Below are 72,089 nucleotides of genomic sequence, written 5' to 3'. Positions count from 1 at the left end.
ATTGTTTTTAATGATTCTTTTACTATTGAAAAGTAATTTTCATAATAAAATATTAAAGCAATAACTACAAATCATTGTTATTAAACAAAATTAAACATTGAACAAGAGCTATTTTTATTTTCACAGATTAAAATACATCATAAATATCTCATCTTTTTGCTATTTCTTTTACAAAGTCGACAAAAACTGATTTGGATCAGAATCTGTATGGTGTAGAATGGAGACCAACTGCTGATAAGAGAGACAGAGGGAATACTGTAGCTAATTAACATTGCTTTATGCAGAACATCTGTCTGCCCATTCTTCTGGCACTTTTTTTGTCTATTCTCAGAATGTACAATAACATTGATCTCTAGTTTAAAGCCACACACTACTAGAAACATCAGTTTCTGTAGATTTTAAATTAATGACCCTACTTTGCTTATCTAACAGTGTAAAATAAGATAATAGATATTACAACACCAAGGAGGATGGTGTTAAACCATGAGAAACCACCCCCATGATCCAATTACCTCCCACTAGGCCCTGCCTCCAACATTGGAGAATACAATTTGACCTGAGATTTGAGCTGGGACACAGAACCACACCATATTGATCTCAATGTCTTATTGAGTATTTTGAAGAAAATGCACTTTAAAAATGGCAGGTGCAAAAATAATGCTCCCTGATATCTTTCCATTTTTGTTCTTGCTTTAAACTTCCACATAACACTAAAAGATACTATTACTGAGTTTACTTTTTTATACATGAAATTTAAGGTTAAGAAAAATTACTAATGTCACACTCTCATTAAAGCAAACAATGCACAACTCCAGGAAATGTGGTGAAAGAGTTTGGAATATATCATCCCAAAATATCTCTGCAGATATGTCTTTATAGTATTGTCTCTTAACCTAAGATATCTCTTAATCTAAACCAATGTAAAAATAATTGCATTGGTTTAGTGTATTAGTCCATTTTCACACTGCTGATAAGGACATACCTGAGTCTGAGAAGAAAAATAGGTTTAATTGGACTTACAGTTCCACATGGCGGGGGAGGCCCTCGGAATCATGGTGGGAAGCAAAAGGCATTTCTTACATGGAAGCAGCAAGAGAAAATGAGGAAGATACAAAAGTGGAAACCCCTGATGAAACCATCAGATCTCATGAGACTTATTCACTACCACCAGAACAGTACTGGGGAAACCACACTCATGTTCCAAATTATCTCCCACCAGCTCCCTCCCATGACATGGGGAATTATGAGAATATAATTTAAGATGAGATTTGGGTGGGGACACAGAGCCAAACCATATGATTCTGCCCCTGGCCCCTCCACATCTCATGTCCTCACATTTCAAAACCAATCATGCATTCTCAACAGTCCCCTAAAGTCTTAACTCATTTCAGCATTCACCAAAAAGTTCACAGTCCAAAGTCTCATCTAAAACAAGGCAAGTTCCTTCCACCTATGAGTCTGTAAAATCAAAAGCAAGCTACTTACTTTCTAGATACAATGGAGGTACAGCTATTGGGTAAACACCTATGCCAAATGGGAGAAATTGTTCAAAACAAAGGAGTTATAGGGCCCATGCAAGTCTAAGATCCGGCGGGGCAGTTAAATTCTAAAACTCTAAAATGATCTCCTTTGTCTCCACGTCTTGCATCCGGGTCACACTGATGCAAGAGGTATGTTCCCATAGTCTTCCAAAGCTCCGCCCTTGTGGCTTTGCAGGGTATAGTCCCCACTCCTGGCTGCTTTCACAGGCTGGCATTGAGTGCCTGCTGCTTTTCCAGGTGCTCGGTGCAAGCTGTTGGTGAATCTACCATTGGGGAGTCTGGAGAATGGTGACCTCCTTCTCACAGCTCCACTAGGCGGTGCCCCAGTAAGGACTCTGTGTGGGGCCTCTGACGCCACATTTTCCTTCGGCACTGCCCTAGCAGAGGTTCTCCATGAGGGCTCTGCCCCTGCAACAAACTTTTGTCCTGGCATCCAGGCGTTTCCATACATCTTAAATCTAGGTGGAGGATCCCCAACCTCAGTTCTTGACTTCTGTGCACCTGAAGGCTCAACACCACATGGAAGCTGCCAAGGTTTGGGGCCTACATCCTCTGGAACAATGGGCCACGCTGTACCTTGGCCCCTTTTAGCAATGGCTGGAGCAGCTGAGAAGCAGGACACCAAATCCCTAGGCTGCAAACAGCATGGGAACCCTGATCCTGGCACACAAAACCATTTTTTCCTCCTAGGTTTTCTGATCTGTGATGGGGAGCTGCCATGAAGACCTACGACATGCCCTGGAGACATTTACCCATTGTCTTGGGGATTAACATTTGCTCCTTGTTACGTATGCAAATTTCTGCGGTCAACTTGAATTTCTCCTCAAAAAATGGGTTTCTCTTTTCTAATGCATTATCAGGCTGCAGATTTTCTGAACTTTTATGCTCTGTTTCCCTATTAAAATGGAATGCTTTTAACAGCACCCATTTTGTTTCTGTCTTCTGAGCCCTCACACTGCTCCAACCTTGGCCTGATACCCAGTTCCAAAGTCATTTCCACATTTTCTGGTATCTTTTCAGCAACACGCAACTCCCAGTACCAATTTACTGTATTAGTCCTTTTTCACGCTGCTGATAAAGACATACCCGAGACCGTGAAGCAAAAGAGATTTAATTGGACTTACAGTTCCACATGACTGGGGAAGCCTCAGAATCATGGTGGGAGGTGAAAGGCACTTCTTACATGGCAGCAGCGGTAGAAAACTGAGGAAGATGCAAAAGCAGAAACCCCTTATCCTATCAGATCTTGTGAGACTTATTCACTACCATGAGAACAGTATGGGGAAACCGCCCCCATGATTCAAATTGTCTCTCACCGGGTCCCTTCCGCAAAAGGTGGGAATTGTGGGAGTATAATTCAAGATGAGATTTGGGTGGGGACACAGAGCCAAACCATATTATTTAGGTTATCTATTTAACCTAAATAGACAGTAAAATAATGTGCTGTCTGATCCTTGGTTCCTCATCATTTTAGTCATTCCAGATCGTCAAAAATAGATAGGTTTGTTTAAATAAGATAATAAATGCAATGTATTTCATACAGTGCCTGCCAATATACCATAATAAGAACAGCTATGTCCACTGTAACATTTAGAATAATTAGAATGGGCCAAATACTTTGCTTGATTAGATGAGAGAGAGAAAGAGAGGGAAGAGAGAGAGAGATCATGGCTAACATTTACACTAACACAGAAGTTAAGTATTATATTCATAAGCATTTTAAAGTTGAATAAGCACAGAGAATTTAAGTAAGTGAACAAAGGACACATAGTCAGTAGGATATGTCTCTCTACTCCTGTACCCCTTCTCAAAGTCTGTTCTCATCTTACTATGCCAGTGTAGTGGAGGCATATTTTTAACTTTATTCTTTTAGGGTTTTGTGCTGGCCCTGAGAATTAAATTGACATAAGACAGATTAACAAGAAACAGGCATGCATATTTGTTTACCATGAGTTTTACATGACACGAGAGCTTTCATAAAGAAATGAAGATCCCCTAAACAAATGAAAACCCAAAGAAGCAGTTAGTGTTGAATGTTTATGTAATGGGTTTGACAAATAGTAGTCAGTTGTGAAAATGTGAAAAGGCAAAGGGATTTGGGTTAAGAGAGTTAATTGGGTGGAGAACTGACCAGAAAGATAAGGGTAAGTTTAACAAAGCTTGTGTTTACAGATGTCCCTTAGTCTCAACTTTTTGCCCTTGATGATAAGAATGATGTTTTCCTTGTGGTATAGGGAGGGCATCTTTTATATGAGAATTTTATCTCCTGCTTTTAAGAAGAAGAGAGAATATCACCATTATTTTTGCACCTGCCATTTTTAAAGTGCATTTACTTCAAAATAGGCAATATGCCATAGAGATTGATGTGGCTTGGCTCCATGTCCCAGCTCAAATCTCACATCAAATGGTAATCTCCATTGTTGGAAGTGGGGCCTGGTGGGAGGTAATTGGATCATGGGGGCAGTTCTCATGGTTTAACACCATCCCCCTTGGTGTTGTCACTCATGATAGTGAATTCTCAAGAGACCTGGTTGTTGAAGTGTGTAGCACCTTCCCCCTCTCTCTCTTTCTGCTGTTCTGGCCATGTGAAGTGCCTGGCTCTCCCTTTGCCTTTTGTCATGATTGGAAACTTCCTGAGGACTTCCCAGAATCAGAAGCCACTATGCTTCCTGTACAGTCTGCAGAACCGTGAGCCAATTAAACCTCTTTTCTTCATAAATTACCCAGTCTCATGTATTTTTTTTTTTTATAATAGTACAAGAGCAGGCTAATACAAAGGTATATTTTGGAGTGACATATACTGAACTCTTTTACCACATTCCCTGGAGTTGTGCAATATGTGTTTGTTTAATAAGCATGTGACATTAGTAATTTTTCTTAACCTTAAATTTCATGTATAAAAAAGCAAGCATAATAATAAAATCTTCATAGTATTATGTGGAAGTTTAAAGCAAGAAAAATAATTGAGAGAGATCTGAAATTTATCCTGACACACAGTAGGCCGTATTAAATATACTTTATCAACTGGGAACGAAAGGCAGCTGTTAAACATAAAGCTTACATTTGTACAAGTTAGATTATTTTTGAACTAAATACCTCTATTACTTCCATTCGAGCCAAAATAATTTATATTTCAATGTTTTACCTGTTTCTTGATCATACTGCTTTAATACAAGATCTAATAATGTTCTAAACTGTTATATATTTCCCCACAAATTGGATGTAGTCCCTTAAAATTTTCTGCAGTTCAATTTAATATAATTTATTTCTTTCCTAAGACAGTTTTACAGATCACTCCACAGTCCAGACTATTTTAAATATTGTCATAGCATGTTCTACAAGACAAGAATATTGCCATTTTCACACAATGCTTAGGTAAAAAGGATTTTTAGGTAGCATTTTCCATGTACATGAGCCAATCCAAATCCTTTTAAAAATGTTTATTCAAATATGCAACTCTAAATCATTACCAACCAGGGCTTTAATTTTTACAAATTGTATATTTATATAAAATATATTATTTTGGAATTTGCTCTTTACTGATGATTTATTAGTTAAGCTGTGAGTTTATAGCCATTATATTCAACAATGGATTTTTTTAACCACTCAGAATAGGAGAGATGTTTCTATAATGGGTTTCTTTCCTGCTTTAGGTTTCTAAGAATAGAAGATACAAATTTCTACCTCCACTTTAAAAAAACCTAATAATGCTATATATTAGCGGTGAATAAATACTCAAACCCTCATCTTCAGGGCAACTTCTTCTCTTACTTACCTATATAAGACCGAAAATACCACTGGCCACTGCATGCAAACAAAGAGGCAGATAGGGTTTTCATAAATTTCCCATTGACCCAGTGTCACCGCCAAATGCATATTCTAAATAGGAGAGTCTAGTCACCATGTTAACGTAAACTATTGCTTATGAGCTCCTTTTAGCTAAATAAGAGAGAGAAACAGGCTCTCATTTTACCTCAGTTAATGGGAGTTAATTAGAATGATTCCTGGGAATTTAGTTTAAATAGGAAAAAAGACTCAATAGCTACACAGAAAAGGCCTGAAGGAAAACAGAACACTGTGAAATATCACGAAGAACTTGTTCATAGTGCATCTGAGTCGAGCAGTAGTACTGGAGGCTCTGTGGTGGTAATAAATACAAGGTTAGATTAGAGATTTTTCAAAGGTGTAATTAACATCCAATAAGATAAACCAAGAAAGCCATTGTCTTTCCTGCAAATTCCTGCATAGGGGCCCTCATTGCCTAAACATTTTAAGTACACATGTCTCAGTACTTCTGGTGTCTTCTCGTCAGGTTTAACTATTATGTCAATATATTACATTTGAAAATTGGTAAACAGACTTCTGCTTTTAAATTTGAAAGTATAACCCCTCCACGACTCGCATGCCATTATAAACAACTAGAAAATAATACACAAGATTTGCAACAATTGTTTTAAGACATTATAATAGTCAAGACAGGACTGTGATTTCAGCAGGAAGAAAAATGAATGAGGTAAATCCTACAACTATTCCAGTGTTTTTCCAGAGGAGATTTTCTCACTATGGAGGAAGAAAGGGAAAACTCCAAACACAAAAAGCTTGTGGTCTTAGTGAATTGAGGAGAAAAACAAAATTTCAGAGGGTTCTGCTAGAGCCCACTACATATAGAGGACTGTGAGGGTAAAGACTATACAGAAGTAAGCATAACTCAGAGATAAGAAAGAGGTGACTCTTAAAAAATCACTGGAGGCTGATGGATCAAACCATTTCTGAAAACTCATCCCAGACTTTTCATTTATGGAAAAGCATTTATGATGTCAGTTTCTGGCTCTTGCAACTAGAAAGACCGATCCAATAAGGATATACCATATTTTCATTCTAAACTCAACATTCCCTATTACTTTATAAATTTAGGATGTAAAGTAATGATAAATTGGTGTTTTATAACAATAATAAAAATCAGAAAGTGCTTAATAGATGAGTACTTGGATGGATGATTGGTAGTTAGTTAAGTTGGTGTTTTTATTGTTTCATGTAGTTTAGACCCTGGCATTGTAGTCAATTCCTTGAAATTTGCATTATGCTTTTCAAAGAGAATTAATTTAAAGACAGTTCTGTTCATTTTCACCAAGTTAAAGAAAAGAATGCAATGGGTAAGACCTCATCCCTGACAATATACATTCACATGTTTCAGAAAAAAATGCAGGTAAAACTCACAGAAGAAAAATATCTGATTTTTTAAATGTTAGAACAATTATGATAAAGATAATGAAATAATTAAATATAAATTTGACAGTAAAACTAAACAAGAAGAAAAATGTTATTTTAAAATTCTCACAGAGAACTTTGTCATAAATTTCACAACATGCATCACAAATGTCCTACCATGCTCCTGTAAAATGATTAAATCTAGTTGTTTTTCTCAAGCAAGCTCATTCAGATTTTAGCTAAAGACATTTTTCTTCACAATTCTAGAGTTTGAATTTAATTTTCAAATTACTGCTAAATGTCATAGCTCTGATTACCCATATTAAAATTAGCAGCATTTAGCATGGCTCTCATATCAGAGTATAAATGAATGAAAACAAGAGACTGTAAATTTATCATTAAAATGTAATATGGTCTTGATTTCTTTCATATGGACTGATGAAGAGATAGACAAGTAGAACTTTTTTTATAAACTTACTAAGTTTCAATACTTACCAGTGATACAGGGACTTATCAGGTATCCCAGCCTGTCTTTAAAAGATTCAATATGGCTTTCTGGTACACTGTTTGTACAGACTTTGTAAGGTAACTGGTCTATTTAAAAACTTTTTCAGATTCCTCCTTTACTTTAAACATATCATATCAATAAAGCATATGACAGATGGGAAATGATCTGTGCGGTATGGTACCCTCTCTGGAGTTGATCCTGTGCAGAAAAAGTGGAAAAAGTGAGGAAATCCAGATAAAATCTGTAGTTTAGCTTATTGTTTCAATGTTACCATTAAATATTTGGTGGATGTTTTATAGTTATGTAAAAGAAATATATCACAAATGTAATATGTTAACTTTAGAAGATGCTGTCTTATGTAACATGTTAACTTTAGGAAATGTTATGTAATATGTTAACTTTAGAAGATGGACAAATGTATTATTGTTAGGTTGTTAAGAAAGATGGATGAATGGTATAAAGAAACTATGTTTTATTGTTAAACTTTTCTGTAAATCTAAAATCACTCCCACAAAATGTGTATTTTATAAAATAAATTATACTTAGGGTAATATATTTTATTCACTTTCATATCTCTTGGAGATACCTTCTTAAATTCTGAGATAGAAAAAATCACCTGGAAGCCACTCAGTTTGATGGCTATTTTACTTTATTAATAGCCACAAAATACAGCTTAACTTGGTCTCTGACTCTGCCGGTGAAGGATGAGATGCAGTTTTCCCTTTAGAAGATCATGTTACGGAGTGCTGTGTGCTCTTGCATGTGGTGCTTCCTATTGCTGGAATATTCTGCTTTCCTACTAAATTCATACTCTTTCTTCAAGACTACTTCAGTATCTTCTCTTCTGTATGTGTTTCTCTAACTTTCCCTACTCTTTAGAAAAATGTAATACACTTCAATGTATTAAAAATTTATACTTTATACATTTATATAATCTCTCATTGTAGTTCTGAAATAGTGTTTATCACAATTAACTGTGGAGCTTCTTTTCCCAGCATCAAACTCTCATTTCATTTAGGATAACACCTTAGAATCTGTGTCTTTAGTAGGAATTCTCCCTTCAAATAAACTATACTTTGAGATATACTGTCTTATGTAACAATAACACACTTCATATACGATTCTGTACCAATCATGATAATTTATTGAAAAGTATACCCACAAAATTGAATAGTTAAATAATTAAAAATAGGCTAAAAAAGGCAAAAGTAAGTTGTATTTAAATTCTTAAGACTTAGCTTAAAAAACATGTTCATGAAACTTATGCAAAGACAGCCAGGCTCCAAGGTTGCACCTTGTTCATAGAGCCTTCCTGGTAACTCACTTATATTCGGTTTTCATTGAAAGTATTTTCAAATGAATAAGCAAAATTTATAATTTTCCCTTATTTTAATGGTTTTTTTTTTTTAAAAAGCAAAACATGTGATTGATGTGTTAAAATTGCCTAAGCTGAGAGTTTATCAAAGCAATTGGTGTTTGCAAATGACCCTGGCAATTCTAACAATTAGAAGGCGCTCTATAGCAATGATCTCCAAGCACTTCTGTTTGTCCGTAACATAAATTAATTTAAAGAATTTTCTCCCTTATACATTTTGAGTTGAAATTTAACATTTTTCACCATAAATTCTAATATAATTGAAAGGGTATAATTTATTGCGTATTCTATGTATTGATATTTTAAAATAAATAATCATATTTAGTTTTATCCAATGAAAACTAAATATTTTGCAATATACTGCCCAATAGCAACTCTTTAAATACTCTCATAAAAAAGCTTTTATTTAATACCTATTCTGTTATAAATATGTTTTTGTTATACTCTGACTGCTGAATTTCACTTTAGTGTAATTTTTTTATGCTGACAAATTTTTTTAATCACCATAATCATTCTCCAACAAAATTATGTACATAATATGTACTTATTTACAAAATGCATTTCCTATGATTGTACATAAAATGAGAAAATACTGTAGAATTTGAAGAAACAGTTGTATAATCTGATGTAAGATTTTTAAAGTGGATATTTTTATTATGGCTTCTGTTTTGTGAACAGATGGAAATGAAGTACAATGGAAAAATGAAGAATAGGAAGATATTGAGTAATAAGGCAAGAGATTTTGATGATCAGATTATCATGGCAACTGTAATTATGGTGAAAATTGATACCTTCCTGATTATATTTTGAAAGTAGAGTCACAGAATTTACTAACAGATAGAGGTTGAGAAAGAAAAAGAGAGAGAGAGAGAGAGAGAAGAAAATGCAGAGATACCAGTAATTTATTTTTAAGACAGAGAGAAACTAGAAGAATGTAATTATCATGTACTACTTGGGAAGCTACATTTGGGACATATTAAGATGACACTTATCCATCCAAGTGACAATGTGGTAGAGGAAATTTGATTTGTGTCTGAAATTCAGAATAGATTTCTAGGCTAGAGACATAAAGTTGGAAGTCTACAGCATAAAGATTGTGCTTAAAGCCATGCAACTTGCTTAGGTTCCTGGAAAGTGAGTAAAGAAGAGGGTTAAGATGAAAAGAAACAGTTAAGAAGACTAAAACAGAGTAGAACCTGTCATGAATACAAAATGTAGCCAATGTTTCCAAAAGGAATTAATTGGCTGCTTAAAATACTGGTGATGTTAGCTACAGGCAATATGCTCTATAGTAGATGTTCGGAACTTATTATTATTATTTTTAAATTTGTTAAGGGGGTAGATCTGTTAAGTGTTTGGGTTGGGGGGGGAATCTGGTAGATGATGAATATATCTATGGCCTTGATGGTAGTAATTATTTCATAGGTATATACTTATCCCCAACACATTTGTTTGTATACAAAAATATATACAGTTTTTACATGTTAATCACACCACAATTAAGTGGTTTTAAAAAATACTGGTGATGAATGAAGTAAGGTAGTGGATAAGAATTAACCATTGGATTTAACATTGTATAGCTTAGGGCTGACTGACAAGAAGAAGTGTGATGGTGGAGGAAGAGTAAAAGCCTATTTGGAATAGGATTAAGAGAATATGTAAGAGAATGTTCATGTGATGATGATAATGATCCAGTAGAGACATGGCAAAAAAATGATAATTCAGAAGAAGTTGAGAGGGGAGGTTATTGAAGCAACAGCCCTTATTGGGTGAGAGGACTTACTGCACAAGTAGAAGATTGTCCTTAGCTAGAAACAATCTACTCCTAATAGGAGTGAAAGCAGTTGACAAACATAGATACTGAAAAGTGGATAGGTATATGGGACTGGTGGCTAAAATCTAGTCATCCGAAATGACTTCTGGATTTTCATTACAGAATTAAGATATCAAATCTTTGGTCAAGAAGGCATTTTTAATATGTTTATATTACATTGTGAACATAATGGGGGTGGGTATTCACAGAGAAAGCATTTTTTTTTTTTTTTTTGAGACGGAGTCTCGCTCTGTCGCCCAGGCTGGAGTGCAGTGGCCGGATCTCAGCTCACTGCAAGCTCTGCCTCCCGGGTTCACGCTATTCTCCTGCCTCAGCCTCCGGAGTAGCTGGGACTATAGGCGCCCACCACCTCGCCCGGCTAGTTTTTTTGTATTTTTTAGTAGAGACAAGGTTTCACCGTGTTAGCCAGGATGGTCTCGATCTCCTGACCTCGTGATCCGCCCATCTCGGCCTCCCAAAGTGCTGGGATTACAGAGAAAGCATTTTAACTAGAAGCACATCTGTGTTTTGCAACTGCAGTTAAAAGGCATTATCCTTTTATGTCATCTGTTATATTACTAGGGGAGATGTTATTTATAGAAAAGAAAAAATATAAATATAAAATCCATGGGAAGCTTAAAAGGCATAGTGAAAAACAAAATTAATTTCCATGATCTCTATAATAATTCAGAAGTCAAAATATATTTACAAGTGCACTATCAATCAAGCTCTTGTGATTAAACTTATAGTAACTCTATTCATTTATTTATTTGTTTGTTTATTTATTTATTTATTTATTTATTTTTGAAATGGAGTCTTGCCCTCTCGCCCAGACTGGAGTGCAGTGGCACAATCGCGGCTCACTGCAACCTCTGCCTTCTGGGTTCAAGGAATTCTCCTTCCTCAGCCTCCTGAGTAGCTGGGATTATGGCTGCGCACCACCGCGCCCAGCTAATTTTTTGCATATTTAGTAGAGACAGGGTTTCACCATGTTGGCCAGGCTGGTCTCAAACTCCTGACCTCGTGATCCGCCTACCTCGTCCTCCTAAAGTGCTGGGATTACAGGTGTCAGTCACTGCCCCAGGCCAGTAATTCTCTAAATCATCCTTCTTTGCTACATAACTGGTAAGACATTGGTTAACTCAACCTAAGGAGTATGCTACCCTTATTACTATCCCCCTAAAAAGAAAATCTGACAGAAGTGAGATTTTTTTGTTTCCTGAAGTTGTGAATTATTGTATGCACTTCAAGGCTTGATAATTTATCCATAAGTATTATCATGCTAAGGTAAGAACTTGTTTAAAAGTTTATGTTTTAAATTATTAATTGAAAATCATTAAAATTAACATGCTTTAGAGATTATTTTTGAAAATGGTAGAAACCTCTACCATAATTGAATTATATGGTAGTTTTAAAACATTGTATTATGCACTTCCAAAAATATGTCCTGTGGTATACATATTATCAGCTTCATTTCATAGATGAGAAAAGAGTCTCAAAATATGTAGTTTCCCCCAAAACATAAAGACAAGTCTTTGAAAAAGACCGTACTGCAATTAAGAATGCTGAGACTCCAATGTTCTTTCTAAACAGTTCTGTGCTGCTAGTCAAGAGGTTTTTGTCAGAATTAGCTTACACTTTCATGCATCCTTCCCTCATGGCATCCCAGTAAAGGCTTCCAGGTTTTGTAGTTCTACTAGCTGACCACAAGAGACTTTTAAGGAAGATTAAGAAGTTTTACTCCATAGCTAGAATACATTTAGCTCTCTCATCTTTCTGTCTTATTGATTCCCTTCAAGTCACTGCATCACTGAGTGCCCTGGAAAAGTATTTTGCTACCATTCTTTCACCACTTATTATTATTATTATTATTATTTTTGATGCTCTGGATGATAGCAGTGGAGGGAAGAATTTCTGTCAATGAATTTTGATATCTTTCTGTTATCACATAAGCACTGGGAAACTATCACACAAAACCTCAACTGGCCTAGTTTCCCATTTCTCAGGTCATATTCTACTTCTACACAACCTTGAAAGTAAAATGTTAAATGCAATGCATCATTTACTTCAATTTAATGTACTCTCTATGATTTTGGGTTTGCTCCATATTATATATGTGCTGTTTTCCTTAAATAGGAAAAGGCAAAAAAAAAATGCACACAATTTAGCTATTTTTAAAGTGCATTTTTATGAAGGATTAAAAAAAAATCCTATTTGGAAAAGCTAAGAAGTAAAAGCCACAGCATTTGGCTCCTTTTCAATGTAAGTAAATATATAAACAGCCTGTTGAAATGCAGATCTTCTAGCTCACAGATGATTTTTCTTTTCTTAGGAGCTTAGCTAGAATCGTCATTGATCTCCTTCATAAGAAAAGTTCCCATTGGAGTTGGACTGTCATGTTCATTTTTACTTTATTGATATTTAGGACTTTGAAAACATAAAAATATACTTCTAAAATATGTTCTTTAAATTTTAATCAGAAAAATCTGAGTAGGTTTAGATGTGAGTATTTTAGTCCATGACAGCTTTTAAAAAACAATTTTGAAAACAAATTAGGGTGTAACTGCAATTGGTTCTTTTAGATCAATTAATATAAAAATATATATGTCATAAACCTTTCACCTAAAGCGTCTTACTTATTCTGTGCCATATTTAGCAACATCACAGGTATTTTAATGATCGAAGAAACAAATTTATTTATAAATCAAGTGAAGGTGACTCTAAAAAAACACATTAGAAAACACTGCAAGTTTTCACATTATATTTAGAGGTGGAACAAATGAATGACCCACATTTGCACTAGGAAAGGAACTTATATTTTAATAGGACAAAAATTATTGTAGTATTAGAAATCATCTGTTGTTTTTATATTAAATAAACACTAAAAATGATGTGACATACCTGACATAATCATAGGTTATATATCAGCAGGCTAATAAGTTGAAGAAATGTTTTCTCTTTATATATCCATGCTAGAAGGAATACTGCAGAAACACACTAAGAAAAAATGTAATCCTGGTGAAGGAGAGTAACTAAAAGCAGAGATTTAGGAATAGCAAAAATGAAGTTTTCTCTGCAAGTAAGGTAATTTATTCCATTATTCCTCCACTATCTACTGATCTACTGAACACCCAAAATGTGGTAGACATTGTGCCTTTTTTCATTGTACACCTTTAAAAAAATCAACCCTTCAAATTACTTATCAAAAATTTTAATTCAATGTAATTTATTGAAAACTGCGTAACTCCAAGGAGGGTGGGAAAAATTCACCTTAAAAATTAGGGCTATTGTATTATTTGAACATTCTAGGTTAGGGTCTATGAGATTTGCATGACCTAAAATGATATTTGACATCAGAAAAAAATGCATAGCTCTAAAAATAAAATTAATATTTAATAATAAACATCAATACATGTTTAATTAGATGATTATTAAACAGTGTTATAGTAACTAGTCAACAAGAATTCAACTTAGTTACATACAACTAAAATCATGAGAATAAAATTGGTAAATTATTTTTAAAAGTAAACATTATTTTAAAAGACCATTTTAACATGTAATATAAGGACTTCAGAAATAAATACCCAGAGCCTACTTAAATTTTAAAATGGTAAATATATTCTTACCAATTATGTTTTAATAGGATGTTAGATATCATGTACTTTGCTAACAAAAACAGACTTTATATTTCACATGATGATTAGAGGAAGGAGGCAAATATATATGGAGCAGAGATCAACATATAATATGAGTATTTCTACAATGAATCATAGTTAGAAAAATAATAAAAATTTACAAACCAGTGACTTACCAAACTAAGAAACGTGTCTGAAGGGGGCGGATGGCTGGTCAGTGTAAAGATAGTTTTTAAACACAGTTTAGACTACCTCACTCATTACTTATTTTACCATAATGTGACACTTCCAAAGTAGACACCAACAATTATGGAAGTAAAAGCAACACAAGTTGAATGAGGAAGGTAAGAGGAAAACCTGAAAGTGTTTTTACTAAGACTGTACACTTAAATAATCAATGAGAGGAATTTATCAAAGCTCTCTCTTTTGTTCAACATAAACTGGAATCACAATGTTTTTTTAGCCATAGTTTTAACCTTGTCTCCTGTTGAAGATAAATGTATCTAAGAATTTAAAAGAGAAGCTAAAAGCTCAGTAGAAGGGAGAGCTATACCCATAGTATGCCAACATAGCAGGGAGATACTATCTTAATGACTCTGAGTTCATTCAGTGGCCTCTGCTTAATAGAGTTAGAGGAAATGTCATGTAGCCACTAAAAGTATTCCTACACAAACAGCAGCAAATCAACAAGCTATCTTGATTAATTACTGTGTATTGATTATGAGGATCAGAGCATCTGAGAACACAGAAACCTGAAATTCCACAACATTTTTGGATTTCCATGTAATTGACATATTACTAATGGGGTTGAGACAAACAAAAATATTGGCAAGAGTAATTTAAATATGTTCTTTTTTTATTAAATGCTCTGATATAGTAGTCAAGAATCTGTGGCAGATGAAGATCAATAGGAAACATGAAAATGAACTCCAGGAGTTTTATATACACGTCTATTTTTAAAAAATTAGAAGTTGACCAAAATTAACATAGTCTATTTTTATTGTGATGTGCTAGTATTCCTTGTTGATATTTAGGAGAGAGACAAGCATGTCTCTGAAATGTACATAATTAATTTCCTTAGAAAAATTGCAAGAAAAGCAAAAAAAAAAAAAAAAAAAGAGCAGAAGACATATACCTTTAATCTTAGTCACTATGGTAGCCTGAACATCCTTTTGGGATAGATACAACAAGAAAAAGCCTATAGCCTAAGAATAAGTGTTTTGGCTTTGGATCCATTCCAAGGGGTGGCTTAAATTACCTATTTAGTCTTCCAGTCATCTTAAATCATACATCTGGTGTGGCACTGCTGAATGTATGATTTTAGGGATGCTTCATGTGACTTTTTGAAGAGAGGCAGGATTGGAAAAAGACAAAATCAACAACATAATATAAATTCCTCATTAGGCAATTCTGCAACTTGTGTTTTAGTGTTTTTTGTTTGCTTTTGTTATTTTTGTCACTTCTTTATGGGATAACTGGACTAAAATTAACTGGAATTGTGAAGTCCATATGCAGTCAGCTCTCTGTTCTTGTTTGCAGAAATTGTTAGGAGGAAGGCAATTTTTCTGGTGCCTTAAAAGTTACTCAGATGATTCATTCATTCATTAAAATATTTATTATCTACTATTGCATTGGGCACTCAGCTGAGATTAGAGATACCAGTGGTTAAGGAAGGCCACATCTCTTCCTTTATACAGCTTATAGTCTAGTGATAAAAGACTAGAATTGCCAAAATCCAGAACACAGAAAACACCAAACGCTGGAGAGGATATGGAACAATAGGAAGGGTCATTCGTCACTACTCTGAGTGTAAAAATTGAATAACCATTGTGGAAGTGTGGGAGACAGAAAATGAGGTTACGTACACAATGTAAGTGGGATCAAGAAAAATATTTCTAAACTAATACAGAAAAGAGAATTAAGATTTAGCCCAAGAAAAAGGGAAGGAGAATGCATTTCAGGTAATGAAAATTAAATGCTTAATGTTCCAGAGATCAGAGAACATCACACATTTAAGGAGCTTAGTTTAATTCATATGTCGAAGCTTACAGTTTAAGAAGTGAACAATGTAGGAGCAGTAAACACCTGGGAGGAGTAAAACAATTGTGGATATCTATTATTTTCTCTGCATCTATTTGGAATCAACAATAGGTATTCATAATTTTATTTTATTAACATGACCTTAATTTTCCTTGGGTAATTACCAGTTAGCATTTTCAGTGCATACTATCATATTGGACTTTCTTCTTTTTCTGTAACTCCAAAGGTAAGCATGTGACTAAATCTGGACAATGAAACTCAATTCCAGGTTGTTGATTTTTGTGTGCAGGGAGTGTGAGAGAGAGAGTGTGTGTGTGTGTGTGTTTGCATCCTCTGAGATTATAGTTTTGCTTTTCCTGGGCTATTTCTGGAGAGATTGAATTCAGCCTGGAACTAGTAGGGGACATATTGTCCCAACAAAGAAAAACTCACCTGAAAATAGAGAAGACCCATTGGCCAAAGATGGAAGTAGAAAAGCTGAGACGTCATGACAATGTTTGTGCTCCTATACCTGGTCATAGAAGTCTAAAATTTCTCTGATATGTTGAGAGCCAAAATCTTTACATTTTACTTTTGTTTATATGTTTATGCTTTGCCAAAGCCATTTTACATGTCACTTTTATGTAAAGTAGTTTTGAGTAATAAATATGTAAATAAATGAATATTATTTATATAATAATATCCCTTGTTTTGATGGGAATATAGACATGGGCTTTTCATGAATAAATATTGTACACCCCTTGCTTTGTGTTTAGTGTAAGAAAAAAATTAGGTGGATTTTAGTGAACCAGACCAATTGTTAATATAAAAAATAATAGCTAAATATTTGCTACCTGTTGTTCAGTTGTAGAATTTCATCTGACTGATTTCAGTTTTAGGCCACTCTCAGAGAGTTAACACCATAATTGATATAAGACCTATAGCTAAAGTAGGGAATTTTCTCCGCATCTCCTACCTTTAGATTCTACATCAATGATCCCCAACATTTTTGGCATCAAGGACCCTTCCATGGAAGACAATTTTTCCATGGAGGGGATGTGGAGGGGGATAGTTTTGGGATTAAACTGTTTCACCCCAGCTCATCAGGCATTATTAGATTCTCATAAGGAGCACACAACCTAGATCCCTCGCATGCCCAGTTCATAATAGGGTTTGTGCTCCTATGAGAATCTAAAGCCCTGGCTGATCTGACAGGAGGGGGAGCTCAGGCAGTAATGCTCCCTCACCAGCCACTCACTTCCTGCTGTGAATCCGGTTCCTGTGATACCAGTCTGTGACCCAGGGTTTGGGGACGACCCCTGTTCTACATGAAAGTGATATATCCTTCAGCCTGGAGGCAGAGCGAGACTCCATCTCCAAAAAAAAAAAAAAAAAAAGAAAGTGGCACCTCTTTCTGCAAGAGCAAGGTTAATATACCTCATACAAGTATATAGAGTCTTGTACTGAGATGAGTATACCAGCACCATGATTGAATTAACATCACTGGTATTTTCACTTTCCTAGTAGATTAGGACATGGGACAGCCCTATGTCTCTTACTTGTGTTTTAGCCGGAAAATAGGAACCTGAAAATTAAGAAGTTAAAGTTTTAAAAGGCTTTAACATTCATGTTGACGTGTTTCAGCTTAATCTGCAAGCTACTTGGCAGGTTTGAGATAATCATAGACTGTAATATGGTAATAACAGTGAAGATGAACCAAGTGTTTGGTAGAAATGAAAAATTCAATTAAAGAAAATAGTATATTTGGTTTAGGTCTGTGAATTCTTGTGATAGCCTTAAAGGAGATCCATGTGATGTTCTTCTACAACTTAAGTCATGTAATTCAGTCCCAGTCCTCGGGAGGAAGAAGGCTCAGGCTGATTAGACTCAAACTTATGATAGAAGCTCATTTCCTTATGAATCAAATCTAAAATGCAAACTATTCTCTCAATTTGAAGTCTTTAAAACATCTCATGTTATTAGGATGAGGAATGTTGAACTGGAGTGTGGGAATTAATTTAGAGCTAATTTTTAATATTCTCTTTTCTTTTCTATTTTATGGTACAGGCAGGATTTAAATACAGTAAACATGAACCAAGTGAGTAGAATGCTTGCTGAAGCAATCTCTGGGGAGACTATAAGATGGCCTAGATTTACAAAACAACGACAACAAAGATAACCTAGGTATCATTGTTAAATAATCTCTAATCTCAGTGAAAAATCTTTGTGTTTTGTTTACCCATTTAAAAAAACACAGGAAACACTGCTATGAGAACACAGAGAACAACAAGTTTCTTTATTGTTTGTGTTACCAGAAAGGGATCCTGAGCCAGACCCTAAGAGAGGGTTCTAGGATCTTGTGCAAGAAAGAATTTGCGGGGGGTAGGGGAGTCCACAGAGTAAAGTGAAATCAAGTTTATGAGAGAAATAAAGAAACAAAAGAATGGCTACTTATAGGCAGAACAGCCCTGAGGATTGCTGGTTGGCTGTTTTTATGGTTACTTTTTAGTCATATGCTAAACACATTATTCATGAGTTTTCCAGGAAAGGGATGGGGAGTTCATGCAACTGAGAGCTTCTTCCCTATTTAGCCCATACAAGGTAATATCCTGACATTGCCAAAAGTATTTGTAAACTGTAATGGCGCTGAGGGGAGTGTCTTTTATCATGATAATGCATTATAGTTAGCATATAACGAACAGTGAGGACAATAAGAGGTTACTTTCTTCACCATCTTGATTTTGGCTGGCTTCTTTACCACATCCTGTTTTATCAGCATGGTCTTTGTGATCTGAATCTTGTGCCAACCTTCTATCTCATACTGTGGCTAAGAATGCTTAACTTCTTGGGAATGCAACCCAGCAGATCTCAACCATTTTTATCCAGCCCCTATTCAAAATGGAGCTACTGTCATTCAAACGCCTGTGACATTTGCTATAAAAAACTACCTAAACAGATACCTGAAATCTCTAAAATGTTAAGTTTTTTTGTTTGTTTGTTTTGTTTTGTTTTTCTGGAATAAACCTCCATAGTTTTGCAGATTTTCAAAGGGGTCTCTGACCTGAAAATCACTGAAAACAAGTTCTACAGAGATTATTTTTCAGGTGTGAATGTTTCATGATTGTATCCAAATCTGTTATGTGCCTTGGAATAATGTGAAATTGAATTGGGATATGCAAAACAAAACAGCTCTCCAGGTAGTCATTATAACTTGGGTCAAGCTTGGCTTTGACTGTTTGCTTCATTTGTTTTGTTGAAGACACTCTTTAGAGGACAAAAGGGATTTGTCACTTCTTTCTTAAGCTGCAGTTTTCTTGGTGTTCCTTGTGGATAAAATGTTTCTCTTTGGGATTTTTCTTTTTTCTTTTTTTGGAGTCAAATGAGCTTTGACATGAAGCATAAGAAACATCAAAATGAACACAGAGAGGGTGCTACTTCCTATGTGTTCTATTTTCACCCTGCATGACCAAGCTGAACTCTATCTGGCAATGCCTATTATATGACTTTGATGATATCAGAGGTCTCTGGTTCTCAGTTTTACTTTAGAGTTGCTTATTTGTTATTGCTCATCTTATTTCTTCATTCATTTTAAATTATTTATTAAATAATTTCTTTTAAATTATTTATTAAATAATTTCTTTTAAATTATTTAATTTAAAATTAAATTTTAATTTAATTTTTTAATTTAAATTTTATTTAATTAATTTAAAAAATAAATTAATTCTTTTAAAAATTAAATATTAAAGTAAATTTCTTCTCCCTCCCTCCCTCTCTCTTCCTCTTTCTCTCTTCTATTCTTATGACTTCTGACAAGATAATAACCTAAAGGTATATTTGCTTCCTGTTTATTTCAATATTGCCATTGAAATTATCAACATAATTTTTAATTAAATTGAAAAATAATAAAGACAGCACTAGAAACTAGAAAATGGCAACATTCACTTGCCAATCTATCCTCTGAATAACTGAGTATGAAGGAAATATCCCTGGTAAAGTAGGTAAAAGAATAATTTTAATTCAGATATGTCAGAGGACAGTTGGAAGTTAGTCACTCATTAATCAGGAAAACATTAGTTTCTACATTCACTGTGAGAACCAAAACTTCACTTTAATCTCTGCTTGGATTTGGTCAAGTTAGGACAGAAGAGGAATACTGTATGGCTGGCTACTAAAAATAGGTTAGTGAAGATTATTAATACATCCTTACATAAATCCTCGGCTAAAGTAAATGAGAAAAGTAGGCTTTGGGTGTAAAGCTAAAGAACCCTTCAATGTTTGTTTCTATCTCCAGTTCCATCCTTGTTTCCATACTCACCCATGACTTCATATGTGATATGAAAAATAATAAAATAAGTCTAAATTATTTTAACATTATCTCAGTTTCACAGATTCAGAGAAGGATTTGATAATATCTAGAAGAAGCCACCTCTACGTCCAGTATAGGTCCAGTCCCTCTGTAATGGCAAATAATAGAGACATATTATTAGCCATATAAAAGATACTGTATTTCAAAAAGCAAAAACCAAAATGAAACAAAACTAAACAAAAAAAAAACCTCTAAGGCAGCGTTTGGCCAATGTTTTCTTTAAAAGATAACAGTTTAGGTTGTTTTTGCTAGAAAGTTTTTGTTGTAATTATTCAATTCTCTCTTTACAGCATGGAGAAAACTATAAACAATATGTAAATGAATAAATGTGGCTGTGTTCTATTATATTTTATTTACAAAAATAGGTAATGAGCCAGATTTGTTTCATAGGCCATAGTTGGTGACCCATGTTCAATGAATCAGAATAAGTACCCTTTTACCATATTAGTAACAGGAGATCATTTTAGAAAATTTCTTATTCACTACCATGATTCAAGAGGAAATTGATTATATCAAAATAGAGCAGACAAGAATGAAGAGGACATGAAGATGAAAACATAAATGCCAAATTTAAAATTACAGTGCAGTTGGTGAACATCTTTTCGTATACTACAGAGTATGAAATAGATGTAATTTTTAAAAGGAAAATAAAAACAATCTTAATAAAGTCTCTCAAAACTAGAAAAAAAAGCCTAACAATACAAAAAAAAAAAAAAAAAAAAAAAGTAAAGACACCTGAAGGAAAAAAATCAAAGGTTTAATTTGGAAGTAAGATATAAATACTAAATTGATAAAACACTCTACATGGCTTTTTAGAAACTATTATAATTCTTTGATATCCTTTTAAAGTACTTCTCTTTGGTTATTGTTGGGTGATACACTAGTACTATCTGAAAAATGTCCCAGAATACATTATTTTTACCATTTTCTTCTGGTGTTCTTGACCAGCTATCATGAAGCTGCATCTGTTGATAACGACCCAGGAAACTGTCTTGTCTGCTGGAGACAACCATCTCTGCTCAGATCCCCTAATCACACATTATCTCAACCTTGGGTAGAGGATTTTCATCTCCCTGTGTCAGGCAGATCAGTCCTGTTTATGATCATAACAGGTTAGTAAAGACTTCAAAGTTCTCCTTTAATGTGCGAGCATTTTGCAAGTGCTGTCCTATATGCATAAATATGGTATAGCTACTCTGTCTATCAGATTTACTTTAACCTTTTCTTGGCCTTGGAGCTTCAGAGCCAAAATCCTCCCAGACCTTAGAGAAAAGTTTAAAATAATTCTGAATCTAGCTCCAATATACCATATTATTTATTTCTTCTGAGATTTAACAATTTCTCTTCAGGGCTGGCAGATGAAACATACCTTGTCTTCAATGATATTTTTATGCCCACTCACTTAGGTGTGGCTTGCCTAATGTACCAGGAAAACTATTATAAAATCGTCTAACTTTTATAGGCTTCTTGAAATTCAAAGGCGTACTGTTTAATTTATATTCACCTTGCAATATGTAAGAAGTAATGAGTCCACCATTACCTAAGCTCATAGAAAAATTCCCACCTGTTTTTCATTTTATCACAAGTGAAGGCATTATTTTCGCACTTTAATTCTCACACTTCATCTCCTCTCTCCTTTTCTTTTCTAGAGGCTTTTAAGGGCCTTGAACTTTCTAGCTAGTAAGTTGTTCTTAGGCAATGGTCACCAGGGGTACCAATACTCCAGAAGAGCTCAGTATTTTGTGCTTTTTGTCCCTTCTAGTCTGTTTTTTGTCTGACTAAATTGAATGTGCTTAATTCCATACTCACTACTATGGTTTGAAAGTGTCCACTTCAAAAATCAGGTGTAATTGACCAGTGGAACAGGTTAGAGAACCCAGAAATAAATTTTCACACCTAAAACATCTGATCTTTGACAAAGTTGACAATAGCAAACAATGGGGAAGAACTCTCTATTCAATAAATGGTTCTGGGATAACTGGCTAGCCATATGCAGAGAATTGAAACTGGATCCTTTTTTTATACCATATTCAAAAATCAACTCAAAATGGATTAAAGACTTAAACCTAGGACCTATCACTATAGAAACTCTGGAAGAATACCTTGGAAATACCATTCTGGACATAGGCCTTGGCAAATATTTCATAATAAAATCTCCAAAACCAATTGCAATGGAAACAGAAATAGACAAGTGGGACCTAACTAAAGAACTTTTAAACAGCAAAAGAAAATTTCAACAGATTAAACAGACAACCTAAGTAATAGAAGAAAATATTTGCAACTATGAATCTGACAAAGGTTTAATATCCAGAATCTATAAGGGATTTAAACAAATCAACAAGCAAAACAAACAAAATACAAACAACAACAACAAAAACCAACAAAACAAAATGCAAACCATCAAAAAATGGACAAAAGACATCAACAGATACTTCTCAAAAGAAGACGTACTTGCAGCCGTCAAGTATATGAAAAAATGCTCAACATAACATCACTAGAATAATGCAAATCAAAACTGGTATGAGATATCATCTCATACCAGTCATAATGGCTATTATTGAAAAGTAAAAAAATAACAGATGTTGATGACATTGCAGAGAAAAAGGAATGCTTATACACTGCCTGTGGGAATGTAAATTAGTTCAGCCACCATGGAAAGCAGTTTGGAGAGTTCTCAAAGAACTTAAAATAGAACTACCATTCAACCCAACAATCCCATTACTGGTTATATAACCAAAGGAATAGAAATTTTTCTACCAAAAAGACACATGTACCTGTATGTTCATCAAAGTACAATAGCAAAGACATGGAATTAACTCAAATGCCAGTCAATGGTGGACTGAATAAATAAAATGTGGTACATATATACCATGGCATACTATGCAGCCGTAAAACAACAACAACAACAACAAAAACTGTAATCATGCCGTTTGCAACAACATAGATGCAGCTGGAGGCCATTACCCTAAGTGAATTAATGCAGGAACAGAAAACCAAATCCTGCATGCTCTTGCTTACAAGTGAGAGCTAAACATTAAGTACACATGGACAAAAAGAGACAATAGACACGGGGGCCTACTTGAGGGGAGACGTTAGGAGGAAGGTGAAGGTTGAAAAACTACCTGTCAGGTGCTATGCTCACTATCTGTGTGATGAAATCATTTGTACATCAAATCCCAGCAACATGCAATTTACTCAAACGGTAAACCTGCATATGTACCCCATGAACATAAAATAAAACTGGAGAAAAGAAAAAATAAATAAAATGATTTCTGGTGAGAAAAAATAAATTAAGTGTAGTCAACATGATTGTGTTAAGAGGTGAGGCCTTTAAATGGTGATTAGACTGTGAAGGCTCCTCTTTGTCAATGATGTTAAGGCCCTTATAAGAGGCTTCCCACAGCATTTGGCTAGCTTGCCTTTCTGCCATGTGAGGATACAAGAAGAAGGCTCTCATTAGACACCCAAAGTTGGGGCATCTTGGTCTTGGACTTCTGAGCCTTGGAGCTGTGAGAAACAGATTTCTGTTCTTTATAAAATTATCCAGTCTTAGATATTCTGTTTTAGCAGCATAAATAGACTAAATAACTCACTTTGAAGATTGTGCTTTGATCCATATGTTCCTCTCCCATTGCAGGTTCCCCTCTCGTGCCTTTCTTCTCTTTCTTCAGCTTCATGTAGTCTAATGTATATAAATGAAAAATCTAGATCTGGAAACATGCATCAGAATGGCCCACCACCACCAAAAATTAAAATTAAAAAGACGTAGTTATTTCTTGTTAAACAAGAGCTTGATGTGATCTCCAAGCCCAGGTCTCCAAACAAGGATGTGATTAATGCATAGATTTTGTGAAAGCTTCATGTTCACAGATTATTGAGTGTTTAGGGGTTGCCTGATTTTCAGGCATAGGCATGTGGTCACTAGACAGAGGCTACTGATGATTGAATAACTTTCAGAAGCATAGAAAAGTCAGTAATTGGCTGATTTTGAAATGCTTCGAGCACTAATGTGAAGCTGTCGCGGATTAATTGGGAAAGTTTAAAGTCAATTTCAGTGTTTACTGGATGATGGCTAGGTTGTTATGGAAAAAAAATCAGTCTTTCCTTAAATTTTGAGAATAGGAAATTTTTATTCCATTGTTGGCAAAAATTAATTTTTATGATATTTTTCGTTTTAATTATCAGTTTCTGAACTCTGGATCAATAAAAGCACATCACTAAGAGAGTAAACAATCCTTTTTCCTTCAATTTTATCTCAGCCTTTATAGCTACTAAAAAGCAAAACACAATTTATACAAAACTTGGAGAAAAAATTATTTGACCCGAGAATTCTTTAATGAAGTAACCATGCCAGTGTAAATGTAAAAGATGTATCTTCTCAAATATGTAACTATCTTTTGTTGAATTTACTGTGATTGTAGCTTCAATAAAAATGAATCACAATAAGGAAACAAATAAAACAAATATGTGGAAAGTTATTAAAAAAGATAATTATGATGGCTAAATTACTTCAAATTAAATTAATTCAAACACAGAATTAGCTTTAAACTACTATGGGTACACTGGTTAGGAAAAAAATGATTGTTAATTTATTTAAATTAAAACACTATGGTGTAAACATAAGAAATAAAATTATTAAATTAAAAAACTCAAGAGTATATCAATAACAATTACAAAAATAAGTGTAATTATTGGTGTTTAGAAATGGTGAAAGTTTCAGGAGGGAAAAAGGTTGGATAAGCATGCTAATGCATTTATATTTAAGAGAAGTAAATCTTAAATGCCATTACTACTTTAGATCAATACATTAAAAAATAAAAATTCAGGTCTGGCGTGGTGGCTCATGCCTGTAATCCCAGCACTTTGGGAGGCCGAGGTGGGCGGATCAGGAGGTCAGGAGATCGAGACCATCCTGGCCAACATGGTGAAACCCTGACTCTACCGAAAATACAAAAATTAGCCAGTCATGGTGGCACCCGCCTGTAATCCCAGCTACTCAGGAGGCTGAGGCAGGAGAATCACTTGAACCTGGGAGGCGGAGATGGCAGTGACCCGAGATCGGGCCACTGCACTCCAGCCTAGTGACAGAGCTAGACTCTGTCTCAAAAAAATAAATAAAAAAAAATAAATTTTAAAAAATTAAAATAAGAATTCAAACACAGTAACACTATAAACACATTTTAAAATGGATTCTATAAATCCAGTCAACTCATATGTAGATGAGAAAACACATGAAAATCATAGTCAAAAATACAACAATAGGACAGCAAAAATAAATAAAAATAAGACAAAGAACAAAATAAAATTGTGAATGTTTTAGTAGAAGCATAAATGTAAAAGAATTTAGCCTATTAAGAGATGACCATATCCATTCTTTGTCAAAAATGAAACCTAAATTAAGTTCTGTCTACAAGAGACACATATAATTACACAGTTTAAAAATTGTGATAAAATAAATTTTTAAAAATTATGCAAATCCAACAAAAAGAAACTAGGATATCGCAATGTTTAAAATGATTAAAGTTGTATTTTTTAAAAAAGCACAATTTGGGCAAGAATTAATATGTCACACAATTTTTACAATTAAGAAAAAAATTTAACTGAAAATTGTTTGTGTCTAATACATACAATTGAATATATAATTTTGAAGTATCAGTAAATACACAAAATTAACAAATTAAGACATTTACGACATAATGAAATATTAAATAGCCTAATACTAAGAAATATTCTCACAAAATATGTGAACAATGGAATTCAAAGCAAAGCAATGAGATCACTAAATGCTGGTAAGATAGGAGAAATTAAGAGAATTAGATCATTCATACTTTACTGGTAAGACTGTAAATTGATACCACCACTCTGAAAATTTCTGAATAAAGTGTATATAAAACTCTCATATAATTCAGCAGTTGGACTTCAGAGCATTTATCCCAAAGCAATGCTGACATCTTCACACAAAACTGAGTATGCGAATGTTTATAGAAGCTTTATTTGTAATAGGCAAAAACCGGAAACAACCCATGTGTCCTTCAACTGCAAATGGTTAAACTGCGGTCCAGTCATACCATGGAATATAATTGAAAGTATAAAGTAAAAGCAATGACTACTGATATAGACAACAACCTGAAATAAGTGCCAAAGAACTTTGCTGAGAAGAAAAGGCCAGTGTCAAAGCTGTTCTCAAAAGGTTACATACTATGTGGTTTCATTTACAAAACATGCTTAAAATGACAAAATAATAGAAGTGAATAACAGATTAGTGTCTGTCAGGGCTTAAGGAGCAAGCAGGGATGAGTGGCTATAAAAGAACAACATGATAAAAAAATTCTGTGTCTTGACTGTATCAATGTCAACACCTAATTTTGATATCGTACTAGTTTTGCAAGATACTACCATTACAAAACTGGGTAAAGGAAACACAGTCTCTCTGTATCATTTCTTATAACTTCATATGAATCTGCAATAAAGTGAAAATAAAATATCTAACTTAGAAAAATAAAGGCAAAATAAAGACATCCCTGCATTGTTGGAAAAAAAAGGGAGAGTTTGTTTCCAGCAAAACTGCTTTATAAGATATACCGTAGGAACTTTTTTTCAGGAAAAAAACAAGTGATACCAGAAAGTAATTTGAATCCACATGAAAAAAATAAAAACAGTGGTAAAGGTAATTAGTAAGTCATTTACAAAGACATTATAATTGCATGTTTATTTTCCTTTCTTCTCAACTGATTAAAAAGCAATTGTTAAAACAATGTGTATGTAATTATATAACAGCACAAATAAGGTGGATGGGAACAAAGCTTCATTCGAGTAAGGAAATGACACAAAATGGTTAACTGAAATACATAGGAATATACGAAGAGAATCAGAGAGGGTAAAAAAAGTTAGTATAACCATATCTGCAATATATACCTGCTATTTTTCTCTCAGCTTCTTTGAAAGATGTAAAATTACAAAATACAATAATTTAGCATTATATCATTGGGTTTGTAACATAGATCGAATATATGTAACAAATACAGCACAAAAAGGGGAAGAAATCAATCTGTATAGAAGTAACATTTCTATGCTCATTGGAATTAATATAGTATAAATTTGAAATGTGTCCTGATAAGATAAACATTTTATGTTCTAGGGTAATTGACAGACTGGATTAAAAACACAAGGTACAACTATATTTTCTGTACTGGAGACACACTTTAGGTTTGAAGACAAATATTTTGAGAACAAAAGGATGGAAAAAATACTCATGCAAATGCAACCATTTCAAAGTTGGAGCAGCTATACTAAAATAACACAAAATGGAGAGTAAAACAACAACAAAGTGTTACTGAAAGTAAAGAAGGAGATTTTAGGATAATAGAAAGGTCAATCTACTAGAAATGTGTAACAATTGTAAAAATACATGAACCTAAAAAGAGGACTCCCAAAATACATGATGCAAAACTGCCAGAATAAAGGGAAAAATAGACAATTCAACAATCATGTTTGTAGCCTTTAATACCCCACTTTCAATAGTGCATAAAACAACTAAAAAGAAGATCAACAAGATATAGGAGACTTAGCAACATTAACAGATATCTATATAGCTAACTGCACTCAAAAGCAAGACAGTGCACATTTTTCTCAAGAGCACTTGGAGCATTTTCTGGAAGAGACCTTATGCTAGTTCACAAAATAAGACTCAACATATTTTAAATGATTGAAATCAGACAAAAATCTGTTCTCCAAACACAGTGGAATTAAATTAGAAATCAATAACAGAAGGAACAGTGAGAAATTCAACACACATCTAAATAACCAATGGATCAAAAAAAGAAGAAAAAGAAATTAGAAAATACTATGAGATGAATAAAAGTGAACATGGAACATACAAAACCCATAAGATACAAATAGAACAGAACTTAGAGGGACATTTATAGAATTAAACACTAAACACTTACATTACAAAAGAATAAAGATCTCAAATCAGCAACCTTACCTTTTACCTTAAACTTGAGAAAGAAGGTGAAACTAAAACCAGAGCAAGAAGAAAGAAAGAGCTTTAAAAATAGGGTAGACGAAGTGAAATGGAGATCAGAAAAACAATGGAGAGAGAGAGACAAAGAGAGAGAGAGAAAAAAAAAGAAATGGAGAAAATAAAACCACAAATTAGTTCTCTGAAACGATAAAATTGATAATGCTTTAGTCATGCTAATATAAAGGAGAAAAGACTCAAATCACTAAAGTTAGGCATGAAAGAGAGGACATTGCTACTATTTTTGTAGAAATAAAAAGATTTTAAGGGAGTAATATGAATAATTATACTTCAACAAATTAGATAGCTGAGATAAAATGGACAAATTCCTAGACTAACATAGACTACCAAAACTGAGTCAAGAAAATGCCACAATCTGACTGGACCTAACAGGAGTAAGGAGATTGAATTAATAAGAAACTTTCCATGGAGAAAAGTCAGGTTCCTATGGCATCACTGGTGAATTCCACCAAACATTTAGAAAAGAATGAATACCAATCAGTTACACCATTTTGGAAGAAATAGAAGAGGAAAAAATACTTACCAACTCATCTAATGAGGCTAGGGTTACCATCATACCATCACTAGACAAATACATCATAAGAAAGAAAAACTATGTATCTTGTGACTCTAGACACAAATGTCTTCAAGAAAATACTAGAAACCATATATAGCATCATATAAAAAGGATCATTATATATATACCATGACTAAGTAGATTTTATCCCAAGAATGAAAAGGTCATCGTACATTTGAAATCAAATGATGTAGGTCACCATATCAGCAGAACAAATGAGGAAAAACACATAATCATATCAGTAAATACAGAAAAAGTATTTGAAGAAAATCCAACACCCTCTCATTATAAAAACACTCAGCCACAAGGAATACAAGGGAACTTGGTCAACCGAATAAAGTGCTTCTACAAAAAACCCAAGCTAACATCATACCTAATGGTAAAAGACTAAATTCCCCTTAAGTTCATAAACAGTACAATGATGTCCACTCTCACATTTTGTTCAGCATTGTATTAGAAGTTCTAGCCAGGACAATTAGGCAAGAAAAAGAAGTAAAAGTCATCCATATTGGAAAGGAAGAAATAAAACTATTTCTATGTGCTGATGAAATGATTTTATATCTAGAAAATCTTAAGAAATCCAAAAAAAAAAACTCTCAGAACTTTACATAAACAAGTTCAGCGTGCTTTTAGGTTATGAGATCAGTATATGAATATCATTTGCATTTCTATACACTAGCAATAAACAATCCAAAAAAGAAAATAGAAAATCATTTTTATTTAAAATAATATGGGCCGGGCGCGGTGGCTCAAGCCTGTAATCCCAGCACTTTGGGAGGCCGAGACGGGTGGATCACGAGGTCAGGAGATCGAGACCATCCTGGCTAACACGGTGAAACCCCGTCTCTACTAAAAAATACAAAAAACTAGCCGGGCGAGGTGGCGGGCGCCTGTAGTCCCAGCTACTCGGGAGGCTGAGGCAGGAGAATGGCATAAACCCGGGAGATGGAGCTTGCAGTGAGCTGAGATCCGGCCACTGCACTCCAGCCTGGGCGATAGAGCGAGACTCCGTCTCAAAAACAAATAAAAAAAAAATAAAATAAAATAATATGAAGAAATAGAGTACTTAGAAGTAAATTAAGCAAAGGAGTCCAATATCTGTATACTGAAAACAACAAAACATTGTTGAAAGGTATTACAGAAGACCTAAACACATGGAAAGATGTTCCAGTGTCATTTTTCAGAAACTTAATATTGTTAAGTGGCAATTATTCTCAAATTAATCTATGTATTCAAGAAAATATCTACCAAATTCCATCTTTTTTTTCAGGAATTGACAAAGTGATATTGAAATTCATATTAATATTTAAAAAACAAGGGTAGCCAAAACAGCCTTTAAAACAAAGAGCAAAGTTGGAGAACCCATAATTTCTGACTTCAAAACTGAATACAAAGCTACAGTAATCAAGACAGTTTGGTAGTGGCATATAGACAAACACATATATATATTGAAAGAAATTGAGAGTCTAGATATAAACCATGACATTTAAAGTCAATTGATTTTTGGAGCATGCCAGAGAAATTCAATTTTGTAAGATAAACTTTGACAAATTGTGCTGGAACAATTGGTTCTCCACCTACAAAAGAATAAAGCTGGACTCCATCCTTATTTACATCAGAATTAACTGAAAATATATCATAGACCTATATGTAAGAGCTAAAATTATAAAACTCATAAAAATATGTAGCAGTAAATATTCATAACTTTAGATATTTCACGAAAAGCACAAATTACACAAATGAAAGATAAATTTGACTTTATCATAGCTGTATTGATCCGGGATCTACAGAGAAACAGAACCTGTGTGCGTGTTAGTGTGTACATGTGTATATGTGAATGGGTGTGTATGTTTAAAGAGATTTATTATAAGGTATTGGCTCATAAAATTATAGAGTCCAAGAAGTCCCACAATATGCCCTCTCCAAGCTGGCAACCCAGGGAAGCTGATGATACAGTGCAGAGGGCTGAGAGCTGAAGAGCTGCTGGTATAAATCTCCATTTGAGTCTGAAGTCTGAAGTCTTGAGAATCAGGAGAACTGAGGGCATGGGAAGAACAGTGTCCCAGCTCATGTAGTCAGGCAGAGATGGAACATTCAACGTCCTTTTACCGCATTCGGACTCTCAAATGATTGAATGATGCGTACTCACATCGGAGAAGGCCATTTGCTTTATTCAGTCTGCCAATTCAAACGCTAGTGTATTTTGGAAATGCCATTACAGACAAATCCAGAAATAATCCCTAACCAGATATCTGGGCATCCTCTGGCCCAGTACAGTTGATACATAAAATTAACCATCAACATAATTTAAAAATTTTGTGCTTCAAAGAACACAATTGAGAAAGTGAAAACACAACCTAGTGAATAGTAGAAAATTTTTGCAAAATGTATATGTGAAAAGGAACTTGTAGCCAGAATAAATAAACAACTTTTACAATTCAATAATAATACAAATAACCCAACTGAAAAATTGGCAAAAGATTGAAGTATACATTTCCCCAAAGAGGTTATCTAAACTGCAAATAAACACATAATGAGATAACTTCACATCATTAGAGAATAGGAAAATGTATATTAATACCAAAGGGAAATACTACTTCACACCCAGTGGGATAGATATAATTTAAAAATACATGTAAAAACAAATATTGATAAAGATATGGAGAAACAGGAACACTCATTCATTGCTGGTAGAAATGTGAAATGATGTGGCCACTTTTCAAAAACAGTTTGGTAGCTCCTTAAAATGGCAAACATAGAGTTACCATATACTTCTACTGCTACCATGTATCCAAGAGTATTGAAAATGTGCTTCCATGCAAAATTTCCTTGATAAATATTTACAGCAGAATTTTGATAATAATAAAATGTTAGAAACAATACAAACGTCTGTCAACTAATGAATAGATTCAAAACCATGATATATTCATGCAATACAATATATTCAGCAGTAGAAGGGAATAAAGTAGTAATATGTGTTATAGCATGAATAAAAAATAAAAACATTGTATGTGAAAGAAACAAGTCAGTTTTCTATTGCTTTAACAGAATACCTGAGACTGGGTAATTTACAAGTAAAAGAAATTTAGGCTTTACAAATCTGGAGGCTGAGAAGTCCAAAGTTGAGGGTTTGCATCTGGTGAGGGCCTTCTTACTATGTTGTAACATGGCAGAGGGTATTTATTGTAGGTCAAAGCAGATCAAGTATGTCTGAAATCTCTTTCTTTTTTTTTCTTATAAGGCCACATTCCTATTGGATTAGGACCCCATCCATATGACTTCATTTAACCTTAATTAGCTCTTAAAAACATCTCTAGATATATAATCTCATTGGGGTTTATATTTCCAGCACATTAACTTTTGAGGGACATATTCAAACCATAGTACTATATATTATGTACTTGATTTATATGAAACATCTAGAATAAGCAAATCTATAAAAACAGAAAATAGAATGATGGTAATCTATGGATGGGTAGTAATGGTGAGAAAGATTTGGGGCAAAATTGGGAATGACTGCTAATATGTACAGACTTTCTGGAGTGACGCAAATGTTCTAAAATTGATTTTGGTGATATTTTTGTGAATTTACAAAAAATAACATTTTAAATTTGAAATAAGCATGTTTTATGGAATCTAATTTATATCTCAATAAAACTGTTAAAAAAATGAGATACTTTACACCTATTAGAATGCCTAAAATTTTAGAAGTCTGATAAGACAAATTGTTGACAAAAACATGAAACAGTTAAAGCTCTTACATATTTTCTTGGGACTTTAAAATGCTACAACCACTTTGGTGATTCTTTTGTAGTTTCTTATAGAGTTATAAACTCACCACAGAAAATTGTGACTCCAATTTCTATGAATTCACTCATTAGAAGGAAAAATATGTTTATCCAAACAACTGTACATTAATGTTTATATCAACTTTATTCATTACACAAAGAAATTAGAAAAAAGATTACTTTGCCAATCAGGAAGTGAATGGATAAATAAATGTATTGTTCACAAATTATTGTCGCATAATGAAGAACCACAAACTTAGCAATGGAAATATCACAAATTTATCATTTTAAGGTTCTGAGGTTAGAAGTCCAAAATAGGTCTCATGGGACCAAAAACAAAGTGTCAGCAGGTTTTTCTTTTTGGAGGCGAGAGTATGTTTCCTCACCTCTTCCAGCTTAGAGGCTGCTCAGGTTCCTTAGCTCGTGAACGCTTTCCTCTACCCTCAAAGCAAGCAATGTTGTATCTCTGACTAGTCTTCTGTGGTCACATGCCCCTTTGACCAAACATCTATGTATGTCAGTAATGGTTCTACAAAAAAAGTTACACACACACACACTTACTCATGTGCACACATACATACACACTGACAGAAATATTTATTTTAAGATATTGGCTTATAAGATTATAGAGGTTGGCAATTCTGAAATATGCAGGGCTGGCCAACAGGCTGAAAACTCGGGCATAATTTCTTGAGGCAGAATTCCTTTTTCTTCAAGAAACCTCAGTCTTTGCTCTTAAAACCTTCAACTGATTGCATGAAGTCCACCCACATTATGGAGTATAATCTATTTTACTTTAAGAGAATGGATTGAAAATGTTAGCAACATATCTAAAACATTTTTACAGTAACATCTATACTATTGTTTAACTAAAAAAAAAAAAAAAAAAAAAACCAGACATCATAACCTAGACAAACTAATACATTAAATTAACTATCACATCAAGAAATCATACTGAGTCCACTTGGTTAATTCAGAAAAATCTCCTCATCTCAAAGCCGTTGATTTAATCCCAGCTGCAACGTGCCTATAGCCATGTATGGTAACATTTCAGAGGTTCTAGGAGTTAAGACATGAACATGTTTGGGGTGACATTATTCTGCCTGCCACATTCATATAAGGCTATAGCACTCAGCGATAAAGTAGAAAACTTCAAATATGTTCATCAAAATAGAATCTCAAAAACATTCTGCTAAATAAAAACAGACAGATGCAAAACTGTACATGCTGGCAATTTTATGAATCCATTTATCTAAAAATGGAAAATAGACAAATCTAATATATAGTTATAGAAAGTGGGTGAGTGGGTTGTCTGGGGCCCTAGATGAGAGCTGGGACTGACTAGGAATGGATAAAAGAAAAGCCTTTACGCTGTTCAAAATATTCTGTGTATTGATTGTGGTGATTATAGCACAGATACATGCATTTTTCAAAATTAGTGTAACTTCCTACTTTAAATACCTGTATCTTATTTATGTATATGTTATCCCAAAATTGATTCTAAAATGAAAACAAATGCAACGACAAAACATAAACGTAAATGTAACCTCTTTATTACACAGTAGCTATCAAGCTTTGGGCCTTATATATTTGGGCATATATATGCCAAAATATCAACAGTGGTTTTTCCTGGTAAGTGGATGTATAATGTTCATTTTGGTTTGGTTGGCTTCTGTAATGTTTGGGTTGTTTTCAATGAATATGTCCTTTAAAATAATATGGAAGATATTTCCAGTAACAAAGTAAAATGAACCTACTTTTTAATCCAGAAAGTCAAATTCTAAGAAAATATTTTCCTATGGTTGGAATCAGAGATGCATGCAAATTTTATAAGAAAGTACACTCATCCCATCATGTTTCAGAAAGTGAGAAATTAGTTTTAGCCTAACCATCCAAAAGTTGGAGTAGAAATGAGATGGTAATATAGTTTTGATATTTGTCTCTTCTCAAATGTCATGTTGAAATGTAATCCCCAATCTTGGAGGTGGGGCCGGGTGGGAGGGGTTTGGATCCTGGGGGCAGAGCCCTCATTAATGGCTTGGGCCTTACCCTTGGTCGTAAGTAAGCTCTTGCTCTGAGTTCACATGAGATCTGGCTCTCTAAAAGTGTGTGGCACTTCCTCATCGCCCCCAGTTCTCTTACTCCTATTTTAGTCATGTGAAGTACTTGTTCCACGTTCACCTTCTGCCATGTGTTAATGCTTCCTGAGGTTTCCCCAGAAGCAGATGCTGGCACTTTGCATCCTGTGAACCCTGCAGGACGATGAGCCCATTAAACCTCTTTCCTTTATAAATTACCCTATCTCAGGTATTTATCTATAGCAATGCAAGAATAGCCTAATGCAGAAAATTGGTACTGAGGGGTGGGGTATTGCTATAAAGATACCTGACTATGTGGAAACGACTTGGAAACTGGGTAACACACTGAGGTTGAAAGCACTTGGAGGGCTCAGAAGAACACAGGAAGATAAGGGAAAGTTCAGAACTTCTTAGAGACTGGTCAAATGATTGTAACCAAAATGCTAGTAGTGATATGGATAATGGAGTCAAGGATGACATGGTCTCAGATGAAAATGAGGAACTTATTGAGGACTGGATCAGAGGTCACGTGTTATGCCTTAGCAAAGAACTTGTTCGCGCCCTAGAGATCTGTGGAACTTTGAACCTCGTAGTAATGATTTCAGGTATCTGCTAGAACAAATTTCTAAGCATCAAAGCATTCATGACGTGGCCTAGCTACTTCTAACAACCTGTACTCATATGTGGGAACAAGGGAATGACTTAAAGTTGAAACTTCTATTTAAAAGGTAAGCAGAGAATAAAAGTTGGAAAAATGTGCAGCCTGGCCATGTGGCAGAGAAAGCAAAAGCCTTTTCAGGAGAGCAATTCAAGCAGGCTGTGGCACAACCATTTGTTAGAGAAACTTACTAATAGGGAGTCCAGTGCTGAAAGTCAAGACAATGGGAAACAGGCCTTGAAAGCATTTTGGAGACCGTCATGGCAGCCCCTCCATCACAGGCCTTGAGACCTATGAGGGAAGAATGGTTTCAGGGGCCTGACTCAAGGCCCCACTGCCCTGCTCAATCTCAACACACTGCTCCCCACATCCAGACCACTCCAGCTCAAGCCTTGGCTCAGAGGACCCCAAGTACAGCTCAGGCCACTGCTTCAGAGAGTGCAAGCCATAAACCTTGGTGACTTCCATGTAGCATTAAGCCTGTGGGCACACAGAGTGGAAGAGTAAATGAGACTTGGCACCCTCTGCGTATATTTCAGAGGATGTATGGAAAACCTGGGTACCCAGGCAGAAGCCTGCTGCATGGGCAGGGCCCCCACAGAGAACTTCTACTGGGGCAATGCCAAGGGAGACTATGGGAGATTGGAACCCCCACTCAGGTACCACCTAATGGAACTGTGAGAAGGGGGAAATTGCCCTCCAGACCTGAGAATGGTAGATTCACTGGTAGCTTGGACCCTGTGCCTGGAGAAGCCACAGACACTCAACAACTTATGAGAGCAGCCACAGAGGCTGAACCTTGCAAAGCTGCCCAAGGCTTTGGGAGTCCAACCCTTGTAACAGTGTGCCCTGGATGTGAGACATGGAGTCAGCGGAGGCTATTTCAGAGCTTTAACATTTAATGACTGCCTCTGCCTCCTTTCTTTTGGCTGATTTGGTGAGGCATAGGCTCAACCAATGCCTATACCCTCATTGTATCTTGGGAGTAAATAATTTGTTTTCAATTTTACAGGCTCGTAGGTTTAAGGGACTTGCCTTGTTTCAAATGAGACTTTGGACTTTGGACTTTTCAGTTAATGTTGAAAGGAGTTAAAATTTTGGGGGACAATTGGGAAGTTATAATTGTATTTTGCAATGTGAGAAGGATGGGAGATTTGGGTGGGAGCAGGGGCAGAGGGCAAAATGATGTAGTTTGGATATTTTTCTCTACCCAAATCTCATGTTGAAATGTAATCCCCAATTTTGGAGGTAGGGCCTGGTGGTAAGTATTTGGATCATGGAGGCAGATCATGGGGGCCATCACTTTGGTGATAAGTGAGCACTTAGCTCTGAGTTCATGTGACATCCGATCATTTAAAGTGTGTGGCACCTCCTCCCCACTCTTGCTCCTGTTTTGCCATGTGGGATGCCTGCTCCTGCTCTGCCTTCCACCATGAGAAACAGCTTCCTGAAGCATCTCCAGAAACAGATGCTGGCACTATGCTTGCTATATAGCTGGCAGAATTGTGAGCCAATTAAACATCTTTAAAAAAAAAAAATTACCCAGTCTTAGGCATTTATTTAAAACAATGCAAGAGTGGCGTAATACAGATGATGTGCGTGGAGCCATACCATGGAGTGCTATCAACCATTGAAATGTCTGTATACCAGAAATACTTTCTGACATAGGAAAGAGAGTGTCAGTTAAATGTACACAATACAAACATCTAAAAATTATAACTGCATACATATAGTGATCCTATTTTTATGTATTTTTAAAACAAGTAACTGATTACAAAATTGTTAGTTGTATTTTTGCATTTACTCATGACATTTTATTATTTGTATCTTTTCTTTTTTTTTGAGACGGAGTCTCGCTCTGTCGCCCAGGCTGGAGTGCAGTGGCCGGGTCTCAGCTCACTGCAAGCTCCGCCTCCTGGGTTTATGCCATTCTCTTGCCTCAGCCTCCTGAGTAGCTGGGACTACAGGCGTCCGCCACCTCGCCCGGTTAGTTTTTTTTTTTTTTTTTTTTTTTTAGTAGAGACGGGTTTTCACCGTGTTCGTGAGGATGGTATCGATCTCCTGACCTCGTGATCTGCCCGTCTCGCTATATTTTGTGCAGTGTCAACAATAAATTTGTATTACTTTTTTTTTTTTTTTTTTTTTTTGAGACGGAGTCTCCCTCTGTCGCCCAGGCTGGAGTGCAGTGGCCGGATCTCAGCTCACTGCAAGCTCCGCCTCCTGGGTTCACGCCATTCTCCTGCCTCAGCCTCCCGAGTAGCTGGGACTACAGGCGCCAGCCACCTCGCCCGGCTAGTTTTTTTTGTATTTTTTTAGTAGAGACGGGGTTTCACCATGTTAGCCAGGATGGTCTGGATCTCCTGACCTCGTGATCCGCCCGTCTCGGCCTCCCAAAGTGCTGGGATTACAGGCTTGAGCCACCGCGCCCGGCCTGTATTACTTTTATCACACAAAACACATAGGATATGGCTGGAATATAGGAGATGCTAAATAAATAGTGTTTAAATATAAATAAAATTAATCAAAATGCTCATAATGTGATAATATGACTGCATATGTTTAGGTGTTGCCATTGTGTAATAGGAAATATAGAAAAGACTTGAAATATCAGCAATAGAGAGTTGAGCTACTGTATATTTGTATATTAAATTATACTATATGGAACTGCTACTTTTACAGCTCAAAATGATCAAATATTGGAGTTTTTACATATTTCAACCTAATATATTGGTAAGATACTTTAATGAGTAAATTATGGGAATAAAATACTCCTATGGAACACATATGAGAATACAATATCATTTCTGCCCCAAAGTAGTAATAGTTAAATCTTCAGTCTTGTGAAAGTAAAACAATTTACCAGGGAATATTTTCAATATTAATAATTTTTAAAAAATTAGCTTGGACTCAAAATTCATTTTTCTGTAGTAGCAGCGGTATATGAGGTAATGATATCTACAGTGTAGCCCACAAAAGCCTATTTAACCCACAGTGCAGCTGAAATATAGTAGTAATTTATCCACATAAAATCATGTTCATAATAATGTTGCTTTAGGGAGTTGAATGCAGAGTTTATTTCAAATGGAAACATTAGAAAACATGGCTTTCTTGGGACTAGAGCCCATGTTCCTTTTGTTTTTCATTTTAGTGTTGCTAAAACTGCTTTAAGAATGTTTGTGGCACCACAAAAGCATGTTTTGCTTCAAGCATTCATGGACTGGTCTGGCAATGCACAGTTTTGCTGCTTCTGTGTCTGTTGGCCTGGGAAGATGAGAAGAAGTAGGCCAGGCGTCTGAGGACTTGGACTGCATCCTGTTTTAGCCCAATTTCCTCAGTGCCATTGGTCAGGTCACTAAAATGTTCTGGGACCAAATTTCCATATTTGATGGAAATATATTTTTTCACAATGTATACAATGTGGTTATTAGTAAATATAAAGAAATTGGTCAAATGTTATTATATAATGTAAGTTTTGCTGTGGTTTTATAATAAAAGAATTCCCAGTATTAGGCTAATAATTTAACTTTGTGGATCCAAAGTACAACTGAATGCTACTAATAAGAGAAACAAAAACTATTCCCTAAATGTGTTTTGTTTTAGATTGGATTTTATCTGTGTTTGATCTCTCTCTCTCTGCCTCTCTCTCTCTCTCTCTGTGTGTGTGTATACATACAAGCACATACATAAAATTGTTTTCTCTTGTAGAAAATGGTAATGTAGGACAAAGAAGGGCAGAATAACCTTGGGAAAATACATACACATGAATGTAAATAAATCCCACACTAAGTAATATAACGTTACATATTATAAATAAGGAATATTATTCCTCTAGTAAAACATCAGAATAATGACTGTAATTGTCAGGTGCTGTTCATTATAGTATGTTATTAAATCAATATAGGAAAAGAAATATTTTAACTTACAACATTATAAAAATAAAGGAGAACAAAACAAAACAAGTCAAATTGATAATGGCAGAACACACCCAATAACATGCTTTATGCAGCTAACTATACAGGTTATTTAGTCATAAACAAAGTATAGTATACCGTCATTAACATTGCTTTTGACATAACACTTATGCTTTTGATATAGCACAGTTGTAGTATTTAATTTCTGGTCCCTGTTTCATTCTTTATAGGTGTAAACTGTGAGCCACATGTAGCTAAGGAAAATAAATCTGTTCTCCTCTGTTTTCACTCATTTTTGCTATTCCTTTTTTACGTGCCCTAAATGGCATTTTAATCCATGTGGTTCCTATCTGGAATGACTGTTTTCTTGTTATCAATAGATAGTATAGGATATTATTTAAGAGCCTGACTCTAACCCTAGACTCTGTGGGTTTAAATGCCAGCCCTGCCATTCCTACCTACCTGACCTAGAGCAAGAGGCTTCATCTCTCAGATGCTCAGATTCTTCTGTACAATTGGAAATGAAATAGGATTAATAGAAGAATTAAATGAGTTCCTGCATTTTGTACAGTTCTTGAAACATTGTGATCTTTGAATAGATATCAGCTACTACTATTATTTCTATCTTTTCCTAAGTGTTCTTTAAATGTTGCTTGTGTATTCTGTGCCGCTGGTCTTGGGGCAGGCATAATAATAATGTTAATAATAAAATAACAGAAAGCAATGTTTATTTAGTGCTTACTATGTGTTGTGTATTGTGCCAAGTATTTTAAATAATATCCACTGATCTTCACAATACTTGACCAAAGCAACTTAAGCAACTTACCAAAGCAGTTTAAGTAATCTGCAAAGATCATATTGGCAAGAAAGAGGTGCTAGAATTTGATTAGATCCATGCATAATACTTATTCCAAAAGACACCTAAGGAATGCCCTTTGGATGTCCATTGTCATGTATGCTACATTCCAAATAAGCCTGACTACAAACTCTGGAGAATCCATTATGACGTTTCCTTACCCTGCTCACTGGACCATAAGGTCCTATTAAGCACTTTCTGTTTCACTGCTTAATATTTAGATAACAAGTAATCCATTTAGGCAACTTTACAGCTCTGGATTTTGTCCAAATGTACAAACATTCCTTAAAATATTCCAAAGAATGGCAGGAAGAAGATTTCAATGATATGACAGAATAGAAAATTAACAGAAAATTTAAAATGGCTATGAATTACTACATTTTAAGGGCATCATCTGAAGTTAAAACTAGAAAACTACTTTGTTTAAGGAAGAAAACTCTTTGCCCTAAATTAAATACTGCAACTTTGTTTTTGAAAAGTTTTATTTGGACTTCAAAAGACGTGTGTGTGTGTGTGTATGTGTGTGTGTGTGTTTGTGTGTATACATACTTTATATTTCCTTTATTTGAATAACTTTACCCAAGATGTCTACTGCCCCATTCGAAGACTTTACTTCTCCCTTCTTTTTGTCATTTGTCATGCACCAATATGCACCTAGACTAATTGACACCTCTGTGTTACCTCATTGATATTTTTAAGGCTTCCCGTTGTAACCCCTGCATTTAACTAAGTAACTGGTATGAGTGTGGAAATGAATATTTCCCACATTCTTGTGAAAGAATTTTAATTTAGGAGTAAATGATTACTTGCTTATACATCCCCAATCCCTGTAAGTCCCAAGCAGAATATGAGTCAGATATTTGGAATATTGAGTTTTTTCAGCTTCCAAGAGTGTGTCCTTGATTCCTTGAGATTTGAATGAGAAATATGAGACATGGTGATAAGACAGAGATTCTGAAAGGCCATCCCACTTTCTATCTGCATCAGTCATCTCAAGGGATTTCATGTCACGTGTCCTACTCAAGGATATATAATTTGTGTGAGTGTATGTAGTAAAGTATGCACATATGACTGAAAAAATTAGATATAGATTTATTTGGGCTGTTTTCTAAGTGTGAAATTTTCAGATATATTTCCTGTTGTTCTTTTGATTATTTAAAATAGTGCTGTTATAAAAATATTAAGATTAGACAAAACAGACAAAATGAATTAATATTTAATGAGGAGGGCAGAGGGATATTTACTGGGAGCGAACGTTTGTGTTGTAACATGAAGCTTTCCATTAAAGTCTGTTGCATCATCCCATTGGGAGTAGTTCTAGAGAAAATACCTCTGAAGGTGATGAGTGAGAGGAGACGGTGCCAACACAAAACGGACAATTCTATAGTGCCTACTAAGATGATGATAAATCATGTAAGAGAAAAAAATATTTTAAGGTGCATGACTGTCAGCTCCCTGGTTCTCAGAGCTTTTCATTTTGCCTTAATCACTGTTCCCATTTTATTTGAACAGAATGTGAATCCTTCATTTACTAGTGCTTTGTCTTTCTCTCATTCATTCATTATTTATTAAAAATATTTATTGCTTACTAAATTCTAGGCACAAAAGAGGGAGGTATAAATATACAGACCCAATCTCTGGTAGACACTGTCAGTATCTGATCTATGTTATTCAGCTATTATGGACATTATTACCATGTACTCTGTGTGACTTACACTTGCCAGTCTGCACTTGTGCTGAAGATCAATTGTGCAAAAACTGCAGATAGCCCCGTTAAACTCCCCAAGCAGATTGAAAATGACGAGAAACTAATATCTCTTGGATTTTACATTTAACTTCGGTTTTGCCTTTACCAATGACTCTTGGGAGTTGGGATATAAATACCCAAGTTTTCTTTCCCTATTGGGAAATAATATTGAGGCATGTATATGGTGACATCAGAAACTCCTCAGGGTTTAGGCTTCAGTTGGTCACTGTAGAAAATATCTTAATAGTCCACATTTTATTAGGGCTAACCCTTTCCTCTATTGCATCCCTCTCTTTTTTGTTTATTCATATAAAATTCACTCCAAAAATAAAGTTCTATCACTAGAATCCTAATCTCAGATCAGCTCTTGGAAGAACCAAACCATGGCACAATACCTGCAATCATGTAAATTACACTGTAGTCCAGTGTATTTCAAGATAAGATACTATACCAACTGCATCAGAAATCAACTATAAAACTTGATGACAGATGAGCCAAAATCTCTGGCAGAAGAGCTTGGTAATTTGTAATTTTAACCTGCTCCCCAGTTGATTTCTGTGCTACCTCACATTTAAGAATCATTGGCCTAGTAGCTGTCATTGTATTTTGTAAGTTTCTGTCTTTGATTTGAGAAGTTGTAATGATTTAATAAAATTATTTGCCAAATATTTTATGTTTCAAGAATTAAAATATGTACAAATAAGGTTAAAAACTTCAAGAAAATAACTATTTGGGTTATAGTCTTTAAAACAACAAAGTGTATTTGAAATTCATGAGAATCTTTAAGTGTCAAATATATTATTAAAGTAGGAAGGAAGGCTAAGGCATCATTTGTATATATTGAGAGTAGAGCCATACTCAATAAATAATATAAAATAATAATTATACTTTGGTGAGAGTATTTTGCGTTTTGGCTGAGGATATTTTTTGCATTTACTTATTTCTTCATTCATCCTTAAAAAAATTCAATAAACATGTACTGAGTAAGACAAACAGATATTAAATTAAAATATAGAGGCAAAGAAATGAAGGAGAAAGATATGGCTCCTACCCTGAAGCGTAGTCTCTCTATATTAAATCTAAGACATTCCTACGGTAACATAAACCTGAAAGAAATTCAAAAATGAGGTATTGCCCTAAATTTCACATGGAAGAATCTATAATTAATGATTAATGTTTATGATATGCTATTCTTTAAAAAATCGTCATAACTTTCTGTATGCCTTTGTTATTCTACAGGAACTGTAGTGAGTGAGAAGAATATATTTACTTCTTGTATAGGAGACGTGGCACAGTATGGAGGAAGATGTGAATTTTTTCACTTTTTATGCACTTACAAAATTCTCCAAATTAAATTTACTGCTGTAGCATTTTTAAAAATTTAACCCATAGCATGGATAAGTTGTCAAATACTGTTATTTTCAATGATTTCAAAATACATGCTTACAATCAATATTGGAAAGCTTATTTTTTGTTTAGGAGGATAGAGCATCAACTGCATCTAAAGTTTCCAGAAATCAGGTCTGGGTACATGTAAGGCAAATATTCTGTCAAAATATAGGAGCCATATTTTCTTTCTAAGTTTAGACATAACAATGAACCCCCTCTTATACTTATCTCCTGTAATATTGAAAGTTTGGAATCTCAAATTTCAGTTTTCAAAAGTATTTAAAAATTTCTTGGTATTTGATGGCACTATCTTAAGCAAAACAGATTAGCAATGATGTTTTGTATAATACAAGTATACATTTAAAAACTCATTTTCATAAGCTTAAATGCTTGCTTGAAATACTGTCATAATCATCTCTTTGTGCAAAACTTGAAAATTTTTCCTTCTAAATCATATGCTTATGTAAGTTTCCTATTAACAATTCATTCTCAAAACCCACTTCCCGCCAGCCCGGATATCTTGACTTGTTGTGTTCTAACAGTTAAACAATTTGATGATTATTTTTCTCTCTTGTTCTCCTCTCACATTTTGAACTTTTCCTGCTACCTTTGAGTTTATTGCCTTTTTCTTGAAAATAATATGCATATTTTAGAATCATTTCCTATCCCCTGATTGTTTTCTATAAGCAATAACATATATTGATACTTAAAATGATGGCATATTCTACCACTTAAGATAGAAAATGACACAGACAATGTCAAAATAACCACCTGCCATTGAAGTTGTAGATGGAGAAAAATATTGCCAGTCTTAACATCTTCTGCATTGTAAGCTTTCCTCTCAACATATTGTTGGTGAAGTGTGAAAAATGATTTAATTGGTGAAGTTTATCCCCCACCTCTGTTATATACAATTCACATTACACATTACACATACTATATACAATCTTCTACTGAAAGAAGAAAGAATTTTCTGTACTTTTGGAACTTTGCAAGTGAAGTATTTCATGTAAATAGATAATTAATGGGTAAACAGAAGTATTCTATAACTCACCTTTGTTTGTGAACAAGGCTGTCCTTCAAATTGAAGTACATCTGTGGAATGAGAGGAGAGTGGTCATAAAATTAGGAGTCAAGTAATTTCTTCATGATCTTTATTTTCTTACATCTTGGGCCCACATGGATGTGATAAGACTTTGCTAGCCAGATCCTTTACTTACATACTACATTCCACTTTTAAATTACTATTCTTATCTTCAGCTCAATTAAATATTTATAAAACAATGAAGTGTTTTTAAACATAGTAAAAGAGGAAAGAAGAGAAGGAAGCTGTTCATATTTTGATATACATTAAAAGGGCAGTTGGTTGGGTAGAAGTGGTCAGACTGTTGCTGCCAGTAGCATAACAATAACAGAATAAACATAATTTTGGGGATAAAATATTATGTCTCCAGGGTCCACATGTCTCTCTTTATGAGGATGTTCTCTTTTCCAGTGATAACTTAGAGGTCTTGGGTTCTATTTATGAATGAAGACAAACTTCTGAGAAACATCTGCTTCCTGCTGAAATCACACTAGAATGTCAGAAAAGATATAAAAGTTGATACACCATAAAATCAAAAATGGAATAGGAGAAACAGCAATATATTGTAGAAAACTGAAAACAGCCCAGGCACGGTGGCTCACACCTGTAATCCTAGCACTTTGGAAGGCTGAGGCGGGCGGATCACCTGAGGTCAGGAGTTCAAGACCAGTCTGACCAACATGGTGAAACCTCATCTCTCCTAAAAATACAAAAAATTAACTGGGTGTGGTGGCGGGCACCTGTAATCACAGCTACTCAGGAGGCTGAGGCAGGAGAGTCACTTGAACTTGGGAGGTGGAGTTTGAAGCTAGCTGAGATCACGCCACTGCCCTCCAGCCTGGGCAACAGAGTGAGACTGAAACAAAAAAAAAAGAAGAAAGAAAGAGAGAGAGAGGAAAGAAAAGAAAGAGAAAGAAAGAAGAAAGAAAGAAAGAAAGAAAGAAAGAAAGAAAGAAAGAAAGAAAGAAAGAAAGAAAGAAAGAGAGAGAAAGAAAGAGAGAAAGACAGAAAGAAAGAAAGAAGAAAGAAAGAGAAAGAAAGAAAGAAAAGAAAGAAACTAGGAAGGAAGGAAGGAAAAGAAAGAAAGAAAGAAAAGAAAGAAAAAGAAAAAGAAAGAAAAGAAAGAAAGAAAACTAAAAACAAATGAACACATGATAACTGGTTAGAACTAGAAGAAAGTGCCTTCTAATGCAATCGTAGGTAGAACCCAGCAAAAACACATTTGAATCACAGAACTGCATAAATTGGAGGCACTTCGGATAGTTGGGTGTATGTTGGGCTGATAAAAAGAAAATTGTTTGGAAATCTGTGTAAGGAATAATCACCTGCTTTGAACTGAAGATCAGTTGTCTAAACAGGTTAAGTCAAACATTGCTTCAGACTTGGGGACCCAAGCGTAGCTGAGGATGAAAATACTATGTGGAAAGGTGGGCATCTTTGGAAATCTATATAGAGAATGGTAAAATCACCTCCTCCACTCTGCTGTGAGAACACTGGCTACTGCGTTTGCAGTCTTCAGGCAGAATGATAAATAATTCCTCTCTAGAGAAACAGAGAGTTTGACAGTTGAATTTCCTCAAGAAAAAGCTCAGCAAGATTATCATACAGAGAACATGTGCAGTTTATATATCTATATAAATGACAAAAGATACTGTTTATAAGTATACAAAAAGGGAACAAGAAAAAGAAAAAAATATTTGAAATTTAAAATATATTAGAAAAAAATTAAAAACTCAATAGTAAAGTGTTGGAAAATAAAGTTACAAAATCAGAACACAAATGGAAAAAAACTTGAAAAGATGACAAAAACCAGATGACCCACACACAATACATGAACAATAGGAATTTCAGAAGGAATAACAATAAAAAGAGATAAAATATGTCGATGACACTGGAAGCTAGAATTCTGCATCAAATATAATTACTCATCACATGTGATGGTAGAATAATGCTGTTGGGTGTTTGCATAGTGTGGGGTTAAAACACAAACTTAGAGTCGGATTTCAGGGGTTTAATTCTGGAACAGCAAGTCTCTACATAATTTGGGGTTTAAATTTCAATTTCTTAAGTTTTTATTTTTCCCAGGAAATCAATAATTCTCTTACTGGGTTGTTCTGAGGATTAAATAAGTAAATACACATAAAATGCAAAGAGTAGAGTATGGCATCTAAGAAGTTCTTAGAAAGTTGTTATAATTATTTTTTAACAGATGTACAAATCCTCAAGAAATTTACTTTTCTTCAAATAATTTCCAATGTGCTACTATAAGATATGGCCCATTAAAATTAAAGTCATAAATTAAGAATAAAGAAATGAAAACAAAAAAGGGGGGGTTCAATGCAGAAAGGAGTTGATAGGAATTGCTAGGATCAAGTTACATGTCAATCCCAAGGTGACAAGACATAAGCTATCCCACAAAATTAGAGAATAAACTTCAGATTAGAGAAGAAAAGGAGAGGGCCTCAAGAGTATTTATCAAAGAACAAAATTAAACCAATGAATTACATAATGTATGGACATAATGAAAGTGTATAGTTCTGAAGAAGAGGTATAGGATGAATTAATGGGAAGTAATATTTAATCCCTTATAAGAAAATAAGGAAACAAAATATTAAGTGCAGTTAAAACTATATATATATATATAAAATAAAACAGAGAAGAAGGAGGCAAAGCACGATGGCTGAACAGAGCACTCCATCTATCTTCCCCCAAACAGGAATACCAGATTGAACAACTATCCACACAAAGAAGCACCTTCATAAGAACCAAAAATCAAGCAAGCAACCACAGTACCTTATTTTAACATCATATTAAGGAAAGAGGCTAAAAATGACAATCTTAAATCACCTACACCACCCCTCTCTACCTCCCAGCAGCAGCCACATGATGCGGAGAGAAAATCTATGTGCTTGAGGGAGGGAAAGCACAGTGATTGTGAAATGATGCATCGGAACTCAGTGCTGTCCTGTCACAGCAGAAAGCAAGAAGGGGCAGGACTCAGTCAGTGCCCAAGGAGGGATTATTTAGGCCAGCCTCAGCAGTAGGATCATGAGTTCCAACAAGCCACAACACCACAGGCCAAAGGGCTCTGGGGTTCTAAATTAACTTGGAAGGCAGTTTCAGCCACAAAGGATATAATTCCTGGGAAAGTCTTGGCGCTGTGCTGAACTTGGAGACAGTAAATTTGGGGTGCATGCAATCTAGTGAGACACCAACTGAGGTGGCTAAAAGAGTGCTTGCATCACCCCTTCTCCAACCCAAGACAGTACAGCTTGCAAATCCAGGAGAGATTCCTTCCTTCCACATGAGGAGAGGAGAGAGAAGAGTAAAAAGGAATTTGTCTTGTGAATTGAATACCAACTTAGCCACAGTAGAAGAAGTCACCAGGCAGAGTGCTGAGGCCCCCATTCCAGGCCCTAGCTCCTGGATGATATCTCTAGACACACCCTGAGCCAGAAGGGAATCTGCTGCCTTGAAGGGAAGGATACATTCCTGACAGGATTCATCACCTGCTGACTAAAGAGCCCTTGGGTCATGAATAATTGGCAGTGATAGCAAGGCAGTATTGCCATGGGGTGGGGGGGTGGCTATGGGGAGAGACTCCTGCTTGAGGAAAGGAGGGGCAAGAGTAAAGGGGACTTTATCTTGCGGTAAAAGTTACAGTTCAGCCACAAGTGGGATTCTGCTATACCTGATTCCAGGCCTTCGCTCCTGCATGGTATTTCTGGACCTGCCCTAGGCCAGAAGGGAGCCCATTGCCCTGAAGCAAGAGATGCAGGCCTGTCAGTATTCACCACAAGTGAACCGAAGAACTCTTGGGCCATGATTGAACATCAGCACTAGCCAGGCAGTATTTGCTGCAGGCCTGTGGCAGTGGTGGCCACAGAGAGAGTCTTTTCTACTTGAGGAAAGGGGAGGAAAAGATGGAAAAATCTTGCAGCTTGGGTGCCAGCTCAGCCACATTAGATAGAGCACCAAGTAGATTCCTAGGTTCCCAACTCCAGGTCCTGACTCCTGCTCACCATTTCTAGACCTACCCAGGGACTGGGATAACTCACCTCTCTGAATGGAAGAGAAGAAGCCTGACCGGATTTGCCGCCTACTGATTGTGGAGCCCTTGGACCTTGAGAAAATATAAGTGGCAAATAGGCAGTGGTCACTGCAGGCCTGGGTGAGACTCAGTACTGTGCTGGCTTTGGGTCAGACTCAGTGCAGTCCTAGTGGTGATGCTCACAGGGGTGTTATTGTCACCCCCCAGGCAGCTCAGCACAGGGATGAAGATTCCATTTGTTTAGAAGAAAGTAAGGGAAGAGAACAGAGATCTCTGACTGGTAATCCAGAGAATTATTCCAAATCTGACCCAAGAGTGCCACGGTGGTGCCTCTCTGAGCCTGCAAGAACTAGTGTACTACTGGGCTTGGGGTGCCCCCTAATGCAGATACAGCTGCAGTGACCAAAGACTTAGATCACAGCAACCAAGTACCTTTGAACACTTGGAAAGCCTTCCCAACAGAAACAGGTACAAAGAAGCCCAGACTGCGAAGACTACAAGAAACATCCAGCTCTTCATTTCCAAGACACTGAAAAATGTCCACAGGCATCAAGACCATCAAGGAAAATGTTACCTCACCAAATGAACTAGCGAAGTCACCAGTGACCAATCCCAGAGAGGCAGAAATATGTAACCTTGCAGAGAGTAGATTAAAAATATCTCTATGGAAGAGCTCAGTGAAAGTCAAGATAAGACAGAGAAGGAATTCAGAATCCTATCACATAAATTTAACAGAGATTGAAATACTTTTTAAAATCAAGAAGAAACTCTGGAGCTGAGAAATGCAACTGCATGCATAAAAATGCATTGAAGTCTCTGAACAGTAAAAGTGATCAGGCACAAGAAAGAATTGAGGAGTTTGAAGACAGGCTATTTAAATACACATAGTCAAAGGAGAGAAAAGAAAAAAGAATACAAAAGAATGAAGAAGATCTACAAGATCCAGAAAATAGCCTCCAAGGGATAAATCTAAGAGTTATTGACCTTAAAGAGAAGGTGGGCAGGGCACAGTGGCTCAAGCCTCTAATCCTAGCATTTTGGGAGGCTGAGGCGGGTGGATCACCTGAGATCGGGAGTTCAAGACCAGCCTGACCAACATGAGGAAACCCTATTCTACTAAAAATACAAAAATATTAGCCGGACATGGTGACACATGCCTGTAATCCCAGCTACTCAGGAGGCTGAGGCAGGAGTTGCTTGAACCCGGGAGGTGGAGGTTGAAGTGAGTCGAAATTGCACCATTGCACTCCAGCCAGGGCAATAAGAGCAAAACTCTGTCAAAAATAAATAAATAAATAAATAAGGTAGAGAGAGTGATAGAAAGTTTATTCAAAGGGATAATAACAGAGAACTTCTCAAACCTGGAGAAATACATCAATATCCAAGCACAAGAAGGTTACAGAACATCAAGCAGATTTCACCCAAAGAAGACTACCTCAAGACATTCAATAATCAAATTTCCATAGGTCAAGGATAAAGAAATGATCCTAAAAGCAGCAAAAGAAGAGAAACAAGTAACATACAAAGATCTTCAATGTGTCTGGCAGCAGACTTCCCAGTGGAAAGCTTATAGGCCAGTAGAGAATGACATGACATACACATAGTGTTGGAAAAAAAAAAATTGTCCTAGAATAGTATATCTGTTGGGAATAGGCCCCCAGATCTGGCCATAAACAGGCCCCAAAACTGGCCACAAACAAAATCTCCGCAGCACTGTGACATGTTCGTGATGGCCATGACACCCATGCTGGAAGGTTGTTGGTTTACTGGAATGAGGGCAAGGAAACACCTGGCCCACCCAGGGTGGAAAACCACTTAAAGGCGTTCCTGAACCACAAACAATAGCATGAGCAATCTGCACCTTAAGTACATGCTCCTGCTGCAGGTAACTAGCCAGACACATCCCTTTGTTTCGTCCCATCCCTTTATTTCCCATAAGGAATACTTTTATTTAATCTATAATCTATAGAAACAATGCTTATCACTGGCTTGCTGTCAATAAATATGTGGGTAAATCTCTGCCTGAGGCTCTCAGCTCTGAAGGCTGTGAGACCACTGATTTCCCACTCCACATGCTGTATTTCTGTGTGTGTGTCTTTAATTCCTCTTGCGCTGCTGGGTTAGGGTCTCCCCGACCAAGCTGGTCTCGGCAATATCCAATAAAAATATCCTTTAAACATGAAGGAGCAATAAAGACTTTGCCAGACAAACAAAAACGGAGGGATTTTATAACATCAGACTTATTCTACAAGAAAATGCTAAAGGGAGTTCTTCAATCTGAAATAAAATGATGTTTATGAGCAATAATTCATCTCATCTGAAGATATTGCACAAAATTCACCTGCAATAGTAAGTACACAGAAAAACACAGAATATCATAACACTGTAATTCTGGTTCATAAACTACTCATACCTTGAGTAGAAAGACTAATAGATGAAACTATCAAAAGTAAGAAATACAACAAATTTTCAAGACATAGTATAGAAAGACATATAATAAGACAACCACAAAAAATTAAAAAGCACGGAGATGAAGTTGCAATGTAGAGTTTTTATTAGTTTTCACTTTGCCTGTTTGTTTATGCATTCAATGTTAAGTTGCCATTAATTTGAAAAATAGGTTATTGTGGTCAGTGGAGTGCAGGTGCAGCTGGAGAAGCTGTGGCTGAGCAGGAATCAGCACAGCACAGGCCAGGCAGTGAGCAGCTTGGATCTTCTTAAAGGGCTCCTGGCCAATCTCTTTGAAAGGATCTGGTTTTGGTTTTGTGCTTTCTTTCTCCATCAGTTCCTGATGCCTCTTCTCATTTTTCTTATTCCTGTTTATAATGTATTCCTGGATGAATTCCACTGTCTTGTTGGACAGCTTGGTGCTTATAAAGTGTAGCGTCTCTTTGTGAAATTTGCTTTGCAGATGCTTCTGGATCTCTTCCTCTTCAAATCTACGGAACTTGCACACAGAAGAGGCCAACTGAATCCTGTCGGCTGCGCGGTCCTGCATCCTGTCTCTCCTTTACTTTTCCCTTCTCTTCTTCACTTCCTCATCCTCGTCGTCCTTCTCTCTGCCTACCAGAGTCACAGAATTCATCCTCACCTTTGAGTTCTTCATCTCCTGAGTGGAAGTCACCAGGAGATCATTTTCTGAGAAACCTCCTTTGCCGTCAACCCAGGATAGTTTGGCGTCTGGCTCCTTACAAATCTGGAACTGCTTCCGTTTCCTTCCCATGCCATCTAGTCCGAAGGGTCAAACCCTCTCCTGGGTGGATCCCGATCCTGCATCCGGTCTTGCAAGTGACCACATCCATAAGGCCAGCGCTGTTTATAGCCACCCGCCCCCTGCACACCCATCAAGCCTTAGTCAGGAGCCATGGACTGGGAGAAGAGCCAAGGAGGCCGATGCCTGGGGAGAGGGCCTTCCCAGACCCCATCCACTCACGTGGTTAAACTCTTTCTAGGGCGTGGATAGAGGCTCAGGGGAGGCCAAGGGTGTCTTGAAGGGGTCGCTGCACATGAAGGTGCCAGGATTGCTCTGGTCCTGGAAATGGCCCTGGCCCCGCCCAGCATGAAGCCATCGAGGGAGTCCTACTCCAGGGCCAGGTGTCAACATTCACTGTACTGCCGCTGAAAGCTGCCATTGTGGTGGAACCCCAGGTCGAAATCATAGTCGTAGCTGTAACTGGGGCGGTAGGGGCTGTGCTCTGGCAGGCAGGGCATAGAGTCATAGGACTCCAAGGTCTGCAAGTGGAAGGAGTTCTCCCGGCCCTGCATGCCCTCCCCACCGTGGCCGCTCCCGTCCCTGCCTTCCTCCTTGGACACCATGTCCCAACGCTGGTTGATCTTGGCAATGAGGGAGTTGGAACTGTAGGTGCCTCGCTCTGGGCCATAAAAGGCCATGCGCATGGAAGCAACCCCAGCCACCAGGCCACCTTTGCTTGCCTTGGTGGCCTCCTATGAGACTGGGCCGGCTGCTGAGCAATTCAAGAAAACCAGTCTCCATATGGCTAAGAGTTTCTTGAACAACAGACAGATACCTCGGGTGTGAGGCCCCTTATACCAGTGAAACTGGTGACACAGAAATGGGAGGAGATGGCAATTTAGGAGGTGAGGATACGGAAGAGACACCTGAGGAGGTGGCGGCAGACATCTTGGTCCAGGAGATTACCACAGCAGTGAGGGCTATAGATGGGGAAGGAGCACTGCTCTGGAGAGCAAGGCGAGTCTGAAGGCCCTGTGGATACAGCAGACAACAGTAGTGATCCTCAGGCTGAACAGCTGCTGGAAGAGTACATGCTCTGTGTAACAGCGTCTGAGTAGGGGGCCACGAGGCCAGAAGTGAGGCTGTGGAGGCTGGAAGTGGGGCTGAGACAAAAGCAGCAGAGGCAGAATGCGGTGGAACCATGGCTGCTTCTGCTGCAGCTGCCATGGAAGTCCAAGCGAAACAAGTTGATGTGTAATCCGAAGATGCTGTGCCCACAGAATTGATGCTCATTTCCCTGTTCGAAGGGATGTGATATATGATGGATGCCTTGCCCTTTCTCCTTTGGCTTGTAAGCAGTACTAGGGTGTGTGTTACCTTAAAATGCTCTAAACTAATATTGTTAAAGAGACCCAGCCATTTCTTCCTGAGCAGTGCACCTCATGGCTTGTCTTGTGCAGTGAGGTAGCTTCTCGCCTGGGTTTGAAAGCTGCATAAGTTGTACATTCACCCTAGCAGCTGTGACATTTCTTGACACCGCAGTTGAAAAATAAAGTTGGATAATTAGAAATAAAATAAATAATTACAGGCTGAAAATGTGATGTGCAATCTCATGGTAACCTCAAATTTAAAAACATATAACAGATACATACAAAAAAAATTTTAGAGAAAGAAATTAAGACAACCAAAGAAAATCACCTTCACTAAAAGGAAGACAGGAAGGAAGGAAGGAAAAGAAAACCACAAAATAACCTGAAAGCAAATAAACAAACAGGCAGGAGTAAGTCCTTACTTATCAATAATAATTTGAATGTAAATGAACTGAACTCTTCCCATCAAAAGACATAGAGTGGCAGAATACATAAAAAACAAAAGTCCCAACAATCTGTTGTCTACCAGAAATATACTTCACCTAGAAAGACACATTCGATTGAAAATAAAAGGGTGGTAAAAGACATTCCATGCCAAGGGAAATTAAAAAAAAAAAAAAAAAAGCGGGAGTAGCTATTCTTATACCAGATAAAATGGATTTCAAGACAAAAACTATAAGACGACACAAAGAAGGTCACTATATAATGAACAAGCGGATATAACTCAGCAAGAGGATATAACAATTGTAAACATACATGCATCCAACACTGGAGCACCCAGATATGGAAAGCAAATGTTATTAGAGCTAAAGAGAGAGATAGACCTCAGTACAATAAGAGCTGGAGATTTCAACATCCTACTTTCAGCATTAGAGAGTTTATCCAGAGAGAAAATTAACAAAAAAATCAGACATAATCTGCACTGTGGACCAAATGGATCTAATAGATATTTGTAGAACATTTTACCCAACAGCTGAAGAATACACATTCTTCTCCTCAACATATGCATCATTCTCAGGGATAGACCATATATAAGGCCACAAAACAAGTCTTGAAATATTCAGAAAATTAAAATTATATCAAATATCTTCTCAGAACACAATGGAATAAAACTGGAAATCAATACCAAGATGAATATTGAAACTATACATAGACAATAAATTAAAAGATATGCTCCTGAATGACCAGTGAGTCAATATAAAAAATTAAGAAAAGAGTTGAAAAATTTCTCTACAAAAAAAAAAAAAAAAAGATAATGGCATACCAAAACCTGTTGGATACAGCATAAGCAGGACTAAGAGGAAAGTTTATAGCAACAAGCACCTAAATCAAAAAGGTAGAAAAACTTCAAATAAGAAACCTAATGATAATCATAAAAACCAGAAAGCAGGACAGGCATGGTGGCTCATGCCTGTAATCCCAGCACTTTGGGAGGCCGAAGCAGATAGATCACCTAAAGTCAGGAGTTCGAGACCAGGCTGACAATATGGTGAAACCTTGTCTCTACTCAAAATAAAAAAAATTAGCTGGGCGTGGTGGTGTGTGCCTGTAATCCCAGCTACTCGGGAGGCTGAGACAGGAGAATTGCTTGAACCCGGGAGGCAGAGGTTGCAGTGAGTTGAGATCATACCACTGCACTCTAGCCTGGGCAACAGAGAAAGACTCCATCTCAAAAAAATAAAATAAAATAAAATAATTAAATTAAATTAAATTAAAATTTAAAAAAATATATAAAAAATCAGAAAGCAAGAGAGAACCAAATCCAAAATAAGTATAAGAAATAAGAAAGATTAAAGCAGAGATAAATAAAATTAAAATATAAAATATAAAACATCAGTGAAACAACAAACGACAAACAAAATTGCCATATGTCTATCCTAAGGAAAAAAGAGAGAAGACCCAAATAAATAAAACCAGAGGTGAAAATCGAGACATTCCAACTGATACTGCAGAAACTGAAAGGATCATTAGTGGCTACTATGAGCAACTCTATACAAGAAATTGGAAAACCTAAAAGAAATAGATAAATTCTTACACACATTCAATCTACCAAGATTGACTCATAAAAAATTCCAAAACCTGCACAGACCAATAACATGTAAAGAGATCAAAGTCATAATAAAAAGTCTCCCAGCAAAGAAAAGTCTTGGACCCAACAGCTTCACTGCTGAATTTTGTCAAACACTTAAAGGAGAATTAATATCAATCCTAATCAAACTATTCTTAAAAATAGAGGAGGATGGAATACTTCCAAACTTACTCTGTGAGGCCAGAATTACCCTGATACTAAGACAAAGACATGTCAAAAAAGAAAACCACAGGCCAAAATTCCTAATGAACATTGAGCAAAAATCCTCAACAAATACTAGCAAACCAAATTCAAGAACACATTTAAAATACCATTCATCATGACTATGTGTATTTACCCAGGCATGCAAGGATGATTCAACATACACATTTTAATGTGATGCATCATATCAACAGAATGAAAGACAAAAATATATGAGCTTTTCAATTGATGCAGAAAAAGCATTTGATAATACTCAACACTTCTTCATGTTGAAAACCCTTAAAAAGCTGTGTATAGAAGGAACATACCTTAACACAACAAAAGTCATATATGACAGACTCACAAGTAGTATTATACTGAATGGAGAAAACCTGAAAGCCCTTCCTCTAAGACAAGGAACACAACAAGATTGCCCATTTTCGCAACTGTTTTTCAACAGAGTACTGGAAATCCTGGCTAGAGAAATCAGACAAGAGAAAGAAATAAAGGGCATCCAAATGGAAAATAGATAATTCAAATTATTTTTATGTGTAGATATAATCTTATATTTGGGAAAACCTAAGACTCGACCAAAAAACTGTTAGACCTGATAAGTGAATTCAGTAATGTTGCAGGATACAAAATCAACCTATTTAGGAATAAACAACCAAAAACATAAAAAATCTCTAAAATAAAAACTATAAAACATTAATGCAAGAAATTAAAAAGGGCACAAAAAATGTAAAGATATTCCATATTCATGGATTAGAAGAATCAATATTGTTAAAATATCCACACTATGTAAATAAATCTATAGATTCAATGCAATCCATATCAAAATCCAGTAACATTCTTTACAGAAATAGAAAAAAATAAACCTAAAGTAGATATGGAAGCACAAAAGACTCAAAATAGTCAAAGCCATCCTGAGCCAAAAGCACTAAACTAGGAATCACGTTACTTGACTTTATACTACCGAGATATTGTAACCAAGACAGCATGGTATAAAAACAAACACATAGATCAGAGAAGCAGGATAGGGAACTCAGATATAAATCCATACATATACAGGAACTTGTTTAGACAAAGATACAAGAACATAGAAGAAAAGATAGTCTCTTCAATGGGTGGTGCTGTGAAAACTGAGTATCCACATCCAGAAGAGTAAAACTGGGCACCTATCTTTTGCCTTGTACTTGAAAATCTAATCAAAATGAATTAAAGACTTAAATCTAAGATCTCAAAGTATAAAACTACTTAAAGAAAACATTTAAACAAAACTCTTCAGGACGTATACACAATAAAATACTGTTTGGCCGTAAAAAAGAATGAGATAACAACATTTGCAACAACATGGGTAGAACCGGAGGTCATTGTGTGAAGTGAAATAAGGTTGCACGGAAAGACCGACTTCACATGTTGTCATTTATTGTAGGAGTTAAACCTTAAAACAATTGTACTCATGGACATAGAGAGTACAATCATGGTACCCAGAGGCTGTGAATGGTAGTGAGAGGTGAGAGAATTAGGAATGTTTAATGAATACAAAAGTATAGTTAGATAGAATGAATAAGATCTAGTATTTCATAGCACAACAGTGAGTATAGTCAACAGTAATATATTGTACATTTTTAAATAACTGAGTTTAATTGGATTGTTTGTAACACAGAGAAAGGATAAATGTTTGAGGTGATGGATACTCTATTTACCCTGATGCGATTATTACCCATTGTATGCCTGTATCAAAATATCTCAATTGTCACTTAAATATATACACATACTATGTACCCACAAAAATTAAGACTAAAAATATTTGAAAAAATGTAATAGTATTATAATACCCATATACATATATGTGTATATATATATAATATTTGGATAATGAACACAATGTATGCAATAATAAGCACATGAACAATAAATACCAATTCAGTAAAAAGATTTTACCAATTTTATTGTGAGCACTATGTTTGTATACATTTGGCATGCTGGAAATGATGTGGTTGGTTATAAGAAAGGAAATTCCCATTTTTCTCATAGCAGGAATTCAGTGGATTACATCTGAAACTGAAAAGTTAAGATATAGAGTAAAAATATCTTAGTAATAAATTGTATGAACATTTTAGAAGCAATAGCTAAAATAGTTGAAGATATTGGTAATAGTTACCAAAATTGTGGAGGACTTTCAGTAACAAGACAAATAAGTTCTGGTGATGTACAGCTTGGTGACTATATTGTATACTACAGTATAGTGCTTTACCATACTATTTACTTGAAATTTGATAAAAGAGTTGATCTTACATGTTTTCATCACACACACACACAGACATACACACACCACACAATGGTAACTGTAGTAATGGATGTGTTAATTGGATTATGGTTATCATTCCCTGTGTGTGTGTGTGTGTGTGTTTGTGTGTGTATCGCATATAATCGCATTGTACATCTTGAATGTATGCATTTTTTATTTGTTAAAAATACCTTAATATAGCTAGAAAAAAATTGTAACTCTAGACAGGTCTCAATATAAGAAGAAGAAGGGGACTTGGGATCATTTTGGAGCAGTGATACTGCTACATTTGAAAATAAGCCTTATTGAGCTATTGGATATTTTAAACTATGAACTTACAAAACTTGTAAGTTAAAACTACAGAACCACCACAACCCACATGGAAAATTCATGTTAATTAGAAAAGAACAGTTCCTCTGGTCGGGCACAAATTGTTATGAAGCTGGGTGACTGCAATTTGGGCTAGATTTTAGCCTCTATCTACATACTCAGTCCCAGACTCTTGATCAATAGAAAATCTGCATGGTAATACATGCCAGCCCTGCACCAAAACAGTGGAATACTATTCAGCTGTTGGAATAAATTTGGACTTGCTGTGGAAAGATGTTCACCATACAATAAACATTGGAGATAAAGGATTACAAAAGAGTATTTGTAAAGCATCTCATTTTGGTCAAAACAAAGTTGTAAAAACTACTCATTTATTTTAAATTGTGTTAATATTATTATGCACTCTAGTTTTCTCTCTCTATATAAATTTCACATTTTTGTAGTGATTTATCTCTAAGTAGTACAATTACTTTTTCAACTAATTTTTGAATCACTTTTTCTCATTTTTTAGAACATTTGTGTATTTTATGGTATATATACCTACTATAAATAATGAAAAATTTAAATACATCAATACTGAAAAGGGAACTTTTGCTACCAAAATTGTGCTATTTACACATTGATCCTTGCTAGGAATCTGTCAAACAAATGAAACACATTTAGGATAGGGGGAAATGGAAAAGTCTTTTTAAAAAGTAGTCTATCGTTCCTGTGAAAAAAAAATATTTAATTGGTTAATAATGCATTATTTCTCATTCTAAATGAGAGAATACTTATGCAATTGCCCCCTTAAGGCAAACTGGCACCCAGAAGTTAGAGTACACTGTAAATCATACTTCTTCCAATAGAACTGTGGGAATCACTGAAACCAGAGAATGAGAGATGTCTTTGTGAGGGCATACTCATCTGTATGGCATTTGGCATGATTTAAATGTAGCCCCCTCCAAAATTTAGATATTGCCAAAGTGATTCAGAGGTGGGGCCTGTAAGAAGTGATTAGGCCATAAGGGTTGCTCCCTTGTTAATGGGATTAAGCCCCTTGTAAAGAGACTTCATACAATGTTAGACTAGCTTGCCCTTTTGTTTTCTGCTATGTGAGGACTCAGTAAAGAGATCCTGACCAGATAAATTGCCAGTGCCTTGATCTTGAACTTTCCACTCTCTAGAACTGTGAAAAATAAATTTCTGTTATTTATAAATTATTCAGTCTTAGGTATTTTGCTGTAGCAGCACAAATTGACTAAGCCAGCATTTTTAAGTGTTGAGCAGGTGACTGAGAAAACAAGGAAGAAGAATGAGCAATGATAAGGTGTGTTAAGTTATGCCCTTTTAAAATGCAGCCTATAGAATTTCATTAAAGAAAATAGGCCAGTATAATGTATAAGACAGTTTATCAAAGGAAAACGGTGTCCAACCTATAATGATGCATTACACCAGGATTAAAGTGCAAGAGATAAATAGGGCCTTTTTTCCTCTGGCCACAGAGAGATGCAAATAGTTAATATACACCAGACTTTTTTTTTAAGAAAAATTATCATGACTAGATCTATGCTAGGAAGAATTAATTTTTCTGCAAGAATGTAGAATGCAATTTAGCAAGAAGGATGTGGGTCAGAAGAGGGGGTTAAGAAATTTAGGAAGATATTGCATGAAAGAGTCTAGCTATTAATAAATGGCCTTGATGTATTAGTGATTGTAAGAATCTCATAAAAATTTTCCTGGAACATTATTCAGCAATATTAAATTTGATTAGTGCAAAAAGGGGCAAAGATACCTGTACAGAATGAGATTACAATTAAATTGTAATCATGCATTATTTCAAGAAGAAGTGGAACAGTCAATGAGAACCAGACATGTAATGACCTGGAGAAAATTTGCTTTGTTACCTTATCCATGCCCCCATCAAAGGGCAGATTTAATCAATCTCGAACATTGAGAACCCATGGCAAATTTTAGACTACCATATGAAAATACTTTTTTCTCAGTAATGTCCTCCCATTTAATAATTCTCCCATGTAAGGAAAAGTTTCATTACACTTGACCTAATTTCACTATCCTGCAGAGAAATAGCATTGACCCCCTTCTTATTCCCCTATAGAGAACCTGACAGCTGGCTTGCCTTCTTTAAAATAAGACTATTTTTACACTAGGCAACTATTATCCAATCTACCCTCAACCCCCTTTGATTCAGTTTCAGTAATCCAAGTCACTCTAACCTATTCTCAAAGGCTCAATTTCCTAGCACTTTAATTATCTTTCTAGCTTCCAACTGAGCCCACTTCAATTTGACCACATCCCCATTTTGCTCCTGAGCTCAGTATTGAAGATTTTATTCTAATAAGGGCCTGACCAGTGTTGAGTATAATGAGATGCTTGTTTTTCAATTATAGCATTTCTCAGTATAATATGTGCTTGTGCTTTTCACTCACATTGTGATGTTTCTAATTCATAACTGACTCCTGATAATCTATGAGCTATAGATATTTTTCTATTGTGATTATAAATAATTTTATGTATCAATAACTCAGATTTTATAGTTTCTCAGGAATACTACTTTTATATGTTTATATATCTTAAATTTATTTTTTCTGTCAAATTTATAATTCACATAGTGGTAATAATGAGATTTAAAGGATATAATCATTTCAAGAATAATTTTAAAAATCCTAACTTCTACTCCAAATTCTGACTTTAATTAACTACTTGACACAGCATCTTTGGTCTTCAGTATTCACTCTGTAAAATAAGCAGGAAATCTAAGATTTCCATATCTCTAAAATCTCATGATTATAAAAAAGGCTTTCCATATCTAGGAAAAATGTTAAATGAATATTTATTGAGCATGTACTTTCTATGTTTCATATACTGTACTAAACACTGGTGTAAAACGGTGAACAAAACATAAGAAATTAATTTCCCTCATGGAGCTTGAGTTCTATTTGGGTAAATAAATAATAGATATTAAGAGGTGCTAACAAGAAAAGTAAAGAGAATTAGGAAGTTGTAGAGTGGTGGATTTTCAAATAGAGTAAGAAGGGGAGGTTACACTCAGAAAATGATATGGGAGAAACAACCTAAACAAAGCGAAGCAGTTATCAGGAGGAAGAGTACTCTAGGTAGAAAGAATAACAAGTGCAAAAGTCTTGAGGTAGGAGTGTAACTGCATGCTTAAACAGCTAAGAGGTGAGTGTGCCTGAAGCACACAGATTGAAAAAAAAAGAATTATGGTAAATGAGATCAGAAATGTAATGGGGGCATAGAAGAGAGGCTGCTTAATGCCTTGTAAATCATTGTAAAGACTTATCCTTTACTCTAAAGCAGATAGGGAACACTGGAATATTTTGAGGACAGAGCTGATGTGATCTAATGGTACCATTATGGATGCTCTGTTAAAATACACCAAAATTTTGCAAGAACAATGATCAGTTGGGAGACAGTAATTGAAATGACAGATCATGCTAGGTGGCTGTTGCCTGGTAGCTTAGACCACAGTCGTAGCAATAGAAGGGTGAGAAGTGATTTAATTTTAAATATGTTTTAGCGTTACAGCAGCCAGAGAGAACTGATGGATCAGATGCAGGGAGTAAAACTATGAAAAGTATTAATAATAATAATAATAATTATTATTATTATTATTATTATTTTTTTGGAGACGGAGTCTCCGTCGCCCAGGCTGGAGTACAGTGGCCGGATCTCAGCTCACTGCAAGCTCCGCCTCCCGGGTTTACGCCATTCTCCTGCCTCAGCCTCCTGAGTAGCTGGGACTACAGGCGCCCGCCACCTCGCCCGGCTAGTTTTTTGTATTTTTTTTTAGTAGAGACAGGGTTTCACCATGTTAGCCAGGATGGTCTTGATCTCCTGACCTCGTGATCCGCCCATCTCGGCCTCCCAAAGTGCTGGGATTACAGGCTTGAGCCACCGCGCCCGGTGATTAATAATTATTAATAGTAATATGAAGGTATAACATCAGTGTGGACATACGTTTGTAAAACACTTCAGGTACATACAGGATTTGCATATCTTACTAGTTCTTGAATGTTTCATATCTTGTAAGTTACTCAAGAGAAAAAGATGACAATAATAATCTATTAATATAATTTTTTTTTTTTTTTTTTGAGACGGAGTCTCGCTCTGTCGCCCAGGCTGGAGTGCAGTGGCCGGATCTCAGCTCACTGCAAGCTCCGCCTCCGGGTTTACGCCATTCTCTCGCCTCAGCCTCCCGAGTAACTGGGACTACAGGCGCCCGCCATCTGGCCCGGCTAATTTTTTGTATATTTTAGTAGAGACGGGGTTTCACCGTGTTAGCCAGGATGGTCTCGATCTCCTGACCTCGTGATCCGCCCGTCTCGGCCTCCCAAAGTGCTGGGATTACAGGCTTGAGCCACCGCGCCCGGCCATAATATTTTTGCTGTTAATAAATAAGATGAAATAATCTGATGGTAGATTCAGATAAGCCTACCTGTGTATCTTGTTTTCTGGTAGTATATCTGTATCGCTACAGGTAGAAATAAAGATACATTTATTCTCATTTCAAAACACAATCTTACATAGGTAATAGATTGCTGAAATTAGAATTTGATTATCATTCTACTTTCCAACTACCAATGAAAAATGCTTCTGCTACTCAGAGTTTCTATCTCTAAAACAAGTTCTTTTCCTTCTTTGACTTTAGAAAGATTCAAAACTGATCAATGGGTAAAAACTCTTGAGGGGAAAGCTGATGTTAAAAGTCGCAGCTATTCCTGTATTGAATTTTTAATCAGTTGTCAGATTATTTGAGGGATTTTTCTCGAAATCTTCAGATAATTTTATTCATAGATTTAGGAGTTCACCATCTATAGGCAAGTCTTTTCAAATATTACTTGCTTTTTAAAAATGTGATATTTAATGCCCATCACTAAGAAAGAAAATACGAGGCCATCAATACTTTTAGACACAGGAAATCCAAAAAGTATACTTTTAAAATGGAAGATAAAAACTGGCCTACAGTAATAATCATAGCACTTAAGGTCTGTTCAATTTTTTATTATTGCTTTTACTTTACACCTGCTGTGTTCATACTGTGCAGCTCTGAGAATGCATTAGCTGCAAGCACTATAACTTCCAGCAGTTCAGTTAAAAACATATTCCAGTTACCAGGAGTCATCAAAGCTCAACAGACAGTGTTAACAAAACACGGTTACTGAGCAAGGCAAGGGGATGCAAAATAAACTTCAAGTGAATTTTTGAGAATTCACAGTCATCTTTTTATCTTCGTTCTTGTTAGAATCCTGGCCTTCTGCTAGAGGGACCTTGGCCAGAGTTTAAAGAAGGGTTTCTTTTTTATTGTATTGTGCTTTTATAATGAATAATTAGAATTTTGAACTTGAAAATATTTAGGATGCTGTGTTTTAGTTGGGGACACAAGCACAACACACAAACACACACACATCCACAAACACTCCACCAGCCTTCCTAGCAACATTCCCATTAATGCTGCAGTTTTGCTTTAAAGATTCATTTTGAGATAATATACAAAGTTTGCATTTCTTTCTGTCATTTTGTTAGTAAGACCCACTAAGAATAATTCAAGAGAGTAGCAAAGTGTTTTTTCCCTTTTCTTCTGTGTGTTTTTGAATTTTTGTCTATGGTGCTCTTCTTAGACCAAAATATTTGACAATCACCAGTGGATAGTGAGTGTTTTGTATAGTATAAAAAATTATTCCCCCATAACTTGTTGTGATAAATGTGATTACCACTTTATTCATTCTTTGGGCTAATTGCCATAAGCATATTTAGAAAGCATATATTATGTGGGGTGATAGATAATATGAAAATGTAACAGACATCAACAATTCATCTGGAATTATTTTAATCATTTTCATTAGCAGGTTTCTAGGAATCAAACATAGGGAAAATTCAATATTCTGTATTTAATCCATCCTTTGTTCATTACCTTTTTCTGTTTATTAAATTTTATTCAGTATCTCCTAGATGTCTTTAACTGCAGAGCTCTTTTCAATATACCTATCACTATTTTCAGAAAATAGTGTTCCTTTGACGGGTGATATCTCTGAATTTAGTCTTTGAATTACTGGCAAAGCTATTCTTTCACTATTGGGTCTAGCCATTTTTTTTTACACCAGCTATTATCATATGCTTGTCTTCTTGGTTACATGTGTATATATACATTTTTTTTTTCTTTTTTGAGACAGAGTCTCACTCTGTCGCCCAGGCTGGAGTACAGTGGCGTGATCTCGGCTCACTGCAACCTCCACCTTCAGGGTTTAAGGAATTCTCCCACCTCAGGCCCCTGAGTAACTGAAACTACAAGCATGCACCACCATGCCCTGCTAACTTTTTGTATTTTTGGCTAGAGACAGGGTTTCACCATGTTGTCCAGGCTTGTCTCAAACTCCTGACCTCAAGTGATCTACTCACCTTGGCCTCCCAAAGTACTGGGATTATAGGTGTCAGCCAGCACACTTTTTTTTTTTAATTTATTCTCTTATTATATAGTTATTGAATGTCCTCTGTTGGTTGCTGGGAATATAATAGTGAGTGAATATAGACATTATACTTGTATTCATGGTGATTAAAGTTTAGTTGAGAATGCAAAGAAAATCTTGATCTTAGAATGTTTTTTTCAAGAGACACCATCTGAGAAACAAGGTATGAGTAGACAATCAGAGGAAAATTGGAAACTGACTACTTAAGAGAAAGGAACAGGGAGATGAAAGCAAGGACAAAGGTAGGGATATATAAAGTCATCAGCATTGATAGACATAATGACCGATTTTTAAACATCACTTTTCAACAATTAGCCAACTTTGACGTTTCTCAACTGTGACTAATTGTTAAAATTTAACACAGATAATTTTGACTGATGAAATTACATAAACCAGCTCAGCTGTTTAAAAGACTTTCATAGGCACTTGAATACATTCACTCTCACAGCAAAGTGCTGACACTTAACTTGGAGTGCTCATTTTACTTGTTGCTTCTGTATCAGAGATAAAGAAGCTTCCTTATCTCTTTCCTTACCGTTTTGAATTCCAGTCCTGCTGTCTTCACCACTTCTTGCTACTTAGCAGCTCCCTGGAGAATGAAGCTGGATTCAAGAAAAGGGTGCTCTCATGGGAAGATGGCACAGTCTAAGCTTAGTGGACACATAAACAAATGGAGTACAGTTGTGTGCTGGTGAAAGAACTGAGCCAACCTTCTGTTCTGTTGACATTCTTAATACAAGACTTTCAAGAACAAAATATATTTTTAATTAGGTTACAATTTCGTAGGTGATACAGTTTGGAAATATCTCCTCTTTTGGAATATAGAGTGTTCATGACTGAAGATTGTAGGTATCAAATCTTCATGGTATTTAGATCCTACTGACTACATTGAAAGCAATGTTATAGCAGTTGTATTTTGTAAAGTCTGTATTTATAATATGCTGAAAATTATACCTTTCACAATTAAACTTACAGGGAATCATTTTAATTATCAAACAATATCCTTGAAACTTTTTTCCAAAATTCTTTTGGAGTTGTGCAAGCAACAGATGCTTAGTACCACCAGAATAACAAAAATGATAGGAGACCCTCAACAAGTGTTGTCTGAAGTATGTCTCCATTTGTGAAAGTGTCCATTGGAGGAGCCCTAATTCCAGTTTCTAAGAAACCAGTTTTTCCTTTTTTCTTTTTATTCTGGACTATGTCATAGATTTTCAAATCATTTATTTTGTGCTTAATCATAATGACATCATGTTGCTTTCATCAAAGATTTCTAAAACACACACACACACACAGTTGTCATCTCCATTCTACTCTTTTTTTAAAAAAGTATACTCTAAACATGCACATACTTTACATCTCCATTCACTCTTTTAAAGGTAAAAATCAACTTTATGATTACCCATCCATTTTACTCTGAATAAACACCATTCAAATAAGTTTGATAAATGTTTATATATATATAACGTATATGTATAATTTATATATAAATTTTTACATACATTAAATTTTCAGTGATACTCAATATTTTGTAGCTTCATGCCCTTGTTAGTTCTTCAGTGACACCACAAACAACAAAAAATAACAAAGTACAAAGTTCTACATTTGAACTGATGGAAGCTTGCTAATGGCACCTACATTAACAATCTCGATGAGATTAAAATAATATTGTGTCGAAAATAAGATTTGTCTAAAAATAAAAAAATAATTCTGTGCTTTAAAGTTTTACATGAGGTAAGCATTAACTTATTTAAGATGAATAGTGTTGATTCAGTGTTGCATAGAACATAATTAATGTATATAATTATGAAAAAAATATCACCACTCTTCAAAGTACTACAACATTTACTTGCTGCCAGTTTTGAATATTGATGGCATAATCATAAAATGAATACTTGAATGTCTATTACAAATATCTTGTTTTCCCAGACAAGTCATTATAATGTTGGCCTTAACAGTACAGATTTAGGTCTGAAAAATGTAAAACAACTTTGAAATAGCTTTGCCATAAGTAGTCAAATACATAATTTTTTTGAAAGTTTGGTGTTGTATTTTACTAAATGTATCATCAGAATTTGAGAAACGAAACCATATTTATATTATTCAAGTATTATTTTCCCTTCCAGTAATTCTGATATTTTTTCTTAATTTGTGAAAAACGAGAACCTTTGACAAATAATGCATTTTGAAATTATATAATTGTATTTATTTTGTTTCCAACATTTTGCAAGCATAAACAATGTAAGCATTTGTAAGCTTATTCTATAAAATTCTCTTCTGTTTTGCAGCTATGGCTAGAAATGAAGGTAATTTTAATTCCTCCCTACACCTACAAGACAAAACTTCCATGCCACATACACTTGATATTTCAACATAGTGAATGAGCTTATTGTGCTATTGTCTTTCTTCCACTTATATACTCTAAAATACTTCTTAATATCTAAGTAAATGAGACTTCTTGAATGTGTTGACATGTTTAATAAAAAAATGTAAAAATGAATTATGAATCCTAACTTGTTCTTTGCATTCTCAGTATATGATAAAATCCTCTTTGAAAAATTATTATGAACAGACTATCGTTTTACTAAGGTCACTGGCTATAACAAAAGCTTTACTGAAATACTTACATATCCTGAAAATATATATTCATATGTTTACTGTATCTTTCAATGGTATGTTTCTGAAAAAGAAATCATCAAATTTGTATTCCTAAAAGAAAATTATTAAATTTTCCCCAAATTAGGAACTCTGTCATAGCATTATTGTGATTTTAATTATAATTTTTATTTTCTTATTCTATACAGGTCCCTTTACTTAGGGAAAAGAAAAGTGGCCCAAAATATACTCATCTTCTAGATTTCAGTCAACATCATTCATTGTTCTAGAAGCATATGACAGTAGAATGAGCCAAGTTTCTATTAAACAAATTCTACTTTGTTTTCATTGAATTAAGTGGTTCAAAGTGTCAAGTTTCTAGAAACTGCTTACCTCCTGGTTGCATTGATCTGTGTTAGCGATTTTCTAGGCTGAACATCATCCTCTTTGACTGATCTGTCATTTCTTAGTCATTTCCTGAGGCTCCGGCTAAGAGCCTGTAAGAACACATGTTCATTTTTTCTGTCTATAATGTCCATATTGCTAACCACATCTAACACTGCCGAACTTGAGACAAACAACTTTGTATTTTCTGTATCACTATATGAATACGGATGTGTATGTGAGTTCATTCAGGTGTGTTTCTTTTTTTCTTTTTTTTTTTGTCTCCAGACTGGAGTGCAGTGGCACAATCTTGGCTCACTGCAACCTCTGACTCCCGGGTTCAAGCGATTCTCCTGCCTCAGCCTCCCAAGTAGCTGGCACTACAGGCATGCGGCACCATGCCCAGCTAATTTTTGTATTTCTAATAGAAATGGAGTTTCACCATTTTGGCCAAGATGGTCTCGATTTCTTGACCTTGTGATCCGCCCTCCTCAGCCTCCCAAAGTGCTGGGATTACAGGCGTGAGCCACCGTGCCTGGTGAGTACAGATGTGTTTCTATGTGTGTGTGCAGGGTTAAATGGCTCTGGAATACTTTTAGAATAATTGTGGCTGTAGACTAGTTGGTTTATGGGAATTGAAAAGCAAATGACTCCTACAAAACAGATGTGCTTATAATGATTTTTCAAGGCAAAAGAATGGAAACATATTATATAACCACATTCTAAGTCTCAACTCTATGGTATATGTTGTATATATTTGTATGTATGTATGTATGTTTATACTCCCTGAGGAGTACTACTATGCAAATGTTATTATGAGCTTGATTTTTGCAATAAGGCAACTGCATTTCAGAACAATTTAATAATTCTCTAAAGTGCACAGCTCTTAAATGAAAGTCTTCAGAGGTGAACAAAGTCAGATTCCAGAGCCTTTATTCTTTTCAAAAAACTACAGGCTAAAGAGATGGTATTGCAATACCCATTTTCAAAATATGCAGAAATCAGAACTACCCAATTGGCTGTAACATTTTTTGCCTGCAACATCTATATAGCAAGCAAAAACATCTTTTCTAAGCATGATTCTTAGGCTGTAGCTAATGTATACTTTCTAAAAGTCTAAACATGAGAGAACATTTTATTTGTATTAAGTGATTTAGTTTTGGAAACATAGATAATGAGCACAGGACAGACTAGGGAAAGACTGTCCTTGTTGATTTTTCGAAAGGAACATGGATAGTGCCTTGCCAGCAGTTTTCCCATAGCCCACAGCAGAAAGCAGATAGAGTCTCATAAGGTCAAACCCCGAAAGCAATGTGAAACATAGATGGGAAAAGTCTGATGGCCAATATTAAAGCATCTCCTTTTTCTATTCTATGTGATTTTATGATATATTTATTAATATTTTCCAGGTTGACTCCATTACACAGCATTCTTACAAATAAAATTCACCTTTATATTTTGCTTTTTTGAATTAACAAAACCAATTCAAATATTGTGATAAAGTTCTCCAATTTCCCCCCAACCAATTATGAATTTCAGTGGAATTACTCTGTAGCTGTCTAGTAATGTTAATACAGACCACTTTTTTTTCTCCTTTCCTACTTAGTATATCAGGTTATTATATTCAGTTTAATGGCAGTTTCAAGGACATTTAATTTTCCTTAATATCATGGAAAAAATCACTCTTATTCTAAATTACTTTTACTCTTAATTTGTTCACCATTCCAACTGAACTTCTTAGAGTTAAAATAAACATTTTGAATGGAAGAGAAGACTCAGCTGCTCCCTATTAACTACTTTAAATACAAATAATTACAGGAAAACTTTATAATACATTTATTTGTCTGAAAGTCTTAGATGTGGAGTTTTATAGTTGTGGGTTTTTAGTTTTATAGTTTTAAAAACATATTGTTGGCTAGGTGGTGTTTTGCATTGTTAAGTAAAATACGATTATTATAATGAAGTGATATTCAGGATCCTCTCTCTCTCCACACACACACACACACACGCACGTACGCACATACACACGCGCACATATAATCTTGCCTCTACAGTGTAAAACAAAATAAAATATTTATTATTTAGCTTATGATTTTCCAAAATGGCTTAATGGATTCTATAGAATATTTCTTTTTTGAGATTAAAATACAGTAGGTGTCCTAAAAGTTAATGATAGTGGGAAATGCTAAATTAAGTTAAATGAGTTTTCTTATTGAAGGATTGTTAGAAGTATGTAATATACTCTGTATGCATGTATGTTTTCTACCTCTTACTGTGATCTGGTATATCATTTCACTAGTCAGTGTTTACAGATTGATCTATGATCTATATCAGGCAATTCATATAATGCATCTGTTTTAGTGTGTTTTCATGCTACTGATAAAGACATATCCGAGATGGGGAAGAAAAAGAAATTTAACTGGACTTACAGTTCCACATGGTGGGAGATGAAAGGCACTTCTTGCATGGTGATATCGAGAGAAAATGAGCAAGAAGCAAAAGTAGAAACCCCTGATAAACCCATCAGATACTGTGAGACTTATTCACTATCATGAGAACAACATAGGAAAGACTGACCCCCATGATTCAGTTACCTCCCCCTGGGTCCCTTCCACAACACATGGCAATTCTGGGAGATACAATTCAAGTTGAGATTTGGGTGAGGACACAGAGCCAAACCATATGATTCCACCCCCGCGCCCTCCAAATCTCATGTCATCACATTTCAAAACCGATCATGCCCTTCCAACAGTCCGCCAAAGTCTTAACTCATTTCAGCATTAACCCAAAAGTCCACAGTCCAATGTCTCATCTGAGATAAGGCAAATCCCTTCCATCTATGGACATGTAAAATCAAAAGCAAGCTAGTTACCTCCCAGATACAATGGGGGTACAGGTATTCCATAAATACAGCCATTCCAAATGGGAGAAATTGGTCAAATCAAAGGAATTACAGGGCCCATGCCAGTCTGAAATCCAGTGGGGCAGCCAATTTTTGTTGTTGTTGTTATACTTTGTGTTCTAGGGTACCTGTGCACAATGTGCAGGTTTGTTACATATGTATACATGTGCCATGTTGGTGTGCTGAACCCATTAACTCATCATTTACATTAGGTATATCTCCTAATGCTATCCCTCCCCCCTCACCCCACCCCACAATAGGCCCTGGTGTGTGATGTTCCCCTTCCTGTGTCCAAGTGATCTCATTGTTCAATTCCCACCTATGAGTGAGAACATGCGGTGTTTGGTTTTCTGTTCTTGCAATAGTTTGCTGAGAATGATGGTTTCCGGCTGCATCCATGTCCCTACAAAGGACACGAACTCATCCTTTTTTATGGCCGCATAGTATTCCACGGTGTATATGTACCACAATTTCTTAATCTAGTCTGTCATTGATGGACATTTGGGCTGTTGATTCCAAGTCTTTGCTATTGTGAATACTGCCACAATAAACATATGTGTGCATGTGTCTTTACAGCAGCATAATTTATAATCCTTTGGGTGTATACCCAGTAATGGGATGGCTGGGTCAAATGGTATTTCTAGTTCTAGATACTTGAGGAATCGCCACACTGTTTTCCACAATGGTTGAACTAATTTACAGTCCCACCAACAGTGTAAAAGTGTTCCTATTTCTCCACATCCTCTCCAGCATCTGTTGTTTCCTGACTTTTTAATGATTGCCATTCTAACTGGTGTGAGATGGTATCTTATTGTGGTTTTGATTTGCATTTCTCTGATGGCGAGTGATGATGAGCATTTTTTCATGTGTCTGTTGGCTGCATAAATGTCTTCTTTTGAGAAGTGTCTGTTCATATCCTTTGCCCACTTTTTGATGGGGTTGTTTGATTTTTTCTTGTAAATTTGTTTGAGTTCTCTGTAGGTTCTGGATATTAGCCCTTTTTCAGATGAGTAGATTGCAAAAATTTTCTCCCATTGTATAGGTTGCCTGTTCACTCTGATGGTAGTTTCTTTTGCTGTGCAGAAACTCTTTAGTTTCATTAGATCCCATTTGTCAATTTTGGCTTTTGTTGCCATTGCTTTTGGTGTTTTAGACATGACGTCCTTGCCCATGCCTATGTCCTGAATGGTATTGCCTAGGTTTTTTTCTAGGGTTTTTATGGTTGTAGGTGTAACATTTAAGTCTCTAATCCCTCTTGAATTAACTTTTGTATAAGGAGTAAGGAAGGGATCCAGTTTCAACTTTCTACTATGGCTAGCCAGTTTTCCCAGCACCATTTATCAAATAGGGAATCATTTCCCCATTTCTTGTTTTTGTCAGGTTTGTCAAAGATCAGATGGTTGTAGATGTGTGATATTTTTCCAAGAGCTCTGTTCTGTTCCATTGGTCTATATCTCTGTTTTGGTACCAGTACCATGCTATTTTGGTTACTATAGCCTTGTAGTATAGTTTGAAGTCAAGTAGCATGATACCTCCAGCTTTGTTCTTTTGACTTAGGATTGTCTTGGCAATGCGGGCTCTTTTTTGGTTCCATATGAACTTTAAAGTAGTTTTTTCCAATTCTGTGAAGAAAGTCATTGG

General features: G+C 35.6%; 1 pseudogene; it reads right to left on the bottom strand.

Annotated features, from left to right (window-relative positions):
• Positions 1-17,654: 17,654 nt before the first annotated feature.
• LOC117099239 lies at positions 17,655-53,110 on the bottom strand (annotated as a pseudogene).
• Between the last annotated feature and the right edge of the window lie 18,979 nt (positions 53,111-72,089).

Source organism: Trachypithecus francoisi, unplaced genomic scaffold, assembly GCF_009764315.1.
Source record: "Trachypithecus francoisi isolate TF-2019V2 unplaced genomic scaffold, Tfra_2.0 Lachesis_group16, whole genome shotgun sequence".
Taxonomy (NCBI): domain Eukaryota; kingdom Metazoa; phylum Chordata; class Mammalia; order Primates; family Cercopithecidae; genus Trachypithecus; species Trachypithecus francoisi.
The sequence above is the reverse complement of the archived record's forward strand: the minus strand, read 5'-3'. Positions and strand labels throughout refer to the sequence as shown.